General features: G+C 42.8%; 1 protein-coding gene across 1 annotated transcript; it reads right to left on the bottom strand.

The window, feature by feature from the left end:
- Positions 1 to 2,419: 2,419 nt before the first annotated feature.
- fitm2 (fat storage inducing transmembrane protein 2) lies at positions 2,420 to 16,088 on the bottom strand. The gene is made up of 2 exons (XM_063030925.1): positions 15,916 to 16,088; positions 2,420 to 6,185 (listed from the first exon to the last, which is right to left on the bottom strand). Exons 1-2 carry the CDS (start codon positions 16,086 to 16,088, stop codon positions 5,585 to 5,587), a joined length of 774 nt encoding a protein of 257 aa, XP_062886995.1. The 3' UTR covers positions 2,420 to 5,584.
- Between the last annotated feature and the right edge of the window lie 56,001 nt (positions 16,089 to 72,089).

A 72,089-nucleotide genomic window follows, 5' to 3' on the forward strand; every position in this document is an offset into this window, starting at 1 on the left:
CCAGGCGAGGGTAGAAACACAAATAACTCCCCACCGGTCATGCCCTGTTCACACTGCAAGAGCCACTGATCGATCCGCCTAATCGATCCTCCAAAAACCCACTTTTTCTGTCGGCACAACAAAGCTCATTCAGTGTCCAAAATCACGTGTCTCAAGTCTATCATTTGACCTTTTATTTATCTCCCCGTGCTGAATACCAACTGTCACTCAAACAGTTCCTCCCTTCTCTCTCTGCAAGAATACAAAAGCTGAAACCAATGTCCTTGTAAAAAGTAAACACGCTGCAGAGAAACCATAACATCGATTGTCCATCGAATAACGTTGCCCTCTGTCACCATGGTGACCCACAAGCTGCTCGGTGCCCTTTCTCTCCAAACTCAGCAGAAATCCAAAAGTTAGTCTCCGTTCTTTCTCGTGCCTTAAAGTGACAGTCCACAGAAAATATGAACCTTAGAGGTTCAGGGGTTCATAACACCATCTCAAAGCAGTCTTCCTCTCTCTCTCTCTTAGTAACAAGGTGTCTGGTGTCAGAACAACTCTTCCTCTCTTTTTAAAGGTATAGTCCACAGGGGTAATCGAGCACAGTTCATAGGGGAAATTCAGGACCCCGTCATACTATACAGATTACAGAGGAGGTGTTTGCTATTTTGAGGCAAATTAGGGTGGATAAATCCCCAGGGCCTGACAAGGTGTTCTCTCAAACGCTGTGGGAGGCAAGTGCAGAAATTGCTGGTGCAAAGATATTTAAATCATCCTTAGCAACAGGTGAGGTACCACAGGATTGGAGAATAGCCAATGTTGTTCCACTGTTTAAAAAGGGCTGTAAAAATAAACCAGGAAATTTTAGGCTGGTGAGCCCGACATCAGTAATGGGAAAGTTATTGGAAGGTATTCTAAGCGACTGAATATATGAGTATTTGGACAGACATGGACTGATTAAGGATAGTCAGCAAGCCTTTGTGCATGGTACGTCATGTTTAACCAATCTTATGGAATTTTTCCAATGAAGCTACCAAGAAAGTGGATGAAGACAAGACAGTGGATGTTGTCTAAATGGACTTCAGCAAGGTCCCACGAGAGGTTGGTCAAGAAGCTTCAGTCACTCGGCATTCAAGATGAGCCGTAAATTGGATTAGACATTGGCTTTGTGGGAGAAGCCAGAGAGTGGTAGTGGAAGGATGCCTCTGACTGGAGGCCTGTGACTAATGGAAAGCTGCAGGGAACGGTACTGGGTCTGTTGTTGTCTGTCATCCATATCAACAATCTGGATGGTAATGTGGTTAACTTGAATGACACCAAGATTGGGGATGTAGTGGTCAGTCAAGAAGACCATCATGGCTTGCAGTGGGATCTGGACCAGCTGGAAAAATGGGCATAAAAATGGTATATGGAATTTAACGCAGACATAGTTTCCTATGACTCTAACCTAAATTTGTCTCCTGAACCAGTATGGATAACTTCACTCACCTCAATGCTAACTGATTCCACACTATATAGTCATTTTCAAAGACTCCACAACTTGTGCTCAGTACTATTTAGTTACTTTATCATTATTTGCATGATATGTTCTCCTTTGTATATTGTTTATTAGTCTTTGTTTATGTGTAGTTTTTCACAAATTCTACTGTATTCCTTTATTTTCCTGTGAATGGCAGTTAGAAAATGAATCTCAAGGTAGCATATGATGACATTTACATACTTCAATAATAAACTTACTTTGAACCTTGAACAGCTGCAAGTTAAGATGACATGTACAGTGTCTTAAAATTAACTGCATTTTGCAAAGTCATCAGTTTTAAGACATCACCCATTTTGAAATGCAATGCATTAAAATGTACCTCAGCACCATTAATTCTGAAATAAAAAGAACTTAGGAAATACAGTTAATGTTTCAAGTCATTGACTTTCATATATACACAGATGCTGCTTGACCTGCTGAGTATCTCAGATTTGCAACATCTGTAGAATTTTGCTTTTGGATTATTCTATTTTTTTCCATTTATCACACCTATAAAAGCTTATGCAGCATAATTTTCTTTTTAATGGGAGCCTCATTTGAAAACTGCTTACATGATTTAGAACTTAGTTTCAGCTGCCCAACAATATCTTTAGATAAAATTGATAACATAGAAAAATATCAAAAGGCATGTTTACAGCAACCAAGTCAAAATATTAACAGAGAGAAAAGAAGAGATATTAGACTGAGTAACTGAAAGCTTGGCCAAATATGTAGTTTAAAAGTGCGATGGGTGGAAGTAATCGGATATGTACAAGACAAGAATTTGGAATTCTTGGTTGAAAGAGATTCCAAATGGTATTTGAACTCTTTTCAATTGAACTGAAAATGGCAACACAGAACACAATATAATTTAAAATTTTAATTATATTTAGAAACTGTAAATTGAACATACAAAGCTATTACAATTACATGCTGTTTATCATGTGTTTTCTATTGCAAACTGATGGATCAAAGACTTCCTCTGGATATAACAAGTAGTCTAAACAGGAAATGGCATAATGTTCCATTTCAGTCATTTTCACTTGCAAAAAAATTTAAGATTTTAAATATTATTCACATAATAAAAAGTTATGTCAAATTCTCATACGATTATACTCACTTCATTTCACTTAATATGTTTGAGTTTAATATATGGCTGAAACAGCATCATCTTTCCAACTTTTAACAACAGGATCAGCGTACATCTCAATAAAAGAACTTACATTTCATTCAAAACAATGACAGAACTACAAATCAAATAAACACTAGTACAAGACCAAGCTATTTGGATAACTAATAGAAAAGCAGTTAAAAGAAAGCAAAAAAATAGTAATATTGCATTTCCACCTTAAAACATAATTCCAATACAAGATTCCTCAAAGTTCGCCATGGCACTGTCATGAACTGAAAACATACAATCTTTTTTCAAAACTATTATATGCACTGCATATTGTATAGATGTACCTTCCTGAATTTGCTTTCAGCATATCAATCATTAAAAAAGGACCACGCCTACACCTACACCTACCTTTGAAAACACAGCAACTTTACAAGAAACTACAGGAATTTCCCCAGTTGACTGTCATGAAGTTCAGGACTCACAGGTACTGATACACTAACGCAGATGACTTCAACCTCCCTTTAGGGGCTTGCTGCCATCATCCCATTGCATTCTAACAATAACTCCTCATATAGTTCAGTCATCAAGCACTAACTCTTGTGCAGTTTCCTGGCAGTTATGGCAGGAGGAGAAGATGGCGGCGCTACGCAGTCTGTCCGGTAAGATTATATCGTATTTGTTAAATAGGGTACCGTGCACAATTCTGATTTGATGGAGGCAGACGTGAGAAGCACGGAGGAACATCTGGAGAAATTTCTGAAATGCCCGGTTCGCTGCCGCTGCTACTGTGCAATCAAGAATCTCCGGAGAGAAGGCCCCAAAATCCTCGGCTTTGCCTGCTGCTGGTGGCCGGGGCTGGGGTCGAAGCGTTCGGCAGAGATGGTGCTCGGTGCCGGAGGGCTGGTCGGAGGCACGAAGTTTTCGGAGACTAAAGAGTCGGACCGTGGTCGGGCATGGCAGGGAGATTTTTCTTCCTTCTCCCGTCTGCGTGAGATGTGGGACTTTCGAGAAACTTTGAACTTTTATTTACCGTGCTCATGGTCTGTTCTTCATCAAGTTACGGTATTGCTTGCAGCGTTGTAACTATATGTTATAATTATGTGGTTTTTGTCAGTTTTCAGTCTTGGTCTGTCCTGTGTTTCTGTGACATCACACCGGAGGAATATTGTATCATTTCTTAATGCATGCATTACTAAATGACAGTAAAAGAGGACTGCATGTCCTCATAATCTAATCTAAAAAAAGGTCTGACCACTGAACTCAAACCAGGAACAACCTATCAGCCGATGATCAGATATCAACTGTGTGGAAGGGACAGAAGGACAGGAATTTGCTTTGAGTTGAGTGTTTAACAAACTTGAGTGTTTAAATCCATATTTCCAACCTCTTTAAAAATACTATAGTGCTTAACTTTTAAATAGTGTTTGAATATTTCCATAACGGATTTAACTGACAGTTCATCCTGAAGTTGTGGGATTACTTACTGGAAGGCATTGTAGTTTCCACAGCAGCACTAATCAGATCAAATACAGCTTCACAATGGAAATTCTTGGCAGAGGATTTTCTCAAGGGTAGGTTTAGCACATAGCTCACTGCTCCAAGGAAATTCTAAGCTGGTATTTTTATACATTTAACATTTATAAATATTAACCTTAAGTATAACGAAAACTTTTGAACACCATCAGACATTGCAATGCAAACTTGCTACAGGAGTTGTCCAAAAATAAATGGCATCTTTTTCTGAAGGTACAATTTCCATAACAGTATTTCACCAAGTGGTTTACGACATGTCATAGTGGTGTTACACCAGTTAATGCTGATAGGGGACAATTCCAGGAATCCAAGTTCAATCCTCACCTCGAGTACTATCTGTAGAGAGTTCGCATCTTCTCACTCTGACTACATTGGTTTCCTTTCACATGTGCTGGCAATTAACTAATTGTTCTTAACAAGCTCTTAGTACATGAGAGAAATAACGAGTTATAAAGGTACAAGACTAATAAAATTCTTCCTCTGGGGCCTGGCAATGATGATGGGCCAAAAAGCCCCCTCCTGCAGCATTTAATGTAACGACCAGATCTTAAAACTTTATTTTAGCTTCAGTGAAACAGCATCCTTAATTCACTTTTTGGAAGTCAACCTTTAGATTTCAAGAGGCCATGCAGTAACCAAATAAAGAAAGCACTTGCAATTTTTATATCACATAATTTAGCGTAGATTGTTAAATTTTATACAGAATTCTGCATTTAATACATATAAAATACTGGAAAAAAATACACATTTTAATGATTTAACACACGTCCCTGAATTTTTTTTAAATTAACTTATTGGACCAGTTTTTTATATAAATGCTTAAGGTTAATATTTACTTAAGGTGAATATTTATAAAATGATAGATAATTTTAAATCAAGAAAAGCAATTTTTTTAAGTGCTTAACAGTATGAACTGGCAAAATCAGAAAGATACAATTTAGTGCATATTACCCTAACAATCTAACAAAGAACCAGAGTACAAACCAGCATCTCGTGCAAGAGGAAGCAGAATTCCTCTAATTATATAACTGGATTAACATATGCAGATATATTGAGAAGAATAGATAAAACATCAAAATATTTTCCTTTAAAATACCTGGCCCAGCAATCAAATTCATGCTGATAGATTTTAGTTTTTATGTCAGACTCTATTTCAAAAACTTGTGAAATTCAATCTGCCTCAGCAATATTTCCATAAAGTTGAAGTAAACAAAAAAATCCAAAAATGCCCCAAACACATAATTTTTAAACCTATATTTAGTTTATTAATTATTAGTTTTCTTATGTGGAAGGCAATTTTAGTTTCATTTTCTACTGGCATTCCATATTTGTCCCGGTGTCTACTCTCATACTGTTCATTAACAACTTAAGGTACACGTATGGAGAATACTGACTGTTTGAATATATTTTATTATTAGCATATTTAATTCTAATTACTCATTTTTGTTCCCAATTTCTGGAGGCATTCCAGGAGAAAACCATTTCTTATACCAAAACTTGTATGTTAAATACCAGGCAGAAAGTCCAAAAGTGGTTCCAATAATCTTTTGAGGTAGATCGTGAAAATATATTGCCGTACAGAAGAACATCCAAATCCACAACAGACACAATGCATTTAAAGCAATAAAGAGTGACTTAATGATAGTGGAGGTAGCCTTTCCCGGCTTTTGTTCCACTTTGTGAAGTTCATTCATGATTGCTGTTTCTTCTATCATCATCAGTACACAGTATGACAACAAGAAGGAGTGCCCAGAGATGTCAAAGCCAATCCATAAATGGCCTTGTTTGTTGCAAGCACGCCTATTTTCAAATTCGTGCAGAACAGTCATATTCTGGGACTCAAAGCATTCTCCTGTGAAATTTTCAACAATGTGAAAGGTCCTTGTGCTGAGGAACCAAACAACAGTGCCTACCGCACATGAAGTTATGCGCCGTAATGCAAACAGAACATCTCTTTGGACAAAGTAGTTTGAGGTGAAAATAAAAGGAAGAAGCAGGCCCATGGTCCAACCCCATGACAGTTTGACAAAGTACCTACAAAATAAACAGAAAGCAATATTAATGCTGATACTCTACCACACCCAGCCAACACACTTTTTGTCCCCCTTCCCTCCAGACGAAGGCTCAGGAGCTTGAAGACTCACACGGCCAGATTTGGGAACAGCTTCTTTCCAACTGTGATAAGATTGCTGAAGGGATCCTGACCCGGTTCTGGGCCGTACCCTCCAAATATCCAGACCTGCCTCTCGGTTTTTTGCACTACCTTACTTTCCCTTTTCTATTTTCTATTTATGATTTATAATTTAAATTTTTACTATTTACTATCAATTTGTACTCCAGGGAGCACAAAGGGCTGAATCAAATATCGCTGTGATGATTGTATGCTCTAGTGTCAATTGTTTGGCGACAATAAAGATATTCTTTAAGAACAATAATTCGGTTTCAACTGGAGGCATGTGTAGCAAGGCTACAAAGGACTGCCTAGGCGTTCTGACCCATTTTTGTGCTGTATCTCCTATGTAAAATTAACGGCTTAGGTTCCTAACATTTGCAAATACAACTGAAAATTTTATAGATTTTAAGAACTTAATTTTTAAGAAAACTATTATAATTTAAGCTATCTACGAAATAATGTCAATTTCCCCTTTCTGCTGCATCACTGAGTCATGGCTGAAAGAAGGTCAAAGTTAGGAGCTTAACATCAAATTACATACTTTGTATCCAAAGGACAGGTAGGAAGGCATACGTGGCTCTGTTGATAAGAGATGGAATTACATCTTTAGAAAAAGGTGATATAGGGTCAGAGAACATTGAAACTTTGTGGGTGGAGTTAAGAAATTGCAAGGGTGAAAAAACCATTATGGTTCTCAAATGGCAGGCCTCCAAATAGTAGCCAAGATGTGGTGTTGAGATTGCATAGGGAGCCGGAAAAGGCATGTAATAAGGGTAATGTCACAATTGTAATGGGGAACTTCAATATGCAATGGAATTGGGAAAATCAGGTTGATGTCAGATCGCAAGAGAGGGAATTTGTTGAATGCCTACGAGATGGCTTTTTAAGAGCAGCTTGTGCTTGAACATACTAGGGGAAAGGCCATTTTATATTGGGTGCTGTGTAATAACCCAGATCTTATTAGGGAGCTTAACATAAAGGAACCCTTAGGAGGGAGTGATCATAACCTGATTGAATTCATACTGCATTTTGAGAGGGAGAAGCATAAGTCACATGACTTATTGCAACGGAATAAAGGGAATTACAGTGGCATGAGATGGAGGAGCTTGCCCTGGTAGATTAGAGGAGAACACTGGCAGGGATGATGGCAGAGCAGAGGTGGCTAAAGTTTTTGAGAATAGTTCACAAGGTGCAGGATAGATATGTCCCACAGAAGTTGTTCTCAAATGGCAGGGGTAGGCCACCGTGGCTAGCAAAGGACTGCATAAAACCCAAGGAAAGGCATACAAGGTAGCAAAAGTGAATGGGAAGTTGGATGATTGGGAAGCTTTTAAAATCCAACAAAAGGCAACTAAAAAAAACTGTAAGAAGGGAAATGATGAAATATGAGGGCAAACTAGGCAATGATATAAAGCAGGATGCCATTAGTTTTTTTTCAGTTACATAAAGAGTAAATGGGAGATGAGATTTGAAATTAGACCACTGGAAAACAATGCTGGCAAGGTAGTAATGGGGGACGAGGAAATGGCAGGTGAACTTAAAGAGTACCTTGCATCTGTCTTCACAGTGGAAGACATTAGCAGTGTGCCAGAGGTCCATGAGTGTCAGGGAGTGGGAGTGAGTGCCATTGCTATTACAAAGGAAAAAGTGTTAAGCAAACTCAAAGGCCATTCGGTGGATAAGTGACCCGGACCAGATGGACTATATCCCAGAGTCCTGAGAGAGGTTGCTGAAGAGATAATGTATGTATTGGTCATGATCTTCCAAGAATCACTTGACTCTGGCATGGTCCCAGAGGACTGGAAGATTGCAAATGTCACTCTACTCTTTAAGAAGGGAGGAAGGCAAAAGAAAGGAAGTTAGAGGCCAGTTAGCCTAAGCTCAGTGGTTGGAAAAATGTTGGGAGTCTATTATTACGGGTGAGGTTTCAGGGTACTCAGAGACTAAGGAGTCAAAGTCAGCATGATTTCTGTAAAGGGAAATCACACCTGACAAATCTGTTAGGGTTCTTTGAGGAATTAACAAGCAGGATTGACAAAGGAGAGGCAGTGGATGTCATTTACTTGGATTTTCAGAAGGCTTCTGTTAAGGTGCCACACAAGAGGCTGCCTTAACAAGATGAAATCCTATGGCGTTACAAGAAACATACTGGCATGGATAGAGGAACGGCTGATAGGCAGGAGGCAGTGAGTGGGAATAACGGGGACATTTTTTGGTTGGCTGCCAGTGACTACTGCTCCTTGGGGGTCAATATTAGAACTGCTACTTTTCACATTGTTTGTCAATGATTTGGATAATGGAATTGATAGCTTTGTGGCATAGTTTGTGGATGATACGAAGACTGGTAGTCCTGAGGAAGCAATGTGATTGCAGCAGGACTTAGACTAATTGGAATAATAGGCAAAAATGTGGCAGAGAGAAAACAGTGTTGGGAAATGTACGATAATGCATTTTGGTAAAAGGAACAATAGTGCGGACTATTATCTAAATGGGGAGAAGGTTCAAACATCAGAGGTGCAGAGTCCTTGTGCAAGGCTCCTAGAAGGTTAATTTACAGGTTGAGTCTGTGGTAAAGTAGGCAAATGCAATGTTGGTATCTATTTCAAGGTGAGTAGAATACAAAAGCAAGGAGATAATGCTGAGGCTTTATAAGACACTAGTCAGGCTGCCCTTGGAGTATTGTCAACAGTTTTGGGCCTCATATCTCAGAAAGTACGCGTTAACATTGGAGAAAGTGCAGAGGAGGTTCATGAGGATTATTTTGGGAATGAAGGGGTTAACATGTGAGGAGCATTTGGCAGCTTTGGGCCTGTACTCTGGAATTTAGAAGAGTTCACTGAAACCTACCGAATGTTGAAAGAACTAGGCATGGTCGCTTCCTATGATGGGGGTATCCAGAACTACAGGGTGACCTTTTAGAATTGAGGTAAGGAGTAATCTTTTTAGCCAGCGAGTAGTGAATCCGTGGAATGCTCTGCCACAGACCGCGGTGAAGGCAAGCCCGCAGGTTTACTTAAGTCGGAAGTTGATAGTCTCCTGATCAGTCAGGGCAAAGGATATGGTGTGAAGGCAGGTGTGTGGGGTTGAGTGGGATCTGGGATCAGCCATGATGGAATGGCGGAGCAGACTGGATAGGCTGAATGGCCCAATTCTGCTCCTATATCTTATGGTCTAAGTCTGGATGAGTTGAGTGATAAACAATGGCACATCTCACTCCTTCCTGGTACTGAGAGGAGATCCAACACCAAAACCTACACATGCAGGGATTTCCAGAACATCAACGGGAAGATGATTTCTACCATCCTATTCTAGCCAAATAGATACTGCATGTTATTTATTTTGTATTTTTTAACCTCTCTTTAATATTTGTACTAATTTGTTAATGTATCTGAAATAAAACTGTTATAAAGCCTGTCAAGATTTGCAGGAGACAAGTCTCTGCCACTAAGCTTGCCTTCCTGTTAAAGATCATCTTGGTTTTCCATGCACAGGACCTCAGATCTGTTCGTTCTACAGGATTTGAGGTGACTCCTAAGCAAGACTCATCATCCAGCAAAATACAAATGTGTTGAAGCAGCAAATTTTTTAAAACATATGCACAAGCTACAAACAGCCGAAACCAATTGATTTCCAACAGTAATGCTTTCCCTCTCTCATTCATTTGTTGTCATGGTCAAAGTAAGAATTAACTCTTGATTGTGCAAGAACCTGGACCCGCTGCAATTTGTCTACAAGCACAACAGGTTCACAATGGATGCAATCCCACTGGCTCTCCGCTTGGCCTTGGACCACAGCAATATTTATGCTGGGCTGCAGTTTATTAACCACTGTTCAACATCCAACACCATCACCCCTCAGTACTAATCACCAAGCCTCAAAACCTGTGCTTATGTACCTCCCTCTCCAACCGGAACCTTGATTTCCTCACCAGGGGGCCAGTCCGTGCAGATCAGAAATAACATCTCCTTGCTGATAATCATCCTCAAGGCTGCATGCTTAGCCCAATGCTCTACTTCCATAAGTGTGCGGCCAGGCCTGAGATCTTTGGGCACAGAGCTCAGAAAAAGCGACGCAACAGACTTTTAACATCGTAAACCAGTGAGTTGTTCGTTATGGCTCCACTCTCACTGTGAAACGGAGACACCTCTTTCTCCCTTGGGGAGAGAGGGGGAGAGAAGGCCTGTGGTATGTTGAATATTGGGTGAACAAGTAGTCTTTGGGGTACTGCAAGTCTGTGTCTTTGCTGTTGCTTTGCTGCACGCTTGAGTCCTTGGTGGTGGGTGCTGATGCTTTTTTTTTGCTGGTGGGGGGGAGGGGGATCGTTACATGTGGGAGGCAGGGGAGCTGTGTGGGGGACGACTTTGGGGTTCTAACATTTAACGGTCATTCATTCTTTGGGGCACTCCTCTGTTTTCGTGGATGGTTGCGAAGAAAAAGCATTTCAGGATGTGTATTGTACACATTTCTCTGACATTAAATGTACCTTTAAAACCTTTGAATGAAAATTTGATATTTGAGATGTTTGAAGACCCAAGCCCTTTTTTTTTAAAAAACCACAAATATTTCTGAGCTGAGAAGAGCTGTGCAAACAACCAAAAGGACAGAGGCACGCGGCAATTTCCATCATATCTAACAGGAGCCGAATAGAGAAACCATAGGATCTGGGCTGTCTGTACAACTGGAGTAACTGCTACCAGTTTCCATCAAGAGCTATGCTGACTGCCCAGACAGGATGCAATCCGAGCCCCACAGCTTAGTAATAAGCAGCTGCACCATTCACTCCAGCCAATCCATCACCAGCCCTGTGAGCATGCCACAGTGACAGATTCTATACTAAGCCATGCAAGGATAAGATGGCTTTTATAGTTTCTTTGCTGCAGGAGTGCCAGAGAAGGGCTGAATTATCAATGAGGTATGCAACACAAAAGCAGGAGGTTGTGCGTGCTTTCTGAGTGGATGTTTTTGTTCATACAAATACAACTATGTAACTATACACATTTATTAGGCAGTGAACCCTTAAATAAGAAACATTTATCTGAGTTTGTGTAATCTCAGCAATTAGTGGAAAAGTCTTTCTAGGCTCCAACAGAAAACAAAAAGTTGTGTCTGAGAAATTAAATTCACATGCCCCCTGCACTTTGTATTGAATGAATATTCTCTTTCATGTTTTACAAGCACACTCCAGCCTGCTCCACCTTTGATCACCAGTTTTCTATCCAAGTAAGATTCCCACCCATTTTCCTCAATTCCCTTAATATTCAGACATTAATCCATGACGGAGCCTCATGAATGACTATGGATCTGAATGAATACACCATAGATGTCACGGACTTTATTAAAACAGTTGTAGATGAGTGTGTCCCCACAAAACCATTTAGATCTTCCCCAACACACACAAAAAATGCTGGAGAACGCAGCAGGCCAGGCAGCATCTATAGGAAGAGGTACAGTCAACGTTTCGGCCGAGTTCCTCAGTTAGAAGCCCCCTGGATGAACCATGAGATCTGCAATCTGCTGAGAGCCAGATCATGCATTCAGGTCTGGTGACCAAGAAAGTTAAAAGAGGTCCAGGCACAATCTCAAGAAAGCTATCTCATGGACAGAGTGGCAATTCTGGACTAAACTTGAATCAACGAAGGATGCTCGACATTTGTGGCAGAGCTTAAATACTACCATGTTTTATAAAGTTAGATCAAGAGAGATTGATGACAGCAAGGCTTAGCTTCCAGATGACGTCAATGCCTTTTATGCTCACTTTGACCATCAAAATATGGAGGTACTATCACGAACTCCCACAGCCCTCAATAATACTGTGATTTCAGTCTGAGGCTAACGTGCAAGCAGCCTTTAGGACAGTGAACCCATGGAAAGCATCCAACCCAGATGGACTGGTATAATTGAAGGTTGCTTAAAGACAGTGTCTAAGAACATGGTGACCTGCCTCAATGACTATCATCCATTAGCACTTACGTCCACTGTGATGAAGTGCTTTGAGAAGCTGGTGATGAAACTTATTAAACCCTGCTTGAGAAGTGACCCAGATCTGCTCCAATTTGCCTACCAGAGCAACACATCCACAGCAGATTCCATCTCATTGGCTCTCCACTCAACGCTCATACATCTAAATGCTCTTTATTGACCACAGCTCAGCATTCAGCACCATAATTCCCTCAAATCTAATCAATTAGCTCAAAGAACTTGGCTTCAGTACCTCCTTGTGCAACTGGATTCTTGATTTCCTCACTTGCAGACCCCAGTCAATTCAGATTGGTAACATCATCTCCTCTATGATCTCCATCATCACAGATGCACTGCAAGGCTGTGTGCTTAGCCCCCTGCTCTTCTTGCTTTACACTTACAACCATGTGGCTAAGCACAGCTCCAATGCCATATTCAAGCTCACTGATGCAAACAACCACTGTTGTTGGCCAAATGAAAGGTGCTGATGAATCAGCATACAGGAGTAGATTGAAAATCTGGCTGAGTGGTGCCATAACAACAACCTCTTACTCAATGTCAGCAAGACCAAGGAGCTGATTATTGACTTGAATTGAATTGAATTGACTTGACTTTATTTCTTACACCCTTCACATACATGAGGAGTTAAAATCTTTATGTTACATTTCCATCTAAATGTGCCATCTGCAATCATAGCAATTTATAATAATTTATAATAAATAGACCAGTCAATGTAATATAGAGTACACTCAAATCAGCATTTCATCAGTCTGATGGCCTGGTGGAAGAAGCTGTCCCGGAGCCTGTTGGTCCTGGCTTTTATGCTGCAGTACCGCTTCCCGGATGGTAGTAGCTGGAATAGATTGTGGTTGGGGTGTCTTGAGTCCCCTATGGTCCTTTGGGCCCTTTTTACACACCTGTTCTTGTAAATGTCCTGAATCATGGGAAGTTCACAACTACAGATGCGCTGGGCTGTCCGCACCACTCTTCACAGAGTCCTGCGATTAAGGGAGGTACAGTTCCCATACTAGGCAGTGATGCAGCCAGTCAGGATGCTCTGAATTGTGCCCCTGTAGAAAGTTCTTAAGATTTGGTGTCCCATACCAAACTTCCTCAACCGTCTGAGGTGAAAGAGGCCCTATTGTGCCTTTTTCACCACACAGCTAGTGTGTACAGACCACCTGAGGTCCTCGGTGATGTGGATGCCGAGGAACTTAAATCTGTTTACCCTCTCAACCCCAGATCCATTGATGTAAATTCCATTTCCATTCCTCCTGTAATCCACAACCAGCTCTTTTGTTTTTGCAACATTGAGAGAGAAGTTGTTTTCTTGACTCTACTGTATCAGAGAGATGACTTCTCCCCTGTAGGCCTCTCGTTATTGTTTGAGATAAGGCCAATCATTTTAGAGTCATCGGCAAATTTAATTAGCAGATTGGAGCTGTGGGTGGGAATACAGTCATGGGTATACAGGGAGTAAAGGAGGGGGTTCAGTATGCAGCCTGGAGGGGCTCCTGTATTCACAGCCAGAGGGGTAGAGGTGAGAGAGCCCATTCTTACAACCTGCTGGCAACTTGACAGGAAGTGCAGGATCCAGCTGCATAAGGCAAGGTCTTAGCTTCTTGTCAAGCCTGGATGGAACTATGGTGTTGAATGCTGAACTGTAGCAAGCTGCAGATGAATTCCTTGACCAGCGTCTCAAAGCATTTGCTTATTATTGAGGTGAGTGCAACTGGATGCCAGTCGCTCAGACACTTCTGGAGACGGAAACCAGAGGTCCATGAACCAGTCCTCATCGGAGAATTAAGAGGTGGAGGGTCAGCCTTTAAATTCCTTGGTGTTATTACTTCAACGAATCTGTTCTGGTTCTGGACCCAGCTCATACGCAAATGTAATTAAGAAGAAAACACCGCAGAACCTCTACTTTCTTAGGAGTTTACGAAGATTCAGCATGACATCTAAAACTTTGATAAAGATCTATAGATATGTGGTGGAGAGTACATTGACTGACTGTATTACTACCTGGTATGGAAACATCAACACCCTTGAACAGAAAATCCAACAGAAAGCAGTGACTACAGCCCAGTTTCTCCCCACCACTGAGCACATCTACGTGAAACACTGTTGCAGAAAAGCAGCATCCATCATTATGAACCCCCACCATCCAGGCCATGCTCTCTACTCACTGCTGCCACCCATAAGTTGTTACAGGAACATCACGACCCACACTACCAGGTTCAGGAAGTTATTACCCCTCAACCACCAGGCTCTTGAACCAAGGGGGATAACTTCACTTGTCCTATCACTGAAATGTTCCCATAACCAATGGTCTCACTTTCAAGGACTCTTCAGCACATCTTCTTGCTATATATTGTTTATTTAATTATTATTATTTCTCTTCCCTCTCCCCTTTCTTTTTGTATTTATGGTTTGTTGGCTTTTGCACAGTGATTGAACACCCAAGTTGGTGTAGTCTTTCAATGATTGTGTTATAGTTATTGTTCTATGGATTTATTCAATATGCCCACAAGAAAATGAATCTCAGGGTTGTATATGGTGACATGCATGTACCTTGACAATAAATTTACTTTACTTTTACTTTATGACCCTCTTGGCAACTATGAAGTCTTAGCACCATCCAAGTGAAGACATTGCCATCTATTTCAGTCAAAACGTCCTACCCTTTATACTGAGATCATGACCACCAATCACGATCAATTTAGTGAAAGCCCGGTGAATACTTCCACGGCAAGGTTATCAGCCAGATAAAATATCCTCCCTGCATTCACCAAACTCAAATAATGTATAAATTTCAAGGAAACCTTTCCCCATTCAACTAAACTCTGGAAATACAGTCCTAGTCAATTCAAACTCTCCTTATTCAGAAGACCTGGAACCAGCCAGGTAAGACTTCACTATATGTGCTCTATGACAAGTATATCTTTTCTTTTAGGTAAAGACCAAACTCTACACAATACTTTATGTACAGCCTCACAATGGCCGTTGAGTGATTGCAGTAATCAGGATTTTATTACAATGAAGTTTCAGAAGAAATAGGAAGAAAATCACAATCCTCCACACAGTATTTCAGAGCAAAGTAAACACAATGCTTGTGCAAGCCGACAAGCCTTCCTTAGCAGTCTTATCATTCCAAGAGGGATGATGTATGGTGTTCTCACCAAGCTTACAGAGGATGACCTTTCAGCAGGTGCCACCCAGTTATTGAAACGGCCCGTATGCTCCAGTCAGTATTCATTAGGCGGCTTTCAAATCACAGTGGGCAGATACCCTTTTCCAACGACTGAATCTGGAGCAGGTGGAAACTTTTAGAACAACATTAAAATGATACGGAACACAATCTAAAAGCAAATTGCGTCATTCGAATCTGGGACATGATTCAAGCTTGTTCTGCCTGTCCTTAACGTTAGCAATGCGGTCTGCTCCACCTCCATACATGGAATGCACTCCTAACACTACAGTACCTATATAAACCCTGTACCAGGATTCCTCCCAACCCCACTCCCCGGGCTGCGGGACGCCGAGTCCCCCCTCCTCATACTCCCCGGGTTGCAGCACGCCCGATCCCGCTCCCGGTTTGCTGCACTGGATCACCCCGGGTCCTTCAATACTCACACGTTGAGCGCGTTGCGTCGATTGGAAAAGTAAGATTCAGGCAGGACATACGTGGCTTTGAGTATCGAGCCCCCCAGAGTGATGGCAGCGAGCAGAAGAGCCAGATACCGGCGCAGCCATGAGTGGTGAAAGCGGAGCAGGAATTGCACACAGCCATCCAGCGACATCTTCATCAACTCCCACCCCTTCCGGACACACCTTCCAACTCCATTGGCCTGTTCTCCTGAGGCGAAGCTAAAGGATCCGCCCTCTTAAAGAGAAATACGTTTGCAGGAACGCTGTTAGACTGCTGCAGTTGCTCAGCAAGTCAGGAGGTGTCTGTGGAGGGGAATAAACATTTGATATTTCAGGCCGAGACCCTTCATTAAGGTCACCGTCACTCAGGGGTGCAGTGCTAATTTTTTAGGTGCCGGAGCTGACAAAATGCTTGCCATTTCCTATATCCTCTCTCTATATACGAGGGGTAATTGATAAGTTCGTGGCCTAAGGTTATACCGCTCTCGTTACGTGCAGTTCAACTCTTTGAGTGATTATGCAGAAAATTTGAAGTTAATAACTTTTGTGGTATTTCTGTTTCAGATGTTGAAAATTGCTAGGTTTTCTAAAATTGACTCCTTCCACCTTAGGCCATGAATTTATTAATCACCCTTCCTATATCACACCCAATTTGTGTACCTGCTCATTTCATGTACTGGGCAGCTTCCTTGCCCCATTCATGTAATGAGCAGGTACGCAAATTGGGTGTGACATATATATATGAATAGGGCTTCTTATAATGTCAAGCACTAAACCAAGTTGAGAGAAATATAGGAGTTCCAGAGCTCTACAGAAATACAGTGATAGTTAAGACATTAACAAGATTATAGGCTATCACTACATTTCAGTGTATAACTGGTGCAATAAAACATATAATACTTAATAATATGACAAAATATTGCATGGTTGCACTCACTAATTATAAAATATAATTATCAAGCAAGTAAAGAAAAAGACGGTAATCATGTATTTTACCAATTTAAAAGTAATTACCTACTTACCAAATGCCACCAATGAGAAATTTCACAATAATTTCCACAAAGGGTCAGGTGTAATATGTGCTTGGGGGTCTGAAGCAACTCTTGTCCTGGTGTTATCTGCTGATCTGTGGTACCGCGGCCATGATGTGACATACAGCTCAGGATTCCACTGAACTAGAGGAGGTCCATGTAGTTTTTCAAACATATGATACATGATCTATGAGAATTCTTGAGCGTGTTGTTATTATCAAGTTCCTGTGACTGAGTCCTCACTCACACTCAGCAGTACTAATAGGAATAACTTGTGAACAGCTCAGTAATGGGCGTAAATCTTGGGGGATGCGGCGTCCACAATCCTCCACATTATCTCTGAAGGCATTTATTACAGTGGAAGAAGAGAGCTTAAACCCCTTACAGAGAGGTGATATTGCAGCTTCTCCATAATTATGCAGTATTTCATCAGGCCAGTTATCTTTATCAAGGACACGCATTTCATTTAGCAGGGATTTATACACACTTTGAGGTTTAGAAGTTTGAGAACCTTTCAAGGATGTTGCCATGAACATACAGTGCTGCACATTGTTTATAAGACTAGTAAGAAACTGTAGATAACTAATAGAGACAATTTTGTTGTTGCTTCTTAAAGTAATTTCTCTAAACTTCCTCTTTTCAACTGCCTCTTGAGCTTCTAGAGTTTTTGTACCAGGTTGCTCTTTCAGTCCATGCAGTGATCTTATGCTCCGTTGGATCAGTTTGGCTGCATAAACAATCGCAGTAGTGCATTCCTGTAAACACTCTGACAGTAAACCAAGTTCATGCAACATGTCATACCAAGTCCAATAGAAACTGTTCTGAAGAGAGTCTTTTCAACAGACCTTCATAGGTTTTTCTATCACTCCCAGATCTTGTTTTCATCCTTTATTGCTTTTTCAAAATGAAAACACAGTGCTTCATAATTTTGTCACACTGCTGAAACTGTCCGAAACAAGCTAGCTACCCACCTGGTGCCCAGAACACGGCCTATTTTGCAAATTTGTTGTTCTAGTTAAGAGGCACATTCAGACCGTTCCTTTTGATTTAGAGGTGATCTACTATAAACAAAGTACAATTTGTCCATAAATGATTGAAAATGATTTATTCCGTGAACTTCTCTCACTGAATCACCCACTGCAAGTTCTAATCTGTGACTAAGGCAGTGCCAAATTATCACATCAGAGTAATGTTCCTTGAGAATTGTAGCAACACCAGATTTGACACCAAGCATTACGCTCGTCCCATCACTAACAAATGCTACAAGGTTCTGTTTCAAGTAAGAGTCATCAAACCCATGGTTATTGAGACAGTTCAATAGATGTTTAGCAATAGTTGCAGCTTTCTGATCAGGGAGTTCAATTAGATCTAAAAACATAAAATGGGGATCACCTTCCTTATCACTTATACATTTCAAATAAACTATTAGGGTGGTCTTAATGCTCAGGCTTGTTGATTCATCAATGAGAACAGAAAATTTGCCATTTATCTGCTTGATATGCTGGCAATTTTTCTGCTTCATATTAATGGCTAGGTGATTAATTATCTCTGTAGCACTTGTGCGGGAATTCAGTCCAATTCCAATGTCAACACCATTATTTTCTTGAAGTTCCATTAAGCCAAAGTGATCAGAGTATGGTCTGTCATTCTGAGCTAAATAATATGCAGAATGAAAAATTGAACAAGTTGCCTTTAGACGTGAAGCATTCATGGTGTCACATAATTTTCCAAGAGCATCTTCACTAGCTATAATTTCAACACTTAGAGCAGCAGTGTGAGCTTTTGATAGTTTGCGATCAACAATTTTTTTTTCTGAGAGACTTCAAGCGTGTACTTTGATCAGCTCCATAATAGGATACTTGGTACATCTGCCATTCATTTGACAGCCTCAAACCCTTAGAAGTGAAAAGTGTCAGATTGCTTTTGTTTGTAGTTGCACATACTTTATACCCAAGTTTATCATCCTTGAAGTCTAACCAGGGATAAGTTTCCTTCTTTTTCTTCCACATTTCTTCATTCCAAACATCTGAACAGGGATACAAGCCTGACTTTGAAGGACCATTACTTTCAGAACTGTATTTGGACCCAGTTAGAAAATTTGAACTAGAAGCAGGCGAAGCACAGTTTTTGTCACTTTTACTGTCATCAGTCTCTTGTACACTATTCTTTTTACACTCCTCAGCTTGTCTACGAAAGAAAGAAGTTAACATTGTTTGCTTAACCGCCATGGGGTTGTTAGTGAGAAAAATTTACTTTTTTATCAGCGAGTAATCCACGGACCACCACAGATGTAGCCTTACTAATAACAAGTGCTGAAGAGAGACTGAGGATCTGTGAAATGGCGGGAGGCTACGGCAGGGTATGCTGGGAAAAGAATGGGTCAAGCGAGGACGAATTTCACAAATATCAAAATAAAAACAGTCACAGCTCCAGGATTTCACCAAAAACAATCAAATATCCTAATGTTATTAGTGGTATTTTCCACACCAGCCACCACTCCCTCTCCCCAACCCCCGCTTCGGTAAAATTCCCTCTATTTAATGTGCGACCACTGTTAAATTCTCCACTTGTTTATTTTGACTGTTTTTTACAGAGGTGCTGGAGCAGTGCTCCAGTGAGCTCCAGCAGCACTGCACCCCTGCCATCACTCCTCGGCCCATTTTCACAAATAAATCCACCTGTCATGTATAATAACCTTCTATACTGTTAGCAACAACTCTCAATTTTGTGGCATCTACAGCCTTGTGTTTGGCATCCAAATCACTTGAACAAAATAATGAATAACAAGGGTAACAACATCGACTCTATTTGAAGAAATAACCTTCAACCATCATCCTCTGCTTCCCATCTCTGAGTCAATTTTGAATCCAACTAGATCTTCCTGGACTCCACGGTACCTAACTTTCCAAACTAGCCTTGCATGCGGGACCTTTACAAAGGCCTTGGTAAAAATACATATAGGTGACATTCACTACCATACCCGCATCTACATATTTGGTTAACTTTTCAAAAACACTAAAAGTTCTATGAAACACAACTTTCCACACTCAAAGCCATACTGACTCCCAATCAGATATTGTTTATCCAAACGTGGCTAGATCCTACCCCTCAGAATTTGCTTCAGTAACTTCCTCACCACTGCTGACCAGCCTGTGGGCTTTGTATAGGCTTTGTGAAGCAGTGATCTGAGTATTGCAGAAATGTGCCACCCTGAGAATCCCTCATAATATTGCTGTGAGCAATGTTGCTCGAGCCTCATGACAACAAATTGTTTATTTTATTCTAAAGAGTAACTCAAATAATAACGATGAGAGCTAAAAATGGATTTCCTATTTTGGATAATTTTTTTTCTGGCACTGGTAATTCAGTGAAACACTCAAAAGGAATTGGTAGAGATGGACGCAGGAACCCAGAGGTTAATTTCTCCTGAGATGAATTGACTAATGGAGACACAAAATTCAATATATTCTGTTTGTCTGGAAATAACATTTGACAAGATATTGTGTAATGATTTTGGTGGAGTAACAAAGCTGAGAAGAGTAGAAGGATCCCATGCTTTAACTCTAACAATAGTACAGCTGTATTCAGCTTTAAGGGCTGAAGAAGAGAGAATCTGATAGGGAGGACAGTAGACCATGGAAGAAATGAAAGGAGGAGGGGCACCAGAGAGAAATGAGGGGCAGATGAGGAGAAGTGAGAGAATAATCAGAATGGGGAATGGGAAAGGAGAGGAGGATGGAAGGGAGAACTACTGGAAATTCGCAAAATTCAATGTTCATTCTATCCGGTTGGAGGCTATCCAGACAGAATATGAGGTGTTGTTCCTCCAGCCTGAGTATGGCCTCATCATGATGGTAGAGGATGCATGGACCAACATGTCAGAATGGGAATGGGAAGTTGAAATTGGTAACCACCACGAAATCCTATCTTTTGTGGCGGACGGAATGAAGGCGCCCCTCCTCCTTCCTTTTCTTTCATAGTCTACGGTCTGGCCTTATCAGATTCCCACTTCTTCAGCCCTTTACCTCTACCACTTATCACCTCCCAGCTTCTTACTTCATTTCCCCTCACCTAGTTTCACCTATCACCTGTCAATTTTACTCCTTCCCCTCTTCTTATTCTGGCTTTTTCCCCTTCCTTGAAGGATCATGGCCCAAAATGTCAACAGTTTATTCCCTTCCATAGCCTGACATGCTGAGTTCTTCCAGCATTTGTGTGTGTTGAATAAAATTATTAATCATATAATGTTTACAACACAGAAAGAAGTCATTCAACTCATTGTGTCTGCACTGGATGTCTACCACAGCACCCCTCTTGTTTCACCCACTTACCTCTTCTTCATAGCCTTGCAAATTTTCTCCACCATATTTATTCATTTCCACTATGGAACCCACCTCCACCATATCTACAGACATTTTCCAATGTAAAATGTTTTCCTTTGTATCTTTATTAATTCTCTTCTCTTTCACTTTTTACTTGTGATTTTCAGTTGCCTACCACTCCACCAAATGGCAACAGCCTCCCATCATTCACTCAGTCCAGACCTTTCATCATTTTATATACTTCTCTCATATACCTTCCCTCCAAAGTAAGCAGTTTCACTAAATACAATTGTAATTTCTCATCCCAGAAACTATTCTCATAGTTCTTTGAATACTCTCCAATGCTTCCACATCCACCCTACAATATGGTGATCAAAAATGAACAAAATATACCAGTAGGGGCCAGACTACTGTATTATAAAGCTCAGAAAAATATTTACAGTACTTTTATAATACATGCATCTATTGATAAAACCCAGAATTGTGTATTCTCAGACTGCCCTGCTGCTTTCAATGATATTCATCCAAACTCTCTGGCTCCTATGTTTATCCTTCCCTTTGGAACAGTATTCTTTATTCAATATTTCCCCAAATTATTCTTTCTACAATACATTGTCTCTCATTTCTGGACATTAAACCTCATTTGCCACCTGCCTGCCCATTTTACCAATCTGTTTATATCCTTCTATAGCTTAATTGCATTCTTATTGCAGTTTACAATTCTGCAAAGTTTCCTGTCATCTAAAATTAGATCTTATGGTTTTCACCTCTGAATCTAGATTATTAACATAGTTTTAAAAAATGATAGTCTTAAGATGATTCTGTGGGAAACACTACCGCTCATCTTCCTCCAGAAAACATTCACTACAACAATCTGATGTCTATTATTTAGCCAATTCCTTGCATATGCTATCTACGTTCCTTTTCTGGTGTTGGCACTTGGCCAAGTGGTTAAGACATTCATCTAGTGATCTGAAGGTCGTTAGTTTGAGCCTTGGCTGAGGCAGTGTGTGTGTCCTTGAGCAAGACACTTAACCATACATTGCTCTGCGATGACACCGGTGCCAAGCTGTATGGGTCCTAATGCCCTTCTCTTGGACAACATCGGTGGTGTGGAGAGGGGAGATTTGCAGCATAGGCAACTGCTGGTCTTCCATACAACCTGGAAACCTTCCAAGGCGCAAATCCATGGTCTCATGAGACTAATGGATTTATTAAAAAAAAGTTATTTTGATGCTTCGTACTTCAACTTCGCTGATAAACATGTCATGTGAGTCTTAAAAAAAAACATTTTTGGAAGTCCATATACAGCACATTGCATTATCCTGATCAACTTACATCAAAAATCCTACTAAATATGATTTGCCTTCAACGAATCCATGTTGGCTTGCCTTAATTTATTTTTCCCCAGGTGACTATTAATCCTGACTTGGTTCAATGTTTCTATAAGCTTTCCCATCATTGACGTTTACCTTCACTCCCTTTTTTGAACAAGGTAGAAATGTTCACAGCTTTCCACTTCTCCAATATCACCACTGTGCCCAAATGCATTAAACATTTCTGGACTGTAGCCTTGCACTTTCCTTCCCTACTTCCCTCAAAACCCTGGGATGCATCCCAACTGATTCTGGTGACTTATCTACTTCAAATTATGTTTTCTAACACCTTTTCTAATAGTTTTGTACAATTAATTTTCAATCTGTTTTGTCCACTATTACTTTGGAAGTACCCTCTTCCCATCTTTATTGCAAATTCCCATTTTTATGCTTAGTAGATCCCATTTCTCCATGTATTTTTTTTTACTAAATCTATACATTTAGAACTCTTCTGGATTTCCAATTCTGACTGTAGAGGGTCTTCTCTCATTTGTTCTCACTACCTCTTTTTTTTCAGTTTTCATTTCTCTCCTGATCATTTTGTCATCAATCTGATTTTCAACAGTATTTAAAATCTTAAACTCTTTAGAAACTGTGTTTTTTCATGGAATGATAGAAGTATAGAAACATATATGTATTCCGTGATGCCAATCTATGCTAATCCTATTTTCTTGCATTAGGCAAATTTTTCTCTACACTTTTCCAACCCAAGTACCTATCCAAACGTCTTCTAAGCATTATAATAGTATCTGTGTCTACCATTCCATCCAGCAGCATATGCAAAATATTCACTTAATTCTGTGTTTAAAAAACCTACCCCTCAGATCTCCCTTAAATTTCACCTATCTTACCTTAAACCTGTAATCACTAGTTCTAGGCTCCCTTTTGCTGTGGAGAAAAGATTGACCACCTACACTCTCTATGACTCTACTCATTTTATAAACCTCTATAACGTTCCTCTGCCTCCCATGTTCCAGTGAGAAACAACTAGCCGAACCAATCTCTGTTATAACGACAGCCCTCCATTCCATGCAACATCTTGGTGAGTTGCGTCTGCACACTCCCTATCATTACCACATCCTTCCTGCCTGTAGCCAACAGAACTGTAACCATTCTTAAGTGCAGTCTGACTAATGTTTTGTCAAACTCTTACACTTGATGCATTGACCTATGAGGCCAGCATACTTTTCACTGCACACTCAGTTTGCCACTTTCAGGGAACAATGAGGTTATGCACTTTAGGAGGTCAACTTCCAGAAGGACATATTGAGTAAATTGCAGGGACCCAGAAATGTTGATGTACACCGAGGGATTTACGTAGCCTAATCTCTTAGTGTACATCAACACTTCTGGGATCCTGCCATTTACTCTAAATGTCATTCTGGAATTTGACCTCTGAAAGTGTATAACCTCATAATTATGCTTTTTCTCCCTCTACTGATAAATTGGTTAATTGATTTATTTTTGTCACATATACAGAGGTACAGAAAAAAATTGTTTTGCATTCTGTCCATAATCTAAAACAAGTGTGATATTCAACACAGAGGAGCACTTATTCATCATCTGAGTAACAATGGTAGGTAGTAATCAGAAGGACAATCCCTTGCCTAGTTTATGATTGCTTTCTGGACCATTTTTGGCCTTTTATCCTGCTTGGAGAACTATTGTGTGAAATATCTGCATGTTTCCATTCTGAACAAATATTCACTGGAAATATCTAAAACTCAAAGGTGAAAATTTTAACAAAAATAGTAAAGAGAGTATCTAAAATTCGTTCACACAACTTTAAAAACTTTTTAGTTCAAAATCAGGACAACCCAAAATAGGAAAATTTTGTGCTTATTTCTGGGAAATGTATCTTATAATTTTACTGGATTCTCCCTACCACTTTTCTTACAGCACAACACCCTCTCCCCCAATCAGTCCAAAATGCCAATTGTGATGTTACGTACAGAATTTGTGAGATATGCAGCCTCATTGACCTGAAATGCCTCTGATATAACCCCTCATGTGCCATAATTGCTCCACCCCCGGATGTCTGGGTCACCGTTACTCACAGTTTTCTCGCCTCTGAACCTGAGGCTGACCTTAGGCACACTCTACAGTTTGTTGCCTACTGCCCTATTATGGAGGTGACCCAAACTCCATGCTCCAGAAATGACATTCTGTTTTTGCATTAACGTAAAGTGAGAATCTAAGACATCTCCAGACTTCAGTGTTCACTCCAAGATTTTTTGCCCTGACTGATAAGTTTATTTTAGGATCTAATGTTTCTCCAGGTTTGGTGATAATTAACTGACTGACCGAATTTACATGCTAAATCTACTTCTGTTTATTTCTTAAGTTTCTGTCAGAATTATCATGCACTTGGCTGTGCTGCAAAATGAGATGCTAACTTTAAATTCAAAAGGCAGAAACACCAGTTGCAAAGCCAGGAAGTCGGTCCACAAACCTAGGAGATAAAAATTTGCAAGGTCATAATACAATAATGAATTGGCTAAAATTTTTTTGTGAAATTTCAAACATGTTCTGCACGGTGTGGCATTCTGCATAGGTGTGGTCCATTGAGGCAGGGAAAGGATGGCAGGGTAAAAGAACCATGGTGTACAAAGGATGTAGAAAATCTAGTTAGGAAGAAAAGAAAAGCTTACAAAAGGTTCAAGAAACTAGAGCTCTAGAAAATTACAAGGGTGCCAGGAAGGAGCTCAATAATGAAATTAGGAGAGCTAGAAGGGGCCATGACAAGGTCTTGGTGAGCAGGATTAAGGAAAGCCCCAAGGCATTCTACAAGTATGTGAAGAGTAAGAGGATGAGCCGTGTGAGAATAGGACCAATCAAGTGTAATAGTGGAAACATGCCTGGAGCCGGAGGAAGTAGCGGTGGTACTTAATAAATACTTTGCTTCAGTATTCACTGGTGAAAAGGACCTTGACAATTGTGGGGATGACTTAGAGCGGACTGAAATACTTGAATGTGTAGATATTAAGAACGAAGATGTGCTGGAGCTATTGAAAGGCATTAAGTTAGATAAGTCACCGGGACTGGACGAGATATACCCCAGGCTACTGCGGGAAGTGAGGGAGGAGATTGCTGAGCCTCTGGAAATGATCCTTACATCATCAATAGGGATGGGAGAAGTACCAGAGGATTGGAAGGTTGCAAATGTTGTTACCTTTTTCAAGAAAGGGAATGGAGATAACCCAGGAAATTAAAGACCAGTGAGTCTTACTTCAGCGGTGGGCAAGTTGTTGGAGAAAATCCTGAGAGGCAGGATTTATGATCATTTGGAGAGAGATAATTTGATTAGGGATAATCAGTAATGTCTTTGTCAACGGCAGGTCATGCCTTATGAGCCTGATAGAATTCTTTGAGGATGTAGCAAAATACATTGATGGAGGTACAGCCATGGATGTAGTGTATATGGATTTCAGTAATGCATTTAAAAAAGCTCCCCATGCAAGGCTCATTCAGAAAGTAATGAGGCATGGCATCCAAGAACACCTTGCATTGTGGATCCAGAATTGGTTTTCTCACAGAAGGCAAAGGATGGTTGTAGATGGTTCGTATGCTGCATGGAGGACGATGACCAGTAGTGTTCTGCAGGGATCTGGTCTGGGACCCCTCCTCTTTGTGATTTTTATAAATAAACTGGATGAGGATGTAGAGGGTGGGTTAATAAGTTTGCTGATGACACAAAAGTTGGGGGTGTTGTGAATAGTTTGGAAGGTTGTCAGAGATTACAGTGGGACATTGATAGGATGCAGAACTGGGCTGAGAAGTTGCAGATGAAGTTCAACCCAGATAACTGTGAAGTGGCTCATTTCAGTAGATCAAGTCAGAAGACAGAATATAATATTAATGGTAAGACTTTTGGCAGTGTGGAAGATTGGCAAGGTCTTGGAATCTGTTTCCATAGGACTCTCAAAGCTGCTGTGCAGGTTGAGAGTATTGTTAAGAAGGAATATGGTGTGATGGTCTCCATCAACCACGGGATTGAGTTCAAGAGCCGTGAGGTAATGTTAAAGCTCTATAAGGCCTCAGTTAGACCCCACTAGGAGTACTGTGTTCAGTTCTGGTCACTGCACTACAGGAAGGATGTGGATACTATAGAGAGAGTGCAGGGGAGATTCACAAGGATGTTTCCTGGATTGGAGAGCATGCCTTATGAGATAGGTTGAGTGAACTTGGCTTTTTCTCCTTGGAGCAACGGAGGAGAGAGGAGACCTGATAGATGTGTATAAGATGATGAGAGACGTTGATCGTGTGGATAGCCAGAAGCTTTTTCCCAGGTCTGAAATGGTTAACATGAGGGGGTATAGCTTAAGGTGTTTGGAAGTAGGTACAAGGGGGTGTCAGAGGTAAGGTTTTCACACAAAGGGTGGTGGGTGCGTGGAATGCACTGCCAGCGTCAGTGGTAGAGGCGGATACAATAGGGTCTTTTAAGAGACTCTTAGATAGTTATGTAGAGTTTAGAAAAATAGAGGGCTATGCGCTAGGGGAATTCGAGGCAGTTTCTTGAGGAGGTTACATGGTCAGTACAACATTGTGGGCCGAAGGGCCTGTAATGTGCTGTAGATTTCTATGTTCCATGTTCTATGTTCTATGTTCATTTGTAAAGTGTTAATACTTTTGTAACTTTTATTGCCTTAATTGACAATATAATTAAAATTTTACTTCTTATTACCATTCAGCATTTTCTTTATTCTTAAATATTTTGAATTGATAGACATAGACATTTTGCTGAAATAAACTAAATGGATTATATTGGGTTGGGTGCCAACATCAAAAATTTTATTTTACTGAATTCACAATTTATTTCCACTGAGAATTTCTGCCAGGAAGAACAAGATGACTGATAAAGATTATCAGAATATATTTTGCAGAAGAAGATGGAAAATTAGGAAGTCTGTGTAGGAATTGTGATGGGGAGCAAAGAAGATGAGCTCTGCCTGCAGGATTTCAGGAGCTGGTGCTGTAAATAAAGTGTTTCCTGTCTGAAATGCTTCTAGTGGCATATGCTGGTGGGTCTTGTAGCAATGAGATAAAACAGGTTAATATATGTGGCTTGACAAATGGTACTGGAGGGACAGCTCCAAGTTCCTGGGGCACTGGGACCAGGTATGGGTGAGCAGGAAATAAGCAAGATGTACAACCCACATGCTGAAGGTAATATTGTTGCAAAGAAGTTAACTAGAAGAAAGTTTAAACTATTTTGGCAGCAGGTGGAGCATTAAGATGAAATATTAGAGAGCAGACACTAGGTGCATTAAATAGTGAGGGGGGACAAGCTGTATGAAAATGTAGAATAATCCACAATGGTACATTCAGTGGCCACTTACTTAGGTACACCCATACACCTGCATGATAATGCAAATATTGTCATAAGGAGGTGGCTAGGAATGGACCCAAGTGCAAAACATAGACACTGAAGTACTATGGACAGGACTAGGATACAGGGTAAGGGCAAGGACATGGACAGGAAAACCAGGAACAGGACTGGACAAGAGAGCTAGGAGCCCAGGCTTGGACTCCGAGCCAGAGACTGGACAAGGACCCAGTACCTGGGTCTTGCCTCTGGCTCGGACCCCAGAACTAGGCAAGGATGAGGCTTGGCAGGCAGGCAGGACGAAGCTGGAGTCTTCAGGCTTGAGGCTAGAGGTGAGGCTTGGCAGGAGGCAGGAGGCTGGAGGCTGGAGTCTTCAGGCTTGAGGCTAGGCAGGAGGCTGGAGGCTCCTCCTGGGCAGGATCGGTTCCCCTGGGCAGGGCGTGGATCACCACCCGATGGAGGCATGGAACAGGAAGGGAGAGAGCCAACTGCAGGTAACGGCAAGATGGCCTGGCTTACCCGACAGAGACAAGGGACAGGAAGGGACAGAACCAACCGCAGGTAATGGCAAGATGGCCTGGCTTACCTGGACGGAGGCAAGGGACAGGAAGGAAGCTAGGTACAGGGAGGCTCCAGGACAAGACTACAGGCGAGACAAGGCAGGGCTTCAGGCGAGAAAACAGGAGGCAGAGGAAGGGATACAAGGAGTAGCACAAGAACAATCCAGCAGCCACACCCTGGTCTCTGAAGGTATTTATGCAGCCAGCCCCAATGAGCATCAGCTGGCTCAATTAGAGCTCAACAAGAACAGAAACAGGGTAGACAGGAAAACCTGGAGCATGGGTCGATGGACCAGACCGTGAACCGGAATACGGACTTCACGGACCGGACCATGACAAATATCTAATTATGAGGCAGTGACCCAATGCACAAAAGCAGGCAGACATAGTCAAGAGGTTTATGTTGTTGTAATAGTCATAGTCATACTTTATTGATCCTGGGGGAAATTGGTTTTCGTTACAGTTGCACCATAAATAATAAATAGTAATAGAACCATAAATAGTTAAATAGAAATATGTATATTATGCCAGTAAATTATGAAATAAGTCCAGGACCAGCCTATTGGCTCAGGGTGTCTGACCCTCCAAGGGAGGAGTTGTAAAGTTTGATGGCCACAGGCAGGAATGACTTCCTATGACGCTCTGTGTTGCATCTCGGTGGAATGAGTCTGACTGAATGTACTCCTGTGCTCACCCAGTACATTATGCAGCAGGTGGGAGGCATTGACCAAGATGGCATGCAACTTAGACAGCATCCTCTTTTCAGACACCACCGTGAGAGAGTCCAGTTCCATCCCCACAGCATCACTGGCCTTACGAATGAGTTTGTTGATTTTGTTGGTGTCTCCTACCCTCAGCCTGCTTCCCCAGCACACAACAGCAAACATGATAGCACTGGCCACCACAGACTCGTAGAACATCCTCAGCATCGTCCGGCAGATGATAAGGACCTCAGTCTCCTCAAGAAATAGAGACTGCTCAGACCCTTCTTGTAGACAGCCTCAGTGTTCTTTGACCAGTCCAGTTTATTGTCAATTCGTATCCCCAGGTATTTGTAATCCTCCACCATGTCCACACTGACCCCCTGCATGGAAACAGGGGTCACTGGTACCTTAGCTCTCCTCAGGTCTACCACCAGCTCCTTAGCCTTTTTCACATTAAGCTGCAGATAATTCTGCTCACACCATGTGACAAAGTTTCCTACCGTAGCCCTGTACTCAGTCTCATCTCCCTTGCTGATGCATCCAACTATGGCAGAGTCATCAGAAAACTTCTGAAGATGACAAGACTCTGTGCAGTAGTTGAAGTCCGAGGTGTCAAGGTGAAGAGAAAGGGAGACAAGACAGTCCCCTGTGATGTTTGGTCTGATGTTCAGACCAAACATCAAAATGAAGAAGAAATACAACTTTGACTGTTGAGTGATTGTTGGTGCCAGATGGGGTCATTTGAGTATCTCAGAATCTGTTAATCTCCCTGGAATTTTCATGCACAACAATCCCTGGTGCTTTCATCAGGAACCCTTATCGTTTCTCTGCAAGTGTGTTAGAAGGGGAAAGATCAGGCAAACTGGGGAAACCAAGAAAGGGAGTGGAGGCATACCTGCAGGAATCACACTGAGATGAAAAATGATACCAGCCACTGGGGGGAGGCAGCAGGACTGAGCCAGTGCAACAGCCGCAGAAACCTTTCTACGAGGAAAAACCAATACTGAAGGAAGTAAGAGAAGCCGTCAAGAAGGCGAGGGCAGGTGTAGCACCCAGGCCCAATGGGATCACATATAAAGTCTACAAGAGGTGCCCAAAGCTTCTCAAGAGGATGTGGAGGCTGATGAGAGTCATCTGGAGGAAGGGCAGACACCACCTTGCTGGCAAGTCGCTGAAGGATGCTTTGTGCCAAAAGAGGAAAACTCAACTGAGATCAAGCAGTTTAGAACCACTTCCCTCCTTAACATCAAAGGAAAAATCTTCTTCGCTGTTCTAGCAAGAAGGATGACATCATACATGGTAGAAAACCAATACATAGATACGGCAGTGCAAAAAGGAGGGATTCTTGGATTCCCAGGATGTGTGGAACACACAAGTGTTATATCCCGGCTGTTAAAGGAGGCCAAGGAAACCAAAGGGAACCTGACGGTGGTGTGGTTGGATTTAGCCAATGCCTATGGCACAGTGCCACACAAGCTCATCGAGACAGCACTGAAACACTGCCATATCCCGGAGAAGGTCACCAAGATCCTGGTAAGCCATTTCGAGGGGATTACAGATGGGTACTGCAAGCAATGGACGAGACAGCCACATGGGCGCGAATGAAATTTAAACCTGCCAAATCAAGGTGTTTGGTGATAAAGAAAGGCCAACTTACCCAGAAGTTCACCTTGAAGATCCAGGATGAAGAAATCCCATCTATCATAGGAAACTCCATCAAGTGCCTAGGGAAATGGTATGATGACAGCCTGAAGGATGTCAACAACAGCAGATGCCTGGAGCAACAAACAACAGAAAGGCTGGTGAAGATCGACAAATCAGGTTTACCAGGAAAGTTTAAGGCATGGATCTTCCAACATGGGCTCCTACCCAGACTAATGTGGCCAATGATGATGTATGACATCACCCTGTCAACGATCGAGGGCATGGAGAGGAAGATAAACCGGTATTTGAGAAGGTGGTTAGGAGTACCACAGTGCTTCTCTACAACAGGGCTATACAACAAGTCAGCCAAGCTCCGGTTGCCCCTCTCCTCAGTTGTAGAGAAATTTAAGGCGGGGAAAGCACGCCTCATCATGACCCTCAAAGACTCCAAGGATGACAAGGTCAGTGAAGCACGAGTCAAGGTACAGACAGGGAGCAAATGGAAGGTGGCAGAGGCGGGAGAAGAAGCAGAGTCCCGACTTCACCATAGAAACGTTGTCAGAACAGTGTGCAAGGGCAGACAAGGCCAACAATCAGGTGGAAGGAGGCCAAACTTAAGGGTAGACAGCACTTGGTCCAGCAGGAGATAAGGAAGAAAGAGGAGGAGGCTAGATATGTGCCAGCAGTGGAGATGGAGAGTCAAGGGACCTGGACAAATTGGGAAACAGAACACAGTGTTGACATGGAATGACAATTTGTGAATAGAACTGAGATAAGCACAGAGCAACTTTTCATTACTTACACCAACTGCAAAACATATACTCATTCTGTAACTTTAACTATTCATGCCAAAACAGCTTTTTAATTGGTGTTTGTTATTAAACAGTAATGAAAAATAATCAATATATTTTTGTGCATTACAGAAAAACTTTAATCAATTTAACCAAATAATTTTCAGCATCCCACCATTGAGGCATTCTGGAGTTGGTTGTTCTAGATATGTTTTCTTTCCTTAATAATTCTGATCCACGAAATAAAACGTTATCCAAATTTCTTGATGAATTAGAGCATCCTTGGTGAATTAAAGCAAAACAGAGCAACTTTCCTAAAGAATCAAAGGAATGTAGAGACCTGCCATTCACTGTATTAAATTAACGAGAGCACATGAAAGGATGATTACATGTGTTCCACCCCCTCATCTGTGTGACAAGGCTGTGACTAGATAAGTTCACATATCAAATACTATATAAATTGTACTACTGCCTGTCCAACATAAAGTATCTAAAGAGCAAAGATTTCCTCCAAACAAGTATTTGGAAGAGCAAAGCCATTAGTTGTACCACAAGCTCAATTCATCATTGCATTTATCCTTTGAAATTTAGCTATCTCTGACTTGTCAAAAGATGACTTCTAGGTGATATTGTCTGCCTGTAACACCAACAGCTGTATCACACTGTTGGACTCTGGTCATCAATTCTTCCAGATCAATGTCTCCAATAATCAATGTAGTCGATGGTTTACTAAAACTAAGGAGAGGACGCACCATGGCTTGTTGGCATTAAGATAGAGTTCCAATTTTAACTCATTATATACAGTATCTTAAGGTGACTGGAAAATTATTGAACTGGGGAAAATGCACTTAAACAACATTTTTACATATTCATAAAAGAATGAGATTTGCTTCCCACAACATACACTTTCAAGAACTCATACAAATTGTGACAACAGAATCCTGAATCAGAAGCTTTTCCACAAGCAGCAGGGAGTAGAATTAAGCCCAAATACAATCCAATACAGATCTTTCCCGGGTTATGAAAGCCCAATTTATGTACAGCTTGTATACATGGACATGCATTTGACAAACTGACAGGATGGATTTGACTGCCTTTGTGGGGCTGTAGACACCTTCTGCTGTGTGGAAGTCAGAATGAAAACCCTTGTTCAGCAACATGTTGCTGTAAGCAGAGCTATGTTTATAATTGAATATATTGCCAAGCAGCCACGTTTGCAACTTGCAAACTGTTCGAGTTACAAATATTTCTCAAGAATTGAATCTTGTTGCAACTTGGGAAGAACCTGTGTGTAAATCTTTAATTTCCTCAAATATCAGAAACCCTCCTCTGGGTCCCAGAAGAAAGTCCCCTCTCATGGTCTCTTCCGTTTTCCCTTTTCATGGACTCATTGGTGTTGTCACAGTAGTTTACTTTCTCATTGACATAGTACATCATTCATTTTCTTCCAGTCTGAAGGTGTGCTTTAAATCAAGCCTGTAAGGAAAAGTTGAATTTAAAATTTAGGCTCATAATTAAAACTAAATTCAGAAATGTTAAACACATCCAATACTTATCCATGACAATAAGCTAGATTACTTAGTGAAGGGGATGATCATCCATAAGTTTAATGCTACTTTTCATTTTGTTCTTTCCAATAACATGACAGGTATTCAGAGGTTTGCATTAACAGGGCAGAATTTTATCTGAAGATATATCGGTCTGTTTGCATGTATGTGAGGAAGTGTGAGTTAATGAGTTATTTCAATGAATCCAAATGAATCCTTTTAGTGAGTTTAAACTAGAAGTTGATTAGAATTGAGAATTGAGAACTGAGACAACAATCGTATCTCAAAATCCACACTGGTAAGAAATGAGGCATTACAGTGTTGTAATGGTAATTCAGGATAACAATTTATAATAGTTCCTTAACAAAAGTAATGGGTCATATAGGAATGTATTTATTCTTTACGGAAGAGCACTCACATAAGTTTGAAGAGAATTATTTCCTTAGTTTCCAAGGCTTCTGACAGAAAAGTGGTTACGATTTGAATTATTGAATACATTAAATGCAAATAAGACAGTTATTAGTGTGCAAACTTAAAGCACACGGTATTGGGGGTATGGTATTGATGTGGATAGAGAACTGGTTGGCAGACAGGAAGCAAAGAGTGGGAATAAACGGGACTTTTTCAGAATTTCAGGCATTGACTAGTGGTGTACCGCAAGGCTCAGTGCTGGGATCCCAGTTGTTTACAATATATATTAATGACTTAGACGAGGGAACTAAATGCAGCAACTACAAGTTTGCAGATGACACAAAGCTGGGCGGCAGTGTTAGCTGTGAGGAGGATGCTAAGAGGATGCAGGGTGATTTGGATAGGTAGGTGAGTGGGCAAATTCATGGCAGATGCAATTTAACGTTGATAAATGTGAGGTTATCCACTTTAGTGGCAAGAACAGGAAAACAGATTATTATCTGAATGGTGGCAGATTAGGAAAAGGGGAGGTGCAACGAGACCCGGCTGTCATTGTACACCAGTCATTGAAATTGGGCATGCAGGTACAGTAGGCAGTGAAAAAGGTGAATGGTATGCTGGCATTCATAGCAAAAGGATTCAAGTACAGGAGCAGGGAGGTACTACTGCAGTTGTACAAGGCCTTGGTGAGACCACACCTGGAGTATTGTGTACAGTTTTGGTCCCCTAATCTGAGGAAAGACATTCTTGCCATGGAGGGAGTACAAAGAAGGTTCACCAGATTGATTCCTGGGATGGCAGGACTTTCATATGATGGAAGACTGGATCGACTAGGCTTATACGCACTGGAATTTAGAAGATTGAGGGGGGATCTCATTGAAACGTATAAAATTCTAAAGGGATTGGACAGGCTAGATGCAAGAAGATTGTTCCCGATGTTGGGGAAGTCCAGAACGAGGGGTCACAGTTTGAGGATAAAGGGGAAGCCTTTTAGGACCGAGATGAGGAAAAACTTCTTCACACAGACAGTGGTGAATCTGTGGAATTCTCTGCCACAGGAAACAGTTGAGGCCAGTTCATTGGCTACATTTAAGAGGGAGTTAGATATGGCCCTTGTGGCTAAAGGGATCAGGGGGTATGGAGAGAAGGCAGGCACAGGGTTCTGAGTTGGATGATCAGCCATGGTCATACTGAATGGCGGTGCAGGCTCGATGGGCCGAATGGCCTACTCCTGCACCTATTTTCTATGTTTCTATGTTTATCAGTGATCATGCTGTAGTGTATTTTTTTCAACAGGAAGTTTATAACTAAATTAATCAGAAATACATAGAGCAAATTGCAAAATTGTATGTTGAACTGATGATCTGTGACTGTTTATATCAGAAAGGCAGTTTCTACATTCAGTTTATTAAGTAAAGTATACTACCTCACTTTTCTCAGTTACAGTTTTGGGATAGGCAACTTGCAGCATCTGCTGGAGTTTGGACAGCTTATTGTAGATGTGATCATAGACCACCTCATTATTAAGATTCTGTATGTTGGTCAAAATAACCTATTCAATCAGGCCAATAAGTGAAAGTGATTTTTTGCGTGCGAAAACAAACTAACTGGACATGTGAATGGCAATTTCAGCTTTAGAGTTAGCGCAGATTTGGTAATTACAGATTGCCTATTGCTTATTCGCCTTTTCTATACCTACTTTCCTCCGTGAAATGAAATGCTGAACAGCCCAAAATGCCCAACTTTTCAATTCTTTTCCCAGCTTAATATTTCTATATCATTTATTTAAATTAACCCTGCTGAAGTTACTCCCTTGTAATATGGTATCCTCAGCATCTTACATTTTAATTGCTGTGGGTCAATAGAAAGTACACCACCAATGAAAGTATCAGACACAGAACTACATCCTGGATTTAGAGTCATAGAGTCATAAAGTCATAGAAAAGTACAGCACTAAAACAGGCCCTTGGCCCATCTAGTCTGTGTTGAACTACTTAAACTGCCTACTCCAATCGACCTGTACTGGGACCATAACCCTCCATGCCCCTATCATCCAAGTACCTATCCAAACTTTGTTTAACCGTGGAAATTGAGCTCACATGCACCAAATGGGCAGCCCCTCATTCCACACTCTCACAACCCTCGGAGTGAAGCTCCCCTTCACGTTCCCCTTAAAATTTTCACCTTTCACCCTTAACCCATGACCTCTTGGAGGAGGAGGAGGAGGAGAAGGAGAGGATGGCAGCACGATGCAGCTTGTGTGGCCACTCCGGTGAGTGATATCTGTTATCTGTCAAGTAGGGTGCCGTGCACAATCCTGATTTGATGGAGACAGATGTGAGAGAACGGAGGAACATCTGGAGAAACTTCTGAAATGCCTTTTTCGCTGCCGCTGTTACTGTGTGATCCAGAATCTCCAGAGGGGAAGGCCCTGAGTCCTCGGCTTTGCTTGTCGCTCGGCGGCTGGGACGGAGCCGAAGCGCTCGGCAGAGATGGTGCTCGGTGCTTGGTGTGAAAGGGCTGGTCGGAGGCTCAAAGTTTTCAGACGGACTCAGTGTCGGCTGTGGTCGGGTGCTTCCAATGCATCGACAGTTGTCGGTGCCTGGAGGTTTACAGCAGAGAGAGTTTCTCCCTTCTGCCGCCTGCTATCGGGGACTATCGGGAGTGGATCGGAACTTTGAGACTTTTTTTTACCGTTCCCATGGAATGCTCTTTATCAAATTATGGTATTGTTTTGCACTGCTGTAACTATATGTTATAATTATGTGGTCTTGTCCATGTTAGTCTTTGGTTTGTCCTGTTTTTTTTGTGATATCACTCTGGAGGAACATTGTATCATTTCTTAATGTATTTCTAAATGACAATAAACGAGGACTGAGTGTCCTCATAATCTAATCTAATCTAATTGTAGTCCCACCCAAGCGCTGTGGAAAAAGTCTGCTTGCATTTACCCTATCTAGATCCCTCATAATTTTGTATAACTGTACCGACTCTCCTCTTAATCTTCCGTGTTCCAAGGAATAAAGTCCAAGTCTATTCAATCTTTCCTTATACCTTGGGTTCTCCAGACCCGGCAACATACTTACTCTTTCAATCTTATTTACATTATTCCTGTAGGTAAGTGACTAAAACTGCACACTGCACTCCAAATTAAGCCTCACCAATGTCTTATACAATTGCAACATAACATCCTGTCTCCTGCACTTAATACCTTGATTTATGAAGGCCAAAGTGCCAGAAACTTTCTCTACAACCTTATCTACATGTGACACCATTTTCAATGAATTACAGACCTGTGTTCCCAGATCCCTTTGTTCCACCACACTCTTCAGTGCCCTATCATTGATTGTGTAAGACCTAACCTTGTATGTCTTACTGAAGTGCAGCAGCTCACACTCGTCTGCATTAAGTTCCATCGGCCATTTTTTCAGCCCATTTATCCAGCTGGGCCAGATCCCTCTGCAAGCCGTGATAGCCTTCCTCGGGGTCCACTACATCCCCAATCTTGGTGCCATCTCCAAACTTGTTGATCCAGTTAATCACATTATCATCCAGGTCATTGATATAGATGATAAACAACAACAAAACCGGTTCTGATCCCTGTGGCACCTCACAAGTCACAGGCCCCCAGTCAGAGAGCAACCATCTACTACCAGTCTCTGACTTCTTCCACAAAGCCAATGTCTAATCCAATTTATTACTTCCTCTTGAAAGCCAAGTGACTGAACCTTCTTGACCAACCTCCTCTGCAGGACTTTTTAAAAGCCTTGCTAAAGTCCATGTAGACAACATTCACTGCCTGGTCTTCATCCACTTTCCTCTTTACCTCCTCGAATCTATAAGATTAGTTAGATGTGACCTATCAGGTATGAAGCCATACTGAATATCTCGAATCAGTCCATATCTATGCAAATACTAATGTAATGCTCAGGGCTTTCGGCTCGTGTTTGTCTAGGGGAAACCCCGTCTGCCTGTCAAACCATGTCTCACGTTTGCGTAGTTGCTGTGTAATGCACCCTGGTACAAACTCACACACCAAATATCAGACAGAATACAATGTACGATTTACAGATTACACTTTATAAATCTTACTGGAACTATGTAATTAATAGAGATACAATATAAAAGGAAAGTAAAAGGCGCCAAACTTACCAGAGTTCAACCCCTTCATGCACAACCGTTGGAGCTCAGCTAACGGGGTCTTCTTTCCACCATTTGATCTCCTCCGACCTCCTCGACCCACCGCCTGGGACCAACCACGGCGGTCGACCAGAGCACGTCCAGCACGTCCTTCCTCTTCAGTTCTCCTCCCGAAAAACCCACGCACTGACCCAGATTCCCACACATGCAGATAGAATAACATAGCTTTCATTGGTTAGTTCCTCCGTTATCTATAACTACAACCCAAACATTTCAGCTACAGAGAACATTACCTCATAGTTAACATTACAAAGAAGCCATTTCATTATTATACTTAAGAGAAGCCATTTTATAATTAGCAGTTAACAGTTAACATTACAGTTAATATTACTGAGAATCCTACACTCACATATCTGGTCCCTTAGTGTACTTTTCAATAACTTTCACACTACTGATGTCAGGCTCACTGGCCAATAACTTCCTGGTTTACTTTTAGAGCCTTTCTTAAATAGCGGAACTACATTGGTACCGTCCAATTCTCTGGTACTTCACATGTCGCTAAGGATGATTTACCTATTTCTGCTAAGGCTTCTAAATTTTTGCACTTGCCTCCAACCGGGTTCGAGGAAACACCTTACCAGGCCCTAAGGATTTATACGCTCCAATTTGCCTCAGGACATCAAACACCTCCTTCTCTGTAAAGCGTCCATGAAATTGACGCCACCTTGCTTCACTTTTATAGACTTAGTGTCCATCTCCTGAGTAAATACAGATATAAAAAATTAATTTAAGATTTCCCCCATCTCTTTTGGCTCCACACATGGATTACTATTCTGATCTTCCGGAGATCAATTTTGTCCCTTGCAATCATTTTGATCTTAGTTGGAGGATTAGTTTCCTTCCAGTTCAACAAAACAGATCTTCTCGCCATTAAAGTAACAAAAGCTATCATTCGAGAGGCTGAAGAAGATAAAGATCTATGTTCTACCATTGGCAATCCAAAGATTGCCATAATAAGATGGGGTTTTAAATCAAAGCATAGAACTGTTGAAATAATATCAAAAATGTCTTTCCAATATTTTTCCAAAAGAGGACAGGACCAAAACATATGAGTTAAAGAAGCCACTTCAGAGTGACATCTATCACAAGTAGGGTTTATATGGGAATAAAAACGAGCTAGTTTATCTTTGGACATATGAGCTCTGTGTACTACTTTAAATTGTATTAAAGTATGTTTAGCACATATAGAAGAAGTACTAACTAATTGAAAAATTTTTTCCCATTCCTCTGTAGGTAGGGAAAGTTGAAGTTCCCTTTCCCATTCATTTTTAATTTTATCAGATATATCTGGCTGTAATTTCATAATTACATCATAAATTATTGCTATTAATCCTTTCTGCAAAGGATTAAAACCTAAAATTTTATCAAGAATGCCAGAAGGATTTAAAGTTGGAAAGGTAGGCAACGTAATATTTAAAAAATTTCTTATTTATAAGTATCTAAAAAAAATGGGATCTAGGCAAATCAAATTTCTCAGATAACTGCTCAAAAGACATAAAGCAGTTATCCAAAAATAAATCACGAAAACATATTATGCCTTTTGTTTTCCATATCAAAAAGGCTTGGTCCATTACCGAGGGTTGGAAAAAAAAATTAGATATAATAGGACTTGATAACATAAATTCATTCAGGCCAAAAAATTTACGAAATTGAAACCATATTCGCAATGTATGTTTAACTATAGTGTTGAAAGTTTGTTTATTCAATTTAGATAGTGCAAAAGGCAGTGAAGTTCCTAAAATGGAAGCTAAAGAAAACCCTTGTACAGAATGGCCTTCAAGGTTCACCTAATATGGGCTTGGAGTTATATTCCAATCTTGTGTCCAAAATATTAAGTATCGGATATTAATTGCCCAGTAGTAAAATCTTAGGACAGGCAATGCCAAACCACCCTCTTTCTTAGATTTCTGTAAGTATTTTTTACTTAATCTGGGATTTCTATTTTGCCATATATAAGAAGAAATTTTAGAGTCAATAGTATCAAATAAAGATTTAGGAATAAAAATCGGTATCGCTTGAAATAAATATAAAAATTTGGGTAAAATAATCATTTTAAAAGCATTAATACGGCGAATCAATGATAGAGACAAAGGGGACTAGTTAGTAATCAGTTGTTTAACCTGATTTATTAATGGTAAAAGGTTGAAATAGATCCTTATGTCTCTTAGTAATTTTAACTCTCCAATAGGTAAAATAATCCTCCAACTACTTTCCAATGGTTTTCTCAAACCATATTAAGTTTAAATTTAGAAAAAATTAGAAGTGATATTTTTGACCCTTCGGTTAAATTTGAAGATACCTGGAACCTTTAATGCAACATTTTCATATGATGTAATCTGACCTTTCCGAATCTTTTTCTAAAATTATATGGTGAGAGGAGCGGAGTTAGCATTATGGATCATGTCTGATACAAGTTGTTGGTCTAGCCCTGTTCTGCCTTTTTTGGGGTTTTTTTTCTCTTTTTCTTTTGGGGTTTTTTTTTGTTTATATATATATTTTTTTCTTTTTATTTCTTTGTTAATGTTTAATCTCATTATGAGTTTGGAAGTTTTTTATTTCTATGTTACTTGAAATTCATTTTATATATGCTGATGAACATTTTTCCAATCTCTTTGTACCAACTTTGTTATTGACTTCATAATTTTGAAAAATTAATAAAAAGATTTAAAAAGAAAGAATCATTTTGATCTTAACATATCTGTAGAATCCCTTAGGATCCTCCCTCACTTTATCTGCTAGGGAAACTTCATGCCTACTTTTAGCCTTCTTGCATTTCTTGTACTCCATAAGCACTTCATTTTTTTCTACTTGACTATAACTGCCATACACCTCATGTTTTTCTTAGCCAGGGCCTCAATTTATCACTAGAAAACCAAGGTTCTCTGCACTTGTTATCTTTTTAAATCAAGAAAACCTGTAAATGCTGGAAATCTACACAACACACACAAAACTCAGCAGGCCAGGAAGCATCTATGGAAAAGAGTAAACAGTTGATGTTTTGGGCCGAGACCCTTCATTGGGATTGTTATCTTTACCTTCTATTCTGACAGAAATATACACACTTTTTACTCTCAAAATTTTACTTTTGCAGTCCTTTCACTCACCAAATACACCTTTGCCAGAAAACTACTTTTCCAAATCCACACTCGCCAGATCATTTCTGATACCATCAAAATCGGCTTTTCTCCAATTTAGAATTTCAACTTGTGGACCAGACCTACCTGCTTCCATATTTACTTTGAAACTAATGGCATCAAGACCACTATATGCCAAGCGTTCATCTATACAATGTGCTGTCAACTGCCCTGTCTCATTCCCTAACAGCAGATCAAGAATCACACTCTCTCCCATTGGGATTTCTATGTACTGATTAAAGAAACTTTCCTAAATACACTTGACAAATTCTATCCCATTTCGTCCTGTCAATATGTGGAACGTTAAAATCACACTATAATAATATTATGTTTCTTAAAACAGTGTGTGATCTCTCTTCAATTTGTTTCTTTAAATCCCTCAGACTGAGGTGGTCTGCAATATAGCCCCATTAACATGGTCATACCTTTCTTATTACTCAGCTCAGCCCATAATGCCTCACAAGACAAGTTCTCCAGTCTGTCCTGACCGAGCACTGCCATGTCATTTTCCTTGACTAGTAAGGCCACCCTTCCTCCTTTAATCCCTCCACATCTCCCGCACCTAAAACAATGAAACCCCAGAATATTGAGCTGCCAGTCCTGCCCCTCCTGCAACCAAGTCACACTAATGGCTACAATATCAGTAGAACTAATGGCTACAGGTTTTTCGACTTCGTGTAATTGAATAGCGATGAGGAATAAGGTCTCAACTTCATTTTCTACACATCAGACTGGGAAAAAATGTGTTTTGTGACACCATCTTTCCCAAATGTCTGTTTAGGTGCAGCATCAAAAAAAGCATTGGAGAAATGAAAGATAAGCTTCTGTGTCTTTCTCTGTATCAGAAAAATTGAGTCAGGTTAAAATAATTAATTGATCCAAATACTGGTTTAAATACACCATACCTATTTTGTTGTTTTTTGTTGTTCAAAATTCCCAAGTTAATACAGTTTGCTGCCTAATACATTAAGTATTCAATAAGATGTGTTCATGCATTGTCTTCCTTTGATTGGATTAGTTCAGGTTTCGAACTACTGTATGCAACAAATCCTCAGATGATAGTGGAATGTATTCTCAGATTTCCTCAAGATATGAATGCCATTCAGCTCAAAAATCTATGCCAGTTCTCAGTCCTATTTCCCCACACATTTCCCTTCTCTCCATTTATTTCCCTTTCTACCTCCTGAATCTAACTTTTCCCCATTTCAAACAGGCAGGTAAAATCAAGGCTATTGATGTTTTTGATAGTCTAAAGACATTCTGAGGACAGAGAACTCAGGCACACAAATTTAATGTTTGAGGGATGACTCTCTGAGTACACAAATATCCCAATTATTGATAGACAAGACATCTATGCCCATGAGCATGTTTGTTGTACTTAGTAAACAAGAGAAAAGAGATGATTGCAGACTTCTGGAAGGCACACGTCAGCCACTCTCCACTGTACATCAATGGCTCTGCTGTGGAGAGAGTAAAGAGCGTAATATTCCTTGGGTGTACATGACGGATGATCTAACCTGGACCTATGGCGCCTCCTCATGGGGCAAGAAGGTACAGCAGCATTTACACTTTGAGATAGACTGAGGCATGCATGGCTCCCCACCCCCATTCTAACAACTTCTTAAAGGAGCACCATCTAGAGTGTCCTGTCTGGATGCATCACTGAGTGATACAGGAACTGCTTGGTGAGATGCAAGCTAATTAATTTAGTTCATTGTCATATGTTTGGCCGATTTGTTTAAGAGCTGATCTGTTTAATCATTAGGTATACAGTATGCATAAAAATATGTATTTCTTATTTCCCGGTTACCATTCTATTATAGATCTTATGAAATCCTGGTGTGATGAATGGTGACACTACTCCTATATCTACTTTTGAGAAGGCACACCAAGATCTCCTAATAAATGTCATGGAACTGTTTGCTCCATTACACATGGGTACCAGACAAGCACTTTGTTTAAATAAAGGACATTAAAACCAATGTGTTGTACTAAGTTTTGTAAAATATTGGATGAATGCCTGGAGGGTAAAATGACAATTTAAATCTTTGTGAAGTCTTAGCATGTGGGGTCTGTATGTATGTTAGTGACTAATGTTTGCAGAATGTCTGTACAGAGTAAACACTGCTAAGGTCTGTAGAACGTTTGTTGATAGCAGCTGGATTCTTTCTTAGTCTCAGGCAATGTTAATATAAGGAAGTCTATTAATGACTAAGTGCCCCTTGGTCACTTTGAGAGCTAGGCTGATGGATTCTTTCTTAGTTTCTGTCAAGTTGGTCTGAAGGATTCTATTTTTTGGATTTGTGTTTATCGATTATATGTAATATTAATGCCCAATGGAATGTTGTGTGCAAAGCAGTTGTCGATTAATGGATAAGGGGTAATGATTACAATGTCTAATTGATTTATAAGGGTATGCTGAACACTGTGTTAATGGATACAGGGTGTGCTTAAAAAAAGACAGGCTGTGTTGAGACAAAAGATCAAGCAGTTTTCCTGTTTCTGAATGTCTTTCTGCACTTGTGAAACTCGTATTTATTGGGGTGCCTTTCCTGTTTCATTGGACTTCACCCAGACTTGGATCATGATCCATGTCTAGGAACCGGGGTAGTTGCATGAGTGAGTCAGAATTCTGAGTTCCCCTGACAACAGCAACAATCAAGTGGTGACTAAGAATCATGAGCACTGAAATCTTTGTGCCTGGCAGAAATTTTTGCGACGTGCTATATAGTATTTTGTGTGCTTTCTAGTTTATGATAATAAATTAGGATAAAGTTACATTGTTGTGCCTTTATGCTTATTACCACAAGTTCTAGACAAACAAATAATTTGGGTCTGATCAGCTCAGACCATGACAATCCAATGGGAATTAATTCACATGTATTACATGTTTATGCATAGGACATTTACAATTAATAGCTACCTTGTAATGATAACCAAGTAGATTTGGGAATATTCCAGAAATTTGAGACAAAAATTTAAAAAAACAGAACATATTTGGCACATCTGTTATAGTATGGGATTAGGTTATATCTATTTCCAGTCACTTTAATACATTTTGCCAGTTGTTATTGAAAAAACTCTGTTCAGTCATATTAGTAATTTATCTTTCAAGCTTTGATAGCATACAGTATTTATTTGAAACATTAATCTGATTTTTCTCTCCAGAGGTGCAAAGTGCAATTTTCCATTTTAATCTGTTCTCCTGTTATGGTACAATTTTGTTATAAGGCTTTCAGGATCATCGTTAAGGGTGTTTGAAAACTGCTTTGCCTAATATTTCAACCCAGTTAGTGCCATTAAATATCATCTACTTTGTCTCTGAAATTCATTCCTTTAACTTTAAATGAATGCATTTCAGAGACAAACTGCATCACTCTGAGGTCACTGTGCGTTTAATGCTCTCCCATTTGTCTTGTTTTTCCAGACACGTTATTAAAATATGAAATTTAAACGCTATCAGATCTGATGTCTCTCTTCCTCACCGCATTGAGCAAAGTCAAGTCTGGTCTGAATATGGTATCTTTTGAGAGAGAATTGCTCCATCGTTACATTTCAGGACGTAATTTTGTTTTAAATTCTTTGCTTATAGAAATAAGTATATTTAAATACTTGTTTGTCCAATCTACATATGACGTTAAAACTTGAAATATGTTGGTGCACTCTAGTTGCAATGTTCAATTCAACAATTTTAAAAAGTTTACATTTATTTTTCAGATGATATGAGCTGCATTGGACAAAATAGATTGTGCTGTCCTCACCTGCAATAAGGTGAATGTTTGGGAATCCAGAAGGTGACACAGTATATTCTTAGTTTGCAGCTACTGCATGAAGTATGTATTTGTTTTAATGTAAGCTATATTCAAAGAGGGCATGTGCAGAGTACTTTATTGTAACACCTATAATCATAATCAACAACAAACAATTGAAATATCCTTGTCTGAGTCACATTTAAGATATTAAATAGTGACACTAATATATTGTGTTTCAACACATAAAGGATGGACTCTGTTCATCTCTGCACTTTAACTTAGTCTATTGCAATCGACAGAGTTCATTCTGGAGAATGTCATTGGTTCACAGTCTGGCAGAAGGAATGTTACATGGGAGTATTTGGTGATTCCTATATGATTACAGTATTACAAACTCTACAGTAATAAAATACATTTTTCTTTCACAGAGGAAACTGGATTGGCGAAGTTCCATATAAAGCAGGAAAACCATGTTTAACTTGCCCTGCTCAACTACGGAGATCCTTGTAACAACAGTCTGTGTGTTCCAGGAATGAAGTCAATAAGTTGAATTGAATTAAATTGAATTGAAATGACTTTATTATGTACATCCTTCATATACATAAGGAGTAAAAATCAGTCTGATAGCTTGGTGGAAGAAGCTGTCTCGGAGTCTGTTGGGCCTGGCTTTTATGTTTCCCAGATGGTAGCATCTGGAACAGTTTGTGGTTGGGTGACTGAGGTCCCCAATGATCCTTCGGGCCCTTTTTACACATCTGTCTTTGTAAATGTCCTGAATAGTGGGATGTTCACATCTACAGATGCGCTGGGCTGTCCGCACCACACTCTGCAGAGTCCTGCGATTGAGGGAAGTACAGTTCCTATACCAGACAGTGATGCAGCCAGTCAGGATGCTCTCAATCGTGCCCCAAGAAAGTTCTGAGGATTTGGGGGCCCAAATTTCTTCAACCGTCTGAGGTGAAAGAAGCACTGTTACGCCTTTCTCACCACCCAGCTGGTATGTACAGACCACATAAGATCCTCAGTGCTGTTTATGCTGAGGAATGTAAAGTTGTTCTCCCTCTCAACTCCAGATCCATTGATGTTGATAGGGGCAAGCCTGTCTTCATTCCTCCTGTAGTCCACAACCAGCTCCTTTGTTTTTGTGACAATTGAGGGAGAGGTTGTTTTCTTGTTGTGTTACTTTTGTGTTACTTTTGAAGTGATGTCAAATTAGTTGAGTAGTTAGTGGTGGAGTGAAGGTGAGGTTAACATTGTGCATTTGGTTTCCTTTTCTCTATCAAACTGGAAACCAATCAGTTTAATTCAATGACTAGGAATAAAAGTAACAAAAATATTACTTATTGTTACAAACTGATGAAATTACTTAAAAAAACATAGTCCTTTATGAATGAGACCATTATTTAGATATCACAAATGATTTCCAAATCTCTAGAAAGGCAACGTCAATTGTATGACACTTTAAAAGATATACACATTAGATCAGAATACTTTCCATGTTCAATTAAGTCAGACTGATACTGTTCATCAACTATAGCTCAGCGTTTAATACCATCATTCCCACAATCCTGATTGAGAAGTTGCAGAACCCTGGCCTCTGTATCTCCCTCTGCAATTGGATCCTTGACTTCCTAACACGAAGACCACAATCTGTGCAGATTGGTGATAACATCTCCTGCTTGCTGACAATCAACACTGGCGCACTTCAGGGGTGCGTGCTTAGCCCGCTGCTCTACTATCTCTATATACACATGACTGTGTGGATAGGCATAGCTCAGATACCATCTACAAATTTGCTGACGATACAACCATTGTTGGTATAATCTCAGTTGGTGACGATAGGATGTACATGAGTGAGATATGCCAACTAGTGGAGTGGTGCCACAGCAACAACCTGGCACTCAATGTCAGTAAGACGAAAGAGCTGATTGTGGACTTCAGGAAGGGTAAGACGAAGGAACACATACCAATCCTCATAGGGGGATAAGAAGTGGAGAGAGAGAGCAGCTTGAAGTTCCTCAGTGTCAAGATCTCTGAGAATCTAACCTGGTCCCAATATATCGAAGCAATTATAAAGAAGGCAAGACAGCAGCTGTACTTCATTAGGAGTTTGAAGAGATTTGGTATGTCAACAAATACACTCAAAAACTTCTATAGTTGTAACATTGAGAGCATTCTGACAGGCTGCATCACTGTCTGGTATGCATGGGCTACTGCACAGGACCAAAAAAAATTGCAGAGGATTGTAAATTTAGTCATCTCCATCTTGGGTACTAGCCTACAAAGGATCCAGGACATCTTCAGGGAGCGGTGTCTCAGAAAGGCAGTGTCCATTATTAAGGACCTCCAGCACCCAGGGCATGCCCTTTTCTCACTGTTACCACCAGGTAGGAGGTACAGAAGCCTGAAGGCACACACTCAGTGATTCAAGAACAGCTTCTTCCCCTCTGCCATCTGTTTCTTAAATGGACATTGAATCTTTGGATACTATCTCACTTTTTTTTAATATTCAGTATTTTGCACGTTTTTTAAAATCTATTCAATATACATATTTGATTTACTTGTGTATTTGTTATTACTATTATTATTTTTATTTTATTTATTATTATTATTTTTCTTTTCTCTGCTAGATTATGTATTGCATTGAACTGCTGCTGCTAAGTTAACAGATTTCATGTCACATGCTGGTGATAATAAACCTGATTCTGATTCTGAAAAGCAAAAAAAAACTCATGAGGATCAATCTTTAACTGAAGAAAATTTACTATAGTTTTTTTTTAATTTCAATGCGTTAAAAGACATAATACTGATGCAATACAGCAAAACCATACTTTAAAAGTACTACTAAAGGGTATATATTTTTTCTAAAGATAATGTTAGAAAACGTGGAACATAAAAAAGCAAATCAACATTGCCCTCTATTGGGCTTTGTTTAATACTGCTGATAACAGAACATCACAGATAACATGATCACCCAGTTGGTCACACCAAACACTCTGTTCAGTAGCACTATTGTATTGTAGTCAACTGAAATATAAAAAAAGATACAAAATGCTGGAAATCCTGAGCATGGCATACATGGATAGAGAGGGAGGTTTCAAGATCCTGTTGGAGTCTGCCTTTGAAATTCAGTTCTGAATCAATGCTGCTACAATATGAAATGTTTAGTACTGCCAACATTGGATAAGTTTCATGACAAATGTAAAATGTCACTAAATCTCATCTAAGTTTTCTTCTGTTTTGCTTTCTATTCTTTTATACGTTTGTTAATCACATCTATAACATTCCCTACGTCATTAGAAGACCAACAACGTGAACCAAAATAATTTTACCAACTACTGTATAAAATAAGTCAGAATTGAAATTGTGATCTCCACAATATTACAAAAAAAAACCAATTGATCACTTATTTCAAAATAGCAAAACTGAAAGAAGGTTCAAATTCCAATTCTTTGTCATGATTCTGAGTTTGAGAATTTGCTCAGGTACAAAACTTGTCAACTTGATAGTAGCTTTACAAATGACCAAAGATAATTTCAGTTAAATTTATTTTATTCTAAATTTCACTTTGACAAGAATTTTTGGTTTCCAAGCTATAAACTATTTCTAATAACCAGCATGGAATTAACAGTGCAAATACGAGGAATTCTGCAGATGCTGGAAATTCAAACAACACACATCAAAGTTGCTGGTGAACGCAGCAGGCCAGACAGCATCTCTAGGAAGAGGTACAGTTGACGTTTCAGGACAAAGGGTCTCGGCCTGAAATGTCAGCTGTACCTGTTCCTAGAGATGCTGCCTGGCCTGCTGCGTTCACCAGCAACTTTGATGGAATTAACAATATTCTTTTGGCATCTTTTAATTCAGTAGGCTGCACTTTTCACTCCTGTGCATAGATTTTGAAACTTATTCTGAATTTATTTTGAAACTGGTTCAAATTTCAGATCTAAATACATCACAATATGATAGGTAAATTGGTGTTTGAACTCGATAGAGAATGTTGTCATGTTATGTATATAATGTAATAAGAATTTTTTTTGTTCGAGGATAGATTTTGGTTTTATGTTCACTATTTGTGGTTTGATGCATAATCAAGATATTTGTTTTATGATATAAAATATATCTGTTCATTTAAATTCATAATAGAAACTTTCTGAACAATATTTTAGTGATTTAGAATATTCAACTAATTCTCTCTTTTATAAATTGCATCATGCTTCTTGCACTTAAATATTTCCATTTATTAATGATATGCTTAAGCTTGCTTGATTAGTCTTCTAGTTGCCACTTTGTGGACTGAATGAGGAACTTGTCACATGTCAACTTTTTTTTTTACCCTGTAAGCGTCATTTTAGGCGCCTGGACAAGGCGGGTGGATGACATCATTAACAAAATGTGGAGAGGTTGCTGGAACATTCAGCAGTTAAGGGACAGCGGACTGCAAGCTACCAGCGGGACAGCGAGCTGGGTGGAGTTAGTTGAAGAGTTCGCTAAAGCAGTGGGCGAGTCTAATACTTCTCCTGGTCCTGAAGATTGTGATAATTAGCAGCATATAGTGCATATTGGATACGTGACTGTCACTTTGTAGGATCCATACTTGGATTTCTGGAGTATCCTGTGGCGACCACTTTTAGTTGATTCGTACATGGATTCGAGTGTGTTACGTGGCGACCACTTGTTTTAAGAAATATTCCGTGACTGTCACTTTGTGATATCCCTACGAGGATTTTGGAACTTAAGCATCACTTTGTTACCCCTGCATGGTATTTCAGTGACGACTACTCGACTTCTGGGATCTTCTGGACTGTCACCTTGTGTCATCTTAAGGTAGATTTATGTGCTCTCCCTCACAGACACCTGTACCTGTTCCCGTGGATTTCTGGAACCTTCTGGATTGCTATCCTAGGACTGTTTGAGTAAGACTTGGGAAGAACTGTTCCTAGACCTCTGCAGTTTGTGAGCTAAAATGCATAGCACTGTTAATTTTTGTTTAGGGGAGTAATTTGTTTAATTGTCTGTATTTGGGTAAATACCGAAAATATAGCTGTGTAACATTAAAAACTGAGTCTGTGGTCTATTGCTGCTGGCACACAACAAACTGCATTGCTGATGCTATCAACAGCATGAGTATTGTTTCTCCGACATCAGGTACCTGCGGGAGTAATTCAATGTCCAAACACCTGCTGTAGAATATTTACACTTTTTGTGTTTTCTTCACGAATGAAATGTAAATGTAAATCAATTTTACACTGAGGATACGATTAAAGATAGCTGATTATCAATTGTTTTTACATTTTCAAAACACAAGCGATCCTGCAGATGCTGACAATCTTGAGCAACACACACAAAATGCAGGAGGAACTCGGAAAGTCAGGTAGCACTAACTGAGAGAAATAAACAGCCAATGTTTTGGAATAAGACCCTTCATCAAGATTGAAAAGAAAGTGGGCAGAAGCTGGAATAAGAAGGTGGAGAGATGCTAAGGAGTACAAACTGGTAGGTGATATGTGAGGTCGCTCAAATAGTGAACTAATGTAGCAGTTAAGATCAGTTTAAGCATTGTTAATGCTATCTAGTCTGCGGAATCTTTTATAATCTGACCTACCAGGACATGCCTAGCAGGCAAGACCATATCATCAAAAGGAAAAGGACAGGAGGAAACTGTGGCCTGTTTCGACACAACAGAAAGAAAGGGTAAGTTATCCAAAGTTGGAGAATTTGATATTGAGTTCTACAAGTTGCAACAAACCCTGACAAAAGATGAGATGTTGTTGCTTGAGTTTGACTTGAGTTGTGCTATAACGATGCAGGAGGTGACAGACAGAAAGGTAAGAGTTAGACAGCAATTGTGATGAAAGATCCTAAAAAATGAAACATGGTGGGAAATGTTTACTAATTCTCTTTCTGCAGATGCTGCCTAACCTGTTAATTTTTTGTAGCATTTTCTGTTTTATTACCAATATCTAGCACCTGCATTTCCTTCAATTTTCACTTTCTGCTAAAAGATTGTTGTGGACAGGGAAATGTCCTGTCAGGCAGAATTCACACAGTGTTCAGAAGTTCATACTATGAGAATCATTCCAAGCCAAGTTTCTATTTATTGCTACAGTCAACAGCAGTCAGTAGTCCTCTCTGCTGATTGTGAAATCTAGGTTATTAAGTCTTTCCTGGCCTGGGAGTCAACCTCAGTAGAACAGATGCCTGGGTCAAGAAGACAGTAAGAGAAATAATGCAAACATATTGGAACTTTAAATAGGCCAGCCAAATCTCTTTCAATTGCATCCAATTCAATATGTTTGGTGTCTTTAAGTCATCATTTGAAGCTGCCTAGCAAGTTTAAGGCACAATTAAGTCTTAGGAGTGACATTCACAACCCGAGAATGTATGTAAAATTAAAATAAATGAAACAGTTCCCAAACTGACAAGACTTCAGAAAAGCAATGTGTCAATCCTGTGAAAATTGGAGTCTTGTTCACTTGAGCCAAGCCCAAAACTAACCAGTGAATGAATACCATAATGATACATTCTTTTCAATTGGTGGTTTCAACAAAAATTTGTTCACTTTCCAATCCCACGGCCCATGGGACACAATAATGGGAGAAAATTTCAATTCCAACCCCCTCCCCTCCACACCACCAGCAAATTCCTGGGATGGAATTCTTCCAATGGTGATGTGCATGCTTTTATATTTTTATATACAAAGGAAAGCATAAGCTAGCAGTAGTGACAGCTAGAGAGATATACGTGAATTGTATAAAATCCAAAAATCTAACAGTAATTACAAAGTTGTTGGTGACCTCTCCAAAATATCAAGATTATTTCATTGAATTTCCAAGCATCCAAATCCTTAACCATCACTTGAGATATTTGACAAAGAGGAATTAGAAGAGCTGACAATGGCAAACATCTATAGAGATTGTAATTGCACAGCACTTATACTTCCAGTAGAGATCAGATAACTACCTTTTTTTGCATTTCATGGGCCAGCTAATAAACCAAGCATTAAAGTTAGAAGTTAGCAATTGAAGAAGACTATTTAGCAACACACACAAAAGGCTGGAGGAACTCAGCAGGCCGGGCAGCATCTATGGAAGAGAGTGCAGTCGACATTTCGGGCCGAAACCCTTCAGCAGGACCAAAACATCAATTATACTCTTTATCATAGATGCTGTCTGCCCTGCTGAGTTCCTCCGGCATTTTGTGTGAGTTGCTCAGATTTCCAGCATCTGCAGATTGTCTCTTGTTTACGATAAGACTCTTTAGCTACTACATTGTTTTACCTCCTGGGGAAAAATATCTCAAAGCTCTTTGATCTCTTTGCACTGTGAGTATTAAAACAATTCCTCTCCATTTCCTGTTGAACTGAATCTGTTCCTTACTTAAAAAAATCATCCAACTCTGCAATGACTGAGCTAGGTGGCAATCTAGTCTGCGTAAATCCTTAAGTTCCCACATGAGCTTAAGCTTGGCAGTGATGTGATATACCTATTTTCTATGTAAATACCTCAGATTGTATCATTCAGCAATAAAAGTTATCCATAATTTGAGAATTAAATTTATGATATAGAATATTGAAGAACATTTCCCTTCTTTGGTTAGATATACAAATATAGAACAAATGACACAATTTACAAGTTTAATAATTTGGTTGTTGAGAATGATATCATTTGTGAACTGCCAAGTAGCAGCTGGGTCATGAACACTTACACATTCTGTATGTCACTTTGGAAAATTAAGTATCTGCTCAGTTCCTGGAAAATTATCACAGTGGGTCGCATAATTTGGCCACTAATTTTTTTTTGGAATTTTTAGATGGATACAATTTTCAGTCTAAGCGTTTTTCTACTCACATTGTATATACCTGATCCTGATTCAGGGTTTCAACTCCATTACCACCAACACCCTTTTACCCTCCCCCCAGCCACAGAGATGCTGCCCTAACCATTGAATTTCTCCAGCAGATTGTTTATTCTTTTATAGAGTAGTCAAGAGTTTCTGTCAAGTTGCATTGCTCTTTTGCCGTAATTCATTTGCAATCAGCTAAACCACTGCAAATGATTATGAAATTTTAATGGTAGAGTTTTGTCCAGGGTCAAATAAGTTATATAGTGTCCATGAGTTAAAAAAATACACCCACAACATCAGCCATACTAGCAGTCTGAATTAACCATCATGACAAGTTCACATTCATTACAACCACTTGCAACTTTTGTACAATGTTTTAAAATTACTCTATTTTTATGTAGGGTGTCACTTAAAGCATGTTTTGAAAGCTTTTAAATATGAGCTTCATTTTAATTTTCTAATAAATTCACCACAGTGCATTAACTGCCTATTAACTTGTTCTGTATTGCATTATAATGCCACCCTCAGTTATTTACTTTCAAGTTCCTCAAAGGCAGTGAAGCAACTGTAATTAAAATGCATACACATTAATGATAAAAACTCTCTTTTAGCAATATTAATAAAACTGTACCATGTTTATTCCAGAGTTATATTTAATGTGGTTATTAAAATGACATTATCAAATGTGTAATTGTGTTCTAATTGCCATCCTTCTGGGAAGAATTTGCATGCAGACACATTTAAACAGATTCTAATGGAAGAAAGCCCACTCAAACATGTCTCAATTTTGAGCACAATTGGCATTTGCATCATCAAAATTCATGACATTTATCTCAATTTTTTTTACCAGAACTCTATCTACTACGTTTAGAATGAGTAATCAGTTCTTAGCTATTCATTATGATCATGTATTCTAAATGTTGTGACATTATAAGGGTTTAATGAATGTTGTTATGATAGAAATACATCTGCTGTTTAATGAAATACATTTGAAAGAGCAGAGTTAGGGTGTTTTTTTCTTCTGATAAAACATTGAGACTCATTTTTATGTTTTTTTGCAACAATATCTTGCTTTCTATTTTAAACTGTGGATTGGCAACAATAAATTAAACCTTTGCGTGACAACATAATCCAGGAGTTGCAATAAATACTGTTTGCCAATGCTATCGCTCACACCCTCATAAATCAGGCCACGGTGAGGTAATGTGCTTATTGATTTGTTTTCCCAGGCATTGGGCTTCAGTGACAAGACAGACATTTGAAACTGTTCAAACACTTTCAAGTCTATCATTATTATTTGTGATTCTTTATAGTTGAAATAATGTCACTCAGTTGTTATCAATTCAGACGTCGTGGGTTAAGGGTCCCTGCACCATCTTGGGGAAAAAGAAAGCTTTGCCAATTTTCCATGCAGAACAAAGGTAATGATACAATGTCAAAGGCACCATTTTTCAACAAAGTGTACCAGCTCTCCAATGTACGCAAAACATCCCTTAGCACTATTTCGTAAAAGACCAGACGATTTCTCCCTAGCATCCAGAGAATGGTGGGTATATTTTTGCATGGCAGCATACTTCCAGAGTATCATTCTCGGTTTTCTACGTGTACAATTAATATGTGCACAGGGTCAATTAGGAATGTAACGAGACACTGGGAGGTATATAGCAAAAGGACTTCACGTTCACATGGAGATCCTGAGAATGGCATGGGCTTGAAGAAGATCTTAGTCAGGGTGCTGAGGTCTGATTCAGTATTTGTTGTAGGACTGAGCCCCATTAGCTCACTGCCTGCATGTCCAAGGGATTGTTTACTTGCCAGCTTCTTTACTTCTCAGGGTCATTGATCGCTATGCTCCAGTTCCACTCTGCCAAGAGTATCGGCCATCGGTTCCCTAACTCCAGTTCTGATCGTCTCCCTAATCCCGGCCCTCATCATCTTCACAGTCCCATTCCTAAGAGTTGCCTGACCTGTTCTATTGCTCACCAACACACTTACTTCATTTTTCTTTCCAGTTTCTGCATTCATAGAGAATTTTGGAGAAAAGGCTTTTGGTGCATATTGTGAATGTTAGTTAATGAGCTCCTCTCTGCAGCTAGTGGCATGAGGGCTGAACCATGTCATTTCTTCAGCATTTGCCTAGGTTTTATTCTCTACCCTCGACACAGCACAGATGGAAGGAGTGCAAAGAGCCAGCCAGGTTCGAACCTGGGACCACTTGCTTCGAAGTATGGTGCAGATGCCACTAAACCACCAACCAGCTATGGTGAATTTTAGGGCTATTCTAATACCCATGGTGTCCATGGAATCTGGAAGCCTTACCATAAATGGCACATGCTGTCTCTGCAGTCACTTATATCTTGACATGCACTGCAAAATGCCTTAGTTGTTAACTTGGCTGCTTGTGTGGCTATTTATTTATTAGTTTTTTGAGGCGGTCATGTTACCGGGAAGGTCAGACTGTATTACCCATCCTTCTGGAACATCACTGCATGCAAATTATATGCTATATTCCCCGTACATCAAGGCTGCTTGTACTTCAAGATAGCACTTTATTACCTACAAAGACTTTGAGCTCATCCTGATTATCCTCGTGAGCTCAGCCTCATTAACGTGAGCTCATGCAAGTTAACTCTATGGTCACCATTCCTGATATGATTATTTATACATTGTCATAAATTGGCATACAATGGGCATCATATGTAGAGATCAGTATAAAGGCAACCTTAAAGGCTGTGGAGATACAAAGACTGCAGATACTGGAGCAACCAACAATCTGCGGGAGGAACTCAGCAGATCAAGCAGAACTGGTGGGGTGAAAAAGACCCTGCATTGGAACTAAGAGTGGAGAGGGATGAGAGCTGGTATAAAGAGGAGAGGGGAATGGTGAGAAAAATTCCAGTAGGTGCTTGGTGGATCGAGGAGAGGTGAAGGACGATGGTCAGACAAAGTCTGGTAGGGAAGGTTGAAGTTGGGAGATGAGGCAGGCAATGGTAAGTGGAAGCACACAAGGCAACTAAAGGCAAATGGAGCCAGGTGTGGGGGGGTGGGGTGGTGAAGGGGAAGGCTGGGACTTCTAAAATTTAAATAATTCCCAAAATATAAGGGTCAAAAAAGTTTTCCCTTCTGATTGCCTCGTGTTCCCTTCTGTATCAGTGAAAAAGTTTTCAGAGGAGGATGTCACAGGCTGGTCCGGTTCCAGATACAGTACTCGTACTCAGAGATCTCAGTAGAGCAGCTAGTAGAGTACATTAGCTCCAATGACCTTATTGTATAGGGTCCTGTACTTAAGGGGGAGGTCGATAGGTTCTTGATTAGTCAGGGTGTGAAACGTTACAGGGAGGAGGCAGGAGAATGGGATTGAGAGGGAAAACGGATCAGCCACGATGAAAAGGCGGAGCAGACTCAATGGGCCAAATGGTATTAATTCTGCTCCTATCTCTTTTAGTCTATGGACCTGAGTTCAATCCTGAATGCAGGTGTTGTCTGTGTGGAGTTTACTTGTACTTCCTGTTTCCTCTGGTGCTCCAATATCTCAAAGGTTTGAGTCGGTAGGTTGATTGACTCTATTGCATACCCGAGTGGAGAGCTCTAGGGTTGGGGTAGTTGATGGTCCTGTTAGGAGAATAAAATGAGATTAATAAAGTTCAGGGTAAATGGGTGCTTGATGGTCGGTACAGCCTTAGTGAGTCAAAGGATCGTTTTCTGTGCTTTAAAACTCCATCACTCTTCTTGTCACAAGCATTTTGTATCAGAGACAAATGGTGGACATAGACAACAGCAAGTCCAAGCCTAGTTAATGCACAGGTCTCTTACACTGACACATAAGTGACTATCAGAAGTATGTTGTCAAAAAAATGCCATGAGTGGTAACAAACATCCAAAAATTACAGGCAAGTGGTCCCCATGTGTTGAGACCTTTATTTCAGCCATGCTGACATTGAAAAAAACTGGGAGAAAAAGAAACTAATCACACCAATCGCATGCTGCTGACTAAATAAATAGCAATATGTGAAAGAACAACAGGAATTCTGCAGATGCTGGAAATTCAAGCAACACACATAAAAGTTGCTGGTGAACGCAGCAGGCCAGGCAGCATCTCTAGGAAGAGGTACAGTTGACGTTTCAGGCCGAGACCCTTCGTCAGGACTAACTGAAGGAAGAGTGAGTAAGGGATTTGAAAGTTGGAGGGGGAGGGGGAGATCCAAAATGATAGGAGAAGACAGGAGGGGGAGGGATAGAGCCAAGAGCTGGACAGGTGATTGGCAAAAGGGATACGAGAGGATCATGGGACAGGAGGTCCGGGAAGAAAGACATGTGGGGGGGGGACCCAGAGGATGGGCAAGGGGTATATTCAGAGGGACAGAGGGAGAAAAAGGAGAGTGAGAGAAAGAATGTGTGTATAAAAATAAGTAACAGATGGGGTACGAGGGGGAGGTGGGGCATTAGCGGTAGCCTCCAACCTGATGGCATGAACATCGACTTCTCTAACTTCCGCTAATGTCCCACCTCCCCCTCGTACCCCATCTGTTACTTATTTTTATACACACATTCTTTCTCTGACTCTCCTTTTTCTCCCCCGTCCCTCTGAATATACCCCTTGCCCATCCTCTGGGTCCCCCCCCTGTCTTTCTTCCCGAACCTCCTGTCCCATGATCCTTTCGTATCCCTTTTTGCCTATCACCTGTCCAGCTCTTGGCTCTATCCCTCCCCCTCCTGTCTTCTCCTATCATTTTGGATCTCCCCCTCCCCCTCCAACTTTCAAATCCCTTACTCACTCTTCCTTCAGTTAGTCCTGACGAAGGGTCTCGGCCTGAAACGTCGACTGCACCTCTTCCTAGAGATGCTGCCTGGCCTGCTGCGTTCACCAGCAACTTTTAAATATGTGAAAGAATGTAGGATTGTAAGTAGATGATAAATAATGAATAACTTTAACAGATCTACTGTTCACTTGCTAGTCTTTTTCTTCATTTGGCAAGATCTGCTTTCCATTTTTTTTACATTTCTGGTTCTTTTTCTAAGTAAATCATACCTCAAACTCTTCTATCACACTCAGAATCAAAACTTCTTGTGAACTCCACGCATCCCAGTGCTGGGTAATTTCTCCTATTGTTCATTACTTAGCCTAGGTCTTGAAGATATACAGCATACGGATAATCAATTAATGGTATTCTAATCTCAATAATGTTCAAAAAGTGTTGAAAGTAAGATTAGCCTCAATATGAATGCATTTTGCTTTGCACAGATTCCACAGTTATAAAGTAAACACAGCATGAAACTGAGCCAGATTCTGTGTCTGTATACATTAACCGTTATTAATGTAATCCCAATCTCTTTGTATCATTATCATTGTTATGTTTATCAATTCGAAACTTAATAAAAAAGATTGAGAAAGAATCTGAGCCAGAGGGCAACCTGACACTGGAATAAAATTTAAAATTCAATGTAGAAATCGTCTTGCTTTGGCTCATAGATATGACCCATTCTTTCCTCTTTGCTGATGTACAGATGCAGTTGCCACTGGTCACACTGCCCCTTTTCCATAAGCCCTTTGCAGTTCATCACACAACAATGGAAGATAAGGTTTATGATGCACGGGAAATTGTATTTTTCAGACACTGGTACTGTATAAAAATAATAACTTCAAGAAGAGCCGAGATACAAACATTTGTCCTGGATTCTTGATGCCACCACTGCCTCCTGTATATCAGCACGGCCTTCAGCCATCTGCACCAGAGAATGTTGAAAGACTAAGACGTCCGACCTGATGGCAATCTCACATTTTGCCGTCACCATTGATTTCTATCCTCCAAAGATTGCCAGAGATGTTAGCATGGAATCACAGAAAACAAGAGCAGGAATAGGTTACATGGTCTTTGCTCTAACATAGCATCTTGGCTAATCCTTTATCCAATTACCATATACCCATTCTACTTGAAGCTTATAGTAGACACCTAAAGCACAGGAAAACTGCTATCAAAATTGCCCATGTTCATTGTCAGGATAAGCAAACCAATGTCAAAGTCCTCTGACATCCAACATCCCCATCTGAACTTCATTACAGCAGGTGGTTTCCAGGAAGACAGGAAATTGTTTCAATGATGTTCTCATCAAGAAACCTTTATCAAAAAAAATCCTGTACCTTGAGGCTTGATGTTGTCTAGTTACAAGACAAATCACATGCACTTAATTATGCAAAGGATACTGTTTATTCCAGATTGATTTCTCTTTCTATGAACAATTATCGTTATTTGTAATATGCCAAATCATTTTAATTAACTCTGTAAAAATGCACCACTTTAGACTTCATACATTCTTTCCCCCTCCTTACTAGATAAGTTTGGAACAGACCACTGTTATACACAATACTAGATAAGACCTGGATCTCCAACTATTTAAACGTGGTTGTGTGCATAAGATACATATCAATTGTCATTCATTCAATGAAAATGTAAACAAGTTGGAGACTTAACCACGTTTGCTCTGGAATCATATTAAATGAAGAAATTGAAGAAATATATCATTAGTCTGTCATAGTCCGGTCCGTGTAGTCCATATTTCAGTTCACGGTTCGGTCCATCGACCCTTGCTCCAGGTTTTCCTATCTACCCTGTTTCTGTCCTTGTTGAGCTAATTGAGGCAGTTGATTCTAATTGGGGCTGGCTGCATAAATACCTCCAGAGAACAGGGTGTGGTTGCTAGATTGTTCTTGTCCCTACTCCTTGAATCCCTTGCTCGGCCTTCTGTTTCCTCACCTGAAGCCCTGCCTTGTCTTGCCTGCAGTCTTGTCCTGGAGCCACCCTGTTCCTAGCTCCCTTCCTATCCCTTGATCTGCCCAGGTAAGCCAGGCCGTCTCGCCGTTACCTGGGGTTGGTTCTGTCCCCTCCTATCCCTTGCCTCTGTCGGGTGGTGATCCACGCCCTGCCCAGGAGTACCGCGCCCTGCCTCTAGTCTCCTGCCTCCAGCCTCCAGCCTCGCCTCAAGTCTCCTGCCTCCAGCCTCCAGCCTCGCCTCAAGTCTCCTGCCTCCAGCCTCCAGCCTCGCCTCAAGTCTCCTGCCTCCAGCCTCCAGCCTCGCCTCAAGTCTCCAGCCTCCAGCCTCAAGTCTCCTGCCTCCTGCCTCCAGCCTCCAGCTTCAAGTCTCCTGCCTCCAGCCTCGCCTCAAGTCTCCTGCCTCCAGCTTCAAGGCTTCGGCCTGTGGCCTCGCCTCGACTGAAGGCTCAAGGCTCCGGCCTCCGGCCTGCGGCCTCCAGCCTCGCCTCAACGCTCCGGCCTGCGGCCTCCAGCCTCGCCTCAAGTCTCCTGCCTCCGGCCTCCAGCCTCGCCTCAATACTCCTGCCTCAGGCCTCCAGCCTCGCCTCAAGTCTCCTGCCTCCTGCCTCCAGCCTCGCCTCATCTCCTGCCTCCTGATCCAGCCTCGCCTCAAGTCTCCTGCCTCCTGCCTCCAGCCTCGCCTCAAGTCTCCTGCCTCCTGCCTCCAGCCTCGCCTCAAGTCTCCTGCCTCCTGCCTCCAGCCTCGCCTCGCCTCAAGTCTCCTGCCTCCTGCCTCCTGCCTCGCCTCAAGTCTCCTGCCTCCTGCCTCGCCTCAAGTCTCCTGCCTCCTGCCTCGCCTCGTCTCCTGCCTCCTGCCTCCAGCCTCGCCTCAAGTCTCCTGCCTCCAGCCTCGCCTCGCCTCAAGTCTCCTGCCTCCTGCCTCCAGCCAAGCCTCGCCTCGTCTCCTGCCTCCAGCCTCGCCTCGCCTCAAGTCTCCTGCCTCCAGCCTCGCCTCGCCTCAAGTCTCCTGCCTCCTGCCTCCAGCCTCGCCTCAAGTCTCCTGCCTCCTGCCTCCAGCCTCGCCTCAAGTCTCCTGCCTCCTTCCTCCAGCCTCGCCTCGCCTCAAGTCTCCTGCCTCCTGCCTCCAGCCTCGCCTCAAGTCTCCTGTCTCCTGCCTCCAGCCTCGCCTCAAGTCTCCTGCCTCCTGCCTCCAGCCTCGCCTCAAGTCTCCTGCCTCCTGCCTCCAGCCTCGCCTCGCCTCAAGTCTCCTGCCTCCTGCCTCCAGCCTCGCCTCGCCTCAAGTCTCCTGCCTCCAGCCTCGCCTCAAGTCTCCTGCCTCCTGCCTCCAGCCTCGCCTCAAGTCTCCTGCCTCGCCTCAAGTCTCCTGCCTCCAGCCTCGCCTCGCCTCGTCTCCTGCCTCCTGCCTCCAGCCTCGCCTCAAGTCTCCTGCCTCCTGCCTCCAGCCATGCCTCGCCTCAAGTCTCCTGCCTCCTGCCTCCAGCCATGCCTCGCCTCAAGTCTCCTGCCTCCAGCCTCGCCTCAAGTCTCCTGCCTCCTGCCTCCAGCCTCGCCTCGCCTCAAGTCTCCTGCCTCCAGCCTCGCCTCGCCTCAAGTCTCCTGCCTCCTGCCTCCAGCCTCGCCTCGCCTCAAGTCTCCTGCCTCCAGCCTCGCCTCGCCTCAAGTCTCCTGTCTCCAGCCTCGCCTCGCCTCAAGTCTCCTGCCTCCTGCCTCCAGCCTCGCCTCAAGTCTCCTGCCTCCTGCCTCCAGCCTCGCCTCGCCTCAAGTCTCCTGCCTCCTGCCTCCAGCCTCGCCTCAAGTCTCCTGCCTCCTGCCTCCAGCCTCGCCTCGCCTCAAGTCTCCTGCCTCCAGCCTCGCCTCGCCTCAAGCCTCCTGCCTCGCCTCGCCTCAAGCCTCCAGCCTCGCCTCGCCTCCTGCCTCCAGCCTCGCCTCGCCTCCTGCCTCCAGCCTCGCCTCGCCTCGTCTCCTGCCTCCTGCCTCCAGCCTCCTGCCTCCTGCCTCCAGCCATGCCTCGCCTCAAGTCTCCTGCCTCCTGCCTCCAGCCTCGCCTCAAGTCTCCTGCCTCCTGCCTCCAGCCTCGCCTCGCCTCAAGTCTCCTGCCTCGCCTCAAGTCTCCTGCCTCCTGCCTCCTGCCTCGCCTCAAGTCTCCTGCCTCCAGCCTCGCCTCAAGTCTCCTGCCTCCTGCCTCCAGCCTCGCCTCGCCTCAAGTCTCCTGCCTCGCCTCAAGTCTCCTGCCTCCTGCCTCCTGCCTCGCCTCAAGTCTCCTGCCTCCAGCCTCGCCTCAAGTCTCCTGCCTCCTGCCTCGCCTCGCCTCAAGTCTCCTGCCTCCAGCCTCGCCTCGCCTCAAGTCTCCTGCCTCCAGCCTCGCCTCGCCTCAAGTCTCCTGCCTCCAGCCTCGCCTCAAGTCTCCTGCCTCCTGCCTCGCCTCAAGTCTCCTGCCTCCAGCCTCGCCTCGCCTCAAGTCTCCTGCCTCCAGCCTCGCCTCGCCTCAAGTCTCCTGCCTCCAGCCTCGCCTCGCCTCGTCTCCTGCCTCCAGCCTCGCCTCGCCTCAAGTCTCCTGCCTCCAGCCTCGCCTCGCCTCAAGTCTCCTGCCTCCTGCCTCCTGCCTCGCCTCAAGTCTCCTGCCTCCTGCCTCCAGCCTCGCCTCAAGTCTCCTGCCTCCTGCCTCCAGCCTCGCCTCAAGTCTCCTGCCTCCAGCCTCGCCTCGCCTCGTCTCCTGCCTCCTGCCTCCAGCCAAGCCTCGCCTCAAGTCTCCTGCCTCCAGCCTCGCCTCGCCTCAAGTCTCCTGCCTCCTGCCTCCAGCCAAGCCTCGCCTCGTCTCCTGCCTCCAGCCAAGCCTCGCCTCAAGTCTCCTGCCTCCAGCCTCGCCTCGCCTCAAGTCTCCTGCCTCCAGCCTCGCCTCGCCTCAAGTCTCCTGCCTCCTGCCTCGCCTCGCCTCAAGTCTCCTGCCTCGCCTCGCCTCAAGTCTCCTGCCTCCTGCCTCGCCTCAAGTCTCCTGCCTCCTGCCTCCAGCCTCACCTCAAGTCTCCTGCCTCCAGCCTCGCCTCGCCTCAAGTCTCCTGCCTCCTGCCTCCAGCCAAGCCTCGCCTCATCTCCTGCCTCCAGCCTCGCCTCGCCTCGTCTCCTGCCTCCTGCCTCCAGCCTCGCCTCAAGTCTCCTGCCTCCTGCCTCCAGCCTCGCCTCGCCTCAAGTCTCCTGCCTCCTGCCTCCTGCCTCGCCTCAAGTCTCCTGCCTCCTGCCTCCTGCCTCGCCTCAAGTCTCCTGCCTCCTGCCTCCAGCCTCACCTCAAGTCTCCTGCCTCCAGCCTCGCCTCGCCTCAAGTCTCCTGCCTCCTGCCTCCAGCCAAGCCTCGCCTCATCTCCTGCCTCCAGCCTCGCCTCGCCTCGTCTCCTGCCTCCTGCCTCCAGCCTCGCCTCAAGTCTCCTGCCTCCTGCCTCCAGCCTCGCCTCGCCTCAAGTCTCCTGCCTCCTGCCTCCTGCCTCGCCTCAAGTCTCCTGCCTCCTGCCTCCTGCCTCGCCTCAAGTCTCCTGCCTCCTGCCTCGCCTCAAGTCTCCTGCCTCCTGCCTCCAGCCTCGCCTCAAGTCTCCTGCCTCCTGCCTCCAGCCTCGCCTCAAGTCTCCTGCCTCCAGCCTCGCCTCGCCTCAAGTCTCCTGCCTCCTGCCTCCAGCCAAGCCTCGCCTCGTCTCCTGCCTCCAGCCTCGCCTCGCCTCGCCTCAAGTCTCCTGCCTCCAGCCTCGCCTCGCCTCAAGTCTCCTGCCTCCAGCCTCGCCTCGCCTCGTCTCCTGCCTCCAGCCTCGCCTCGCCTCAAGTCTCCAGCCTCGCCTCGCCTCAAGTCTCCTGCCTCCAGCCTCGCCTCAAGTCTCCTGCCTCCTGCCTCCTGCCTCGCCTCAAGTCTCCTGCCTCCAGCTTCGCCTCGCCTCAAGTCTCCTGCCTCCAGCCTCGCCTCGCCTCAAGTCTCCTGCCTCCAGCCTCGCCTCAAGTCTCCTGCCTCCAGCCTCGCCTCGCCTCAAGTCTCCTGCCTCCTGCCTCCTGCCTCGCCTCAAGTCTCCTGCCTCCAGCCTCGCCTCGCCTCAAGTCTCCTGCCTCCTGCCTCCAGCCTCGCCTCAAGTCTCCTGCCTCCTGCCTCCAGCCTCGCCTCAAGTCTCCTGCCTCCAGCCTCGCCTCGCCTCAAGTCTCCTGCCTCCAGCCTCGCCTCGCCTCAAGTCTCCTGCCTCCAGCCTCGCCTCGCCTCAAGTCTCCTGCCTCCAGCCTCGTCTCGCCTCAAGTCTCCTGCCTCCAGCCTCGCCTCGCCTCAAGTCTCCTGCCTCCAGCCTCGCCTCGCCTCAAGTCTCCTGCCTCCAGCCTCGCCTAGCCTCAAGTCTCCTGCCTCCAGCCTCGCCTCGCCTCAAGTCTCCTGCCTCCAGCCTCGCCAAGTCTCCAGTCTCCTGCCTCCAGCCTCGCCTCAGGTCTCCTGCCTCCAGCCTCGCCTCGCCTCAAGTCTCCTGCCTCCTGCCTCCAGCCAAGCCTCGCCTCGTCTCCTGCCTCCAGCCTCGCCTCGCCTCGCCTCAAGTCTCCTGCCTCCAGCCTCGCCTCGCCTCAAGTCTCCTGCCTCCAGCCTCGCCTCGCCTCGTCTCCTGCCTCCAGCCTCGCCTCGCCTCAAGTCTCCTGCCTCCAGCCTCGCCTCAAGTCTCCTGCCTCCAGCCTCGCCTCGCCTCAAGTCTCCTGCCTCCTGCCTCCTGCCTCGCCTCAAGTCTCCTGCCTCCAGCTTCGCCTCGCCTCAAGTCTCCTGCCTCCAGCCTCGCCTCAAGTCTCCTGCCTCCAGCCTCGCCTCAAGTCTCCTGCCTCCAGCCTCGCCTCGCCTCAAGTCTCCTGCCTCCTGCCTCCTGCCTCGCCTCAAGTCTCCTGCCTCCAGCCTCGCCTCGCCTCAAGTCTCCTGCCTCCTGCCTCCAGCCTCGCCTCAAGTCTCCTGCCTCCTGCCTCCAGCCTCGCCTCAAGTCTCCTGCCTCCAGCCTCGCCTTGCCTCAAGTCTCCTGCCTCCAGCCTCGCCTCGCCTCAAGTCTCCTGCCTCCAGCCTCGCCTCGCCTCAAGTCTCCTGCCTCCAGCCTCGTCTCGCCTCAAGTCTCCTGCCTCCAGCCTCGTCTCGCCTCAAGTCTCCTGCCTCCAGCCTCGCCTCGCCTCAAGTCTCCTGCCTCCAGCCTCGCCTCGCCTCAAGTCTCCTGCCTCCAGCCTCGCCAAGTCTCCAGTCTCCTGCCTCCAGCCTCGCCAAGTCTCCAGCCTCTAGCCTCAAGTTTCAAGTCTGTAGATTTCTGCCTCGTTCTGCCTGTCTGGCAAGCCTCGTCCTTGCCTAGTTCTGGGGCCCGAGCCAGAGGCATGACCCAAGTAGTGGGTCCTTGTCCAATCTCTGACTCGGAGTCCAAGCCAGGGCTCCTAGCTCTTTTGTCCAGTCCTGCTCCAGGTTCCTGGTTTTCCTGTCCATGTCCTTGCCATCGCCCTATATCCTAGTCCTGTCCCTAGTACTTCAGTGTCTGTGTCTTGCACTTGGGTCCGTTCCCAGCCATGCCCCTATGAGAGAACAATCCAGCCAACCATGGACGCAGCGACACAGACACTGTCGTTTTCCTCTTGCCACCTGGGGTTTATTTCTGTTACATACCCTCCCATCCGCCTGGGTCGTCCATAGTCTGGATACCCTGTTTGGTCACCCGGAGGCTCCCATGGGGTGGGGGTGGGAACTGTCATAGTCCGGTCTGTGAAGTCTGTATTCCGGTTCACAGTTCGATCCATCAACCCTTACTCCAGGTTTTCTTATCTACCCTGTTTCTGTCCTTGTTGAGCTAATTGAGGCAGTTGATTCTAGTTGGGGCTGGCTGCATAAATACCTCCAGAGAACAGGGCGTGGTTGCTGGATTGTTTTTGTCCCTACTCCTTGGATCCCTTGCTTGGCCTTTTGTTTCCTCACCTGAAACCCTTGCCTTGTCTTGCTGGAAACCCTTGCCTTGCCTTGCCTGCAGTCTTGTCCTGGAGCCACCCTATTCCTAGCTCCCTTCCTGTCCCTTGATCCGCCCAGGTAAGCCAGGCCGTCTCGCCATTACCTGCCGTTGGTTCTGTCCCTTCCTGTCCCTTGCCTCTGTTCGGTGGTGATCCGTGCCCTGCTCAGGTGATCTGCACCCTGCCCCGGAGGAGCCAAGTCTCATGTCTCTAGCCTCTAGCCTGTAGACACAAGTTTGCTGCCTCCAGCTTCGCCTTGCCTCAAGTCTCCTGCCTCCAGCCTCAACGCTCCGGCCTGCGGCCCCCAGCCTCGCCTCAACGCTCCGGCCTGCGGCCCCCAGCCTCGCCTCAACGCTCCGGCCTGCGGCCCCCAGCCTCGCCTCAACGCTCCGGCCTGCGGCCCCCAGCCTCGCCTCAACGCTCCGGCCTGCGGCCCCCAGCCTCGCCTCAACGCTCCGGCCTGCGGCCCCCAGCCTCGCCTCAAGTCTCCTGCCTCCATCCTCCAGCCTCTAGCCTCAAGCTTCAAGCGTGTAGATTTCTGCCTCATCCTGCCTGCCTGCCAAGCCTCGTCCTTGCCTAGTTCTGGGGCCCGAGCCAGAGGCAAGACCCAGGTACTGGGTCCTTGTCCAGTCTCTGGCTCGGAGTCCAATACTGGGTTCCTAGCTTTTTTGTCCAGTCCTGTTCCAGGTTCCTGCTTTTTCTGTCCATGTCCTTGCCAACGCCCTGTATCCTAGTCCTGTCCCTAGTACTTCAGTGTCTGTGTCTTGCACTTGGGTCCGTTCCCAGCCACCGCCTTATGACATCGTCAGGTATAGACCTATATTTCTCTTACTGCTATGAACCTATTGTACAACAGTTAAAGTATATTGGGTAACACTCAGAAAATATAACAAAGCTGCTATCTTATTCAATGAGATCCATTCCTCAGTATTTAACTGAATGCTGTCCAGCAAGTTGTATGTCAAGGTAACTTTATTAATTCATGTATTTCAACTTCATTTTTTCTACCACTTCCAAAGATACTAATCCTTAATGAAGTATGGATTTTACTGTTTTTCTTTGCAGTTCATCAATTATTCATATATACACTTTTCTAAGTCACGTCCTCTATGTAATAAGTTATTTTTGTGGTCTTCTGCTGCTGTATCCCATCCACTTTGATGTTCAACATGACGTGCATTCCGAGATGCTCCTCTGTACACCACTGCTGTAACACATTAGACCGTGAGCCAGTAGGGTTGGTTGGTACCATCTGAGGGGAATAATGCTCATAGTGATTTTTGGCAAGGTATACATCTCAAGAGCTAGAAAATATGTGATAGCATTGCACCAGTGGTAGCTTTATTACTTCAAATAAGCAAACACTTTTTGTATATATTCCATATTAACATCAGTACAGCATAAAATGTTACCCAACCCCCAAAAGGTAAAAAACCTCATTTGGAGAGATTTCTGGAGCTTTATCAATGTCATGATATTTTCCAAATTGTTGTATTAAATCAAAAAAATCTTAAGCTTTTGTCATAGCATATAGAATTACAGTACAATAATTCAAATGTGGGGTTCCACACGGCCATAACCTAGGCCATTACCATTTGGTTGTAAAATGAGTGTATTTAATCAAAGAATGCTTTCCATACTTTGTTTTCCATACTTTCATAACCTATTAATAATTGTAGCCCCCTGGTAAACCTTAGGCTCGCTCAACTCGCTTTAGTCTAGGGGGAGCAACCTGCGGCCCCGCCAAACTGGGTAATCAAGTTTGTGTAGATGCTGTGTGATGTACCCCACCACGCCAAATAACAGACAATACAGCATATGCTATTAAATGATGACACTTTATAGATCTTATGGGAACCATGTAAATAATAGAGATGAAATATAAAAGGAAAATAAAAGGTGCCAAACTTATCAAAGTTCATCCACTTCGTGCACAACAGTTGGAGCTCAAGTAACGGAGCCTTCTTTCCACCATTCGATCCCCTCGACCCACCACCTGGGACCAACTACAGTGGTCGACCAGACGCTCCACACAAGTCTGTCTTCAACCCCTCTCCTCGCTGAAGCCCCTGGGCCTCAGACTCCCGCTCAGGGTCTGTCCAATCACCCAGTTTACAGCATTGCGTCTCCTCACTCTGTTCCCATCTGCCTTCTGCGCCAAAACCCCATGAAACAATAGCTTACAGACACACAAGAAAGAATAACACCTATCCCAATTGGTTCATTCTGTCTCTTATCAATAATATAACCCAAACAAGGAGAGAGAGAGAGAGAGAGCGCTCCTTACATCGCAGTTATTATTACAGAAAAGCCATTTTAATTATAACATAACAAAGAAGCCATATTGTTAGTCTTCGCAGTAACATAAAAGAAGAAACCCTTACGTAATCACAATAATTTTCCAAGTCTTCCACATCTTCACGTGAACTTTCCACACTCTCTGAGGTGGATGCCTGATTCTCATGGTCTGCCAGTCTACAACATGTCAGTACACCTGAGGCCATTTGCAACACACACACAGCTTGGGAATGAACATTTTTTGGACAGTTACAGGCCAGTAGATCCAGGACGGCATCGGGTGCTGGCTGGCCTTCCATCCAGTGCACCACCAACTGTTCAGCTTCCTCTTCTCTCTCCATTGTCCATCCTCTACCAACAGGGCTTGGCATTTGTGGGTCCTTCTCCAAACATCTTCTCCATATACCAGCCTGGTAGTTGGCTCGCTGTACATGTTTTGTTAAGTAGTCCTTGCATGGTGGGAGTTGATGACTTTCGATTTCACCTTGTTTGGCACAGAAAAGGTGATACCTGAGCTCATTGACCTTGGTGGTCGATGCTTTTGGGGCATACAGGAGACATGTAAGTGCCTCCAGTTTATCCATCAGTTCTGGGGAGAGGTCCCATTCCCGACCCAACTCTAAGAATGTGTCCTGAGTTTCCCTGTTGCTGGTCAGAAGTTTTAGGGCACTTGTCTTCCCTTTGCCTGCAAAAGTGCTTACAGTGTCACATCCTTAATATGCGTGCAACCCGATGAGAGTCCTACAAACCTCTATGCCAACAGTGGCAGCAACCTTCCTGATGTCTACAAGCCTTGTATGGGTTCTAGTGCCACACTTCTGGAACAATGGGGCCTCAATCTTGTCGCAAAATGCTAAAGACTTGATAAAGACATCTGTGTCTTCTGAGCAGATCACTACAGATTGGTATCCCGCTCTTGTGGCATGGGCAGCATGGAGAAGTAGGCGGCCATCTGCTTCTTTTTGTTAACACTGAAGAGCTGACACCTCCTCACTGTTGAGATGTGATTCTGCAACATTTGTCATTCACAGTTGCATACAGAATCTTCTCCTGTAGCTTTGCTCTGTAGTCCGCCTTCCTCCATCCATGGACTATGGAGCTAATGAGACTATTTTTGTTACTAACTTTGGTCAGGAAACTCCTCCACTGCCTCACCATCTGTGTGCCTGTGATACTTTGCAACTCATGACCAGTCTCTTTACCCCGTAGAGATCTTTCACTATTCTTGATAGAGTTCTCCTTGTATGTATCGAACACAACATCTATTCTGCTACTCTGACTGCCTTCCCTCAAAGCCATACCCAGAATTGTTGTGGCAACATCTCTGAAAGTAACTTGATCACCTTTCACTCTTTGGACCAAGTTCATTCCATCAACCACCGTAGCAGAGTTTCCTGGGAGTTGCTCTTCTACTGCTACATTTTTCTGCAAGGTTGTGGCTAAAGTAGCTTTATTTGTCTTTCTCAGCAATCCTTCTGCTGTGATTGCCAGAAGGGCAATCGTCCAGGGGGACGAGAAAGGATATCCTCCATAAGTAGACTGTGCCCTTGTGTCATCACTATGTTGCGTCCAAACAAAGACCTGTCTGCTTTCAAGATGATCGCCCTCCCATTTTATTTCACTTCTCTCTTCTTATACATATCACTGAATGTTTTTAGCTTGTTGGTTTTCATTGGGTCATGGAATTTCTTTGCTGGTGGGTCTTCCTCTAGTCTCTCATCCTTGAAGGTTGCATAGTATTTCTCACCAATCTCATATGCCTTCATCAGGTCGGAGGCCATGTCCTTGGGGACTGCCTTTGCCATAGAGATGCTAATGAGGTCCCACTTCTCTGCAAATGGGTTGACCCATTCATGCATGAGGCTAACAACTGCTAAAAACTGCTTCCTCATCTTTCTGGATTATTGGCCGCTGTAGCTCCACATGACAAAGCTCTGATTTGTTGCCTTACACCATCTCCCTTAACTGTCCCAGGAATGCACTGCAATGCTCACCTGTTATGTAGTAATGCTTGATAGCTCCAGCATTCAGGCTGAACCGTGATGTGCCTCCAAGAGTCTGTGTGTCTTTGATCACTGTGGCTTCAATAGCCTGGTCCACAGGGATCTGCCCAAAGGGGCTGTTACTTGACAGCTGCACTGAGAATTGGCCTGGCCTGAAGGCCTCATACACCAAAGGATTCTTCTTTGGGAGGTTCATCATCTGAGCAAAGTAAGGGGACAGGTACCTAGCATAATTCATCTTATCATAGGCAAAGCACCATGGTTCTTATAGCATGGAGGTGCAACTCCCAGTCCCCCTCACAGGAAGCTGCCACCACTGCAAAACCGTCACATATTTTCTAGCACTAGGGGTGCATACCTTGCCAAAAATCACTATAAGAATTACTCCCCCCAGATGGTACTGGTGGCCCAAATTTGGGGTCCTGGCTCACTGACTACATGGTTACTTGAGTTACTGTCACCTTCCTGTCAGCTTGAACCAGTCTGGCCATTCTCTTCTGACAGCTCTCATTAACCAGGTGTTTTTGCCCACAGCATTCCACTCAACTGGTTATCTGTTTCTCACACCATTCTCTACAAACTCTAAAGACTGGTGTGTGTGCAATCCCAGGAAATTAGTAGTTTCTGAGATACCCAAACCACCCCATCTGGCACCAACAATCATTCCACAGCCAAAGTCACTTAGATCACATTTCTTTCTCATTCTAGCAACACACATCAAAGTTGCTGGTGAACGCAGCAGGCCAGGCAGCATCTCTAGGAAGAGGTACAGTCGACGTTTTGGGCCGAGACCCTTCATCATTCTGCTGTTTGGTCTGAACAACTTCTGGACTCTTGACTATGTCTGCATGCTCTTATGCATTGAGTTGCTGCATAATGGTTTAGGGATGATTGGGGGATTTAATATTTGTATTGACAAGCAGATATACAGGTGTACCTATTAAAGTGGCCACTGAGCATAGGCTGAAATAGGAGGAAAATAATTCTCCTGTACTTGAATATTAGGTTTTTATAATTAATTACAAATGCAATTCAAATGAATTTCTGAATGGTTAACTTCAAAATTCAAAGAAAATTTATAATCAAAGTGCATAGTTGTCACCATATACAACCCAGAGATTCATTTTCTTGTGGGTATTCACAGTAAATACAAGAAACACAATAGAACTAATGAAAGATCACACCCTACAGGACAGACAAACAAACAATGAGCAAAAGACAACAAACTGTGCAAATATAAAAAGAAAAAATAATAATTGATCTTTTCTCAGCTCAGTCTGGTAAAACCTATGGTACAGGCGTAGCCAAGCACACCCATTTCTCAATTGCTAGGAACATTCAGACTATTCTAGTGGAGTTTACTATTGTGGCTTTCTGAAGATTGTTGAATGTTGTTGTGTAGGCCTAAATGTTTAATGCTGTTGTGCAGTGACTTCGGGATGATACCAGTTGTAGATATTATTTAGATAATGTATACTCTGTTCAGGTTCCATAGTCTTTCAATTTCCTCTTTTAATTCAACATATTTCTGGTGTTTTTCACTTCTTGATTTCTGTATGTTATGTGTGTTTGTAATAGCTATATCTACTAACTAGGTTGTTCTTGTTTGTTTTTCTTGTAATATTATTATCTGGATGGTTATTATGGATTATCTTAACTGTAATAATGGATCAGTTGTAATCTAATTTGTAAGATCCGGACTCTAAAACTGGATCTGGGCCGAGGTCTGCCCTGCACTCAGAGCCCTCTCAGTTGCTGCTGGCTACGGACTCGCCTGCGACTGCTGGAGCCGATTCACCTGCCGCTTGGGCGAACCACCACATGACGCCCCCCCCCACCCCCCCCCCCGCCGCCAGAACCAGCACAAGGAGGTGTGGAGTCCACAGCCTGCACAATGTCAGTTCTTTTGGGTAGCCGGCCTCGTCGTCGTGGGGGTGGCACTGCAACCAGGCGTTCAAGGTCTAGATGCGCCAGTTTGAGATGGTCAATGGTAAAAGTCTCTTCACAACCGCCGATGTCGAGAACGCAGGTCGTCCCATCATGGTGCACCACCTCGTAGGGTCCTTCATATAGTCGCTGCAGGGGTGGACTGTGTGCGCCTCGGCGAACGAAAACATACTTGCCCTGGGCATGAAAGAGGGTGTTGTTCCGTAGTGGCACGTCGGGACTGGAGCAAGTGTTCCAAGCTGCTCCCAGAGTTTAGTTACGACCCCAACAGGTGTGTCCTCCAGGCCACGGGGTGCTGGCACAAACTTACCGGGAACTGTGAGCGGGGCACCGTAAACAAGTTCGGCCGATGATGCGGCCAGGTCCTCCTTGGGTGCCGTGCAGATGCCAAGCAGCACCCAGGGGAGTTCATCCACCCAGTCTGGGCCTCAGAGGCGTTCCATCAGGGCTGACTTCAAGTGCCTGTGGAAACGTTCCACCAGGCCATTAGACTGCACGTGGTAAGCAGTCGTTCGGCGGAGCTGGGTTCCGAGT

This window comes from Mobula hypostoma, chromosome 2 (assembly GCF_963921235.1).
Source record: "Mobula hypostoma chromosome 2, sMobHyp1.1, whole genome shotgun sequence".
NCBI classification, from domain to species: domain Eukaryota; kingdom Metazoa; phylum Chordata; class Chondrichthyes; order Myliobatiformes; family Myliobatidae; genus Mobula; species Mobula hypostoma.

What these genes read in the sequence shown, in the direction of transcription:
- fitm2 (XM_063030925.1), bottom strand. Translation starts at nt 16,088, where the DNA reads ATGAAGATGTCGCTGGATGGCTGTGTGCAATTCCTGCTCCGCTTTCAC. An exon ending in CGACGCAACGCGCTCAACGT is followed by an intron (nt 6,186 to 15,915) that starts GTGAGTATTGAA and finishes TTTATTTTGTAG; the next exon opens with GTACTTTGTCAAACTGTCAT.